The sequence below is a fragment of the Pholcus phalangioides genome, unplaced genomic scaffold (assembly GCF_987345545.1).
Source record: "Pholcus phalangioides strain wild (caught in Gottingen) unplaced genomic scaffold, Ppha-v1.0 ptg000041l_1, whole genome shotgun sequence".
NCBI classification, from domain to species: Eukaryota; Metazoa; Arthropoda; class Arachnida; order Araneae; family Pholcidae; genus Pholcus; species Pholcus phalangioides.
Window position 1 is genome coordinate 6,212,020 of NW_028301627.1, and position 70,230 is coordinate 6,282,249.

General features: G+C 36.8%; 3 protein-coding genes across 3 annotated transcripts; 2 read left to right on the top strand and 1 right to left on the bottom strand.

The window, feature by feature from the left end:
* Positions 1–775: 775 nt before the first annotated feature.
* LOC149065175 (uncharacterized) lies at positions 776–1,930 on the bottom strand. Its single transcript, XM_089254553.1, has one exon. The coding sequence runs from the start codon at positions 1,787–1,789 to the stop codon at positions 884–886; it is 906 nt and encodes a 301-aa protein (XP_089110679.1). The 5' UTR covers positions 1,790–1,930; the 3' UTR covers positions 776–883.
* Positions 1,931–46,319: 44,389 nt separating this feature from the next.
* LOC149065176 (uncharacterized) lies at positions 46,320–50,802 on the top strand. The gene is made up of 2 exons (XM_089254311.1): positions 46,320–48,140; positions 50,797–50,802. The coding sequence occupies exons 1-2, from the start codon at positions 46,320–46,322 to the stop codon at positions 50,800–50,802; spliced, it is 1,827 nt and encodes a 608-aa protein (XP_089110437.1).
* A 7,794-nt stretch (positions 50,803–58,596) lies between these two features.
* LOC149065177 (uncharacterized) lies at positions 58,597–59,842 on the top strand. The gene has a single exon (XM_089254552.1). The coding sequence runs from the start codon at positions 58,731–58,733 to the stop codon at positions 59,706–59,708; it is 978 nt and encodes a 325-aa protein (XP_089110678.1). The 5' UTR covers positions 58,597–58,730; the 3' UTR covers positions 59,709–59,842.
* Positions 59,843–70,230: the final 10,388 nt, after the last annotated feature.

The following is a 70,230-nucleotide window of genomic DNA, read 5'->3' on the forward strand; positions in this document are numbered from 1 at the left end:
CCTCCCAATCTATCGAAGCTGATGTAATACTTGAATGACCCCTATTAGCGATAACAGGTGAAGACAAATTTCATTGCAAAATTTCTACAGACAATAAACATTCTTCTCTGAAATTTTTGAATTGATCCTTTAATTTTCTAGGACCACTTGACACAATTACAAACAAATAAAGAATATGTTGATCCAATCAAAAAAACATTTTAACATGTGGAATACCTAGTGTTAGTACATTCGATAAACGATCTTTTGTGTGTCCACATCGGATACTGAGAAAAATAAAATCATCAGTGTGGAACAGCATGCACTGAGAGAGTTCCATTAATAATTTAGTTTCCACATCAAATGATAAAAGTTTTACAGAAAATTACTTGACCTCTGTCATCACTTGGCTAACACTACCATGTACAACACAACACGCCACATGTGCTAACTTCTCACAGAATAAAACAAAAAACATTAACTTTATATCCAAAATATGTTTTGGAAGAGTTCTTATTGGATTTTTCATTCTGTCCCCCTAAAACACCCCTCTTTATCACTTGAAAGAGGTGTAGGTTTTTCCATTGAAATATCAAGGTAAGACCAGGGCTTGACAAATTAGAAAAGAAAATCTGGGCACCAAAACAATTTTTTAGGAGTCAAAAATTTTTTTCCTTGAGAAAAATAATTTCAAAACCATATAATTTTTTTCCCAACTTTTAAAGGACATAGTGACTCTTTTCCATATTCATTCATATGTGGATATAAGTTCCAAAAATTTTATATAGTTCTCGGAGTTGAATTTAAAAACAAAGGGAAATTTTGGCGCCAATACCACTTCTTTAGTCGCCATGGCAACTTGGGATTTGTCAAGCCTTGGTTAGGACATATTCTCATGTGTGTGCTAAGCCATTTGCTTGGCACTACCAATTTCATTTGAAGTCCCTTCAGAATGAATCAACTTGTGCTTCTTGAGATGAGAACTAGTTGAAAACTTCTGGTAACAAAAATCGCATTCAAGTGGCTTCTCCCTGGTGTGGACTCTTTTGTGTCGGTTAAAACTACTTTGGTCAAAAAATACTTTACCACAGATTTCACAATCACGGGCCCCCTCTCCACTATGGAATCTTTTGTGTTTGTTCAAATTACTTCGTCGAGAAAATTTTCTACTACAGATATCACACTCATACGGCTTCTCTCCAGTATGGACTCTGTTGTGCAATTTTAATTTGCCAGCTTGAGAAAATTTTTTACCACAGATACCACACTCATATGGCTTCTCTCCAGTATGGATCCTGTTATGTGATTTTAAATCACCTGCTCGAGAGAATGTTTTACCACAGATTTCACACTGGTGTGGCTTCTCTCCAGTGTGGACTCTTTTGTGTGTGTTCAACTCGCCTACTTGAATAAATGTTTTACCACAGATTTCACACTTGTGTGGCTTCTCTCCAGTATGGACCTTGTTATGCACTTTCAAATTGCCAACAAAAGAAAATCTTTTACCACAGATGTTACACTCATGTGGCTTCTCTCCAGTATGGACTCTGTTGTGCACTTTCAAATTGCCTACAGAAGAAAATGTTTTACCACAGATTTCACATTCATGTGGCTTCTCTCCTGTGTGGACTCTTTTGTGTCGGTAGAAACTACTACTATGAGAAAATGTTTTGCGACAGATTTCACACTTGTGTGGCTTCTCTCCAGTATGGGTCACAGCATGTGATTTTAAATCATAAAGTTGAGAAAATGTCTTATGACAGATAGCACACTCAAGTGCCTTCTCTTTCATTTGAACTCTTTTGTGCATATTCAAATTACTGTGGCAAGAAAATGTTTTAATGCCAATATCACAAAATGTGAATGTTTAAATTACCTAAAAGCGAGAATGTTTTACCACAGATTTCATACTCCTGTGACTGCTCCCCAGTGTGGACTGTTCTGTGTTGGTAAAAACTGTAAATGTGAGAAAAAATGTTTATCACTGAAGTATGACACTTATATGGCCTTTTTCCACTATGGAAGCCTGCTCTATTTAAATTGTCTACTCAAAAAAATATTCCACCATAGAACTCTGATTCATGCAGCTTCTCTTGTGTGTAGACTCTTTTGTATCAGTTCAAATCGCTGATGTTGAACAAAAATTTCATCACAATTATATGGCTTTCCTCACATATGAAAAGTTTTGCACATTTTTTGCAAAACAATTCTTTCCACAAAATTCACAGTCATGTGGCACCTTCTCAGTACAAATTTTTTTCAGCTTGTTTGAAGTGTTCAGCTGATGAAATGTTCTTTCACAGATGTAGCTTCTTTTTGTACAGATTTAAAAATTGCTGAACCCTGAAAATGTTTTACCAGAGATATAACACTCATGCGTGTATTTTACACAGTATGGATATTTCAGTCTAATATTTGATGGACACTAGTCTAAATCATTTCTTTTCATAAATGTTCTTCTCCAACACTGATACTTGTTTTCTGTGATACCATAAGTTTTAAATGGTCTTGTTACCATATAAGAGTTTTCTTCAATTTGAAATTGATCAGAAGCTATAAATTGTGTCTAAATCAATATAAAATTGGCATTTTTTTTCATTCACATCATCCTTGTTATGTGATCTTGCATATAATTTATACCCATACTCTTAAAGATGTTTCTGAACAGAGAGCAGGCAACCAAATCTGTTATAGCATCTGCAATTCTTCTGAAGTTTCTCAGAAAATTTTCTCAGCAGATCCTCTTCTAAAGCTTCTGCTTTTTAATCCTGCAGATATTATGAAGGGAATCTTTGATTATCTGCAAAAGAAAAAGTACCATCATCACAAAGTCTAAATCTATTACAATCAAGGTTGGCAAGGTTTCGGTCAATACGGTAAAACCCTTGGTATTTACCATACTGTCTAAAACACCTGCTTCAAAAACCATACATGAAAAATGAAAATCAAAGTGTAAAGATAATGACCCATATTAATAAAACACAGAAATGCTTAAAAGCAAAAGGATCACAGTAAAAGTAGAAGCTTCAAGTAAAAGGTAAAAGCAAAACCTTCAATCTGTATTAATAATGATTACCTTCTACTTGCAAGTATAGTAGAACCTCGTTTTTTTAAAAAAACCACTTGGTTTAAACCAAACAACCCTGGTCACAGGTAATTGAGGGGGCCTGGATTTTATTCGTTGGTAAAATGAATACAAATGAACATTTGCCGTGGCACTCACAGGATGTCCGACAAGCTTCCGAATCAGGGGCACGTTTAATTTTGAAGGCCCCTGGATGAATCTCATTCTTTTCTGTTATTTAACATTGTAAGAATTGCAACAGCTAAAGCCCGAGATAAAACCAGTCTGGGTCCCTGGATTTTATTCGTTGCTGAAATTAATACAAATGAAATTTTTTCATGGCACTCTCAGCGGAGCATGACAGACAAGCTTCCAAGTCAGGGGCCCCATGTTTACAGGTTTCATTTCGGGGGCCCTGGATGAATCTAATTCTTTTATGATGTTTAACATTGTACAATTTGCAACAGTGGAAGACCGAGATAAATCCAGTATGGGTCCCCCACTAAAAATCTATGTATTGTGTCCCCGATACTGGATGTGGGCCCTGGATTTTATTTGTTGTAAAATTGATAAAAATTGAAAATGTTCGTGGCCCCTCACCGGAGGTACGTCCAAACAAGCCTCCAGGTCAGGGCCCCATGGAAATGTTGACAGGTTTCATTTCGGGTGTCCCTGGATGAATCCCATTGATTTTTGTTATCCAACATTGTAAAATTTGCAACACATCGGTAGCCCGAGATAAATCCAGTCTGGGTCCCACTGAAATTCTGTGAATTGGAGTCTGGAGACCCCCCCCCCCCATGGGCAAGTTTTCTGGGGGTACTTGACGAACCACATTTGTTTTTTGTTGTTTTATTATTATAAAATTCGTGTCTTTTTTTCAGTAAGCTGGTGCTTTCACGTGTCCCTCTCCATAGCACGCTGATAAAGTGGGACGAAATTAACAAGATATGTTGTGAAGAGAAAAGGTAGTAGGCTACACAATAAAAAACTTGAATATTTAGAAAATTGAGATGAATGGCAAATATATTATTAAAAAAATTATAAAACATTTATTACGACAGTTATTTTATCATATTCATACATCGTTGTACATGAAATAGTAATATATAAGTCATTCCCTCCCCCAAAAAAAAACCATTACCACATTTTTACGAGTTTTCGGAGAACTAACTTTGATGTTTTGCGAAGAAGGTTAGCGGAAGTTTTCAAAGACTGGTTGGAATCAGTAGGGGTGGTAAGTCAATGGGAAGAATTTAGTACGAAGCTGTCCTCTGTTTTGCACGACGTCATACCCTTTGTTCGAAAAAAGCGTGTTTGTACATCACACCCTCTATGGTTCACGGATAGCGTGCGGAACCTTTATCTTGAAAAGAAAAGAGCATTCAGAGAGTATAAAAGTGGACGAGGTGACCTATCATTGTTTACTGATAAAAGAAGACTGTTGAAGAAAGCGATAAGGGATAGTAAAAAGCAAGTTGAATCTAGGTTGGCAGATAACATTGGCTCTGACCCAAAATCATTTTTTCGATACGTCAATAATGGATGTAAGGGGACAGTTGGCCCCCTCTCGATAGGAGGCTCAAAAGTAGAGAGCAATGTAGGCATGTGTAGTGCTTTCAATGACTTTTTCGCGTCGGTTTTTAATGGAGATAATGATATTCGATATACGGGTGTTGCATGGGGTAATAAAACGCTCAACGATATTCAAGTGGAAGACGTGGAGGTCCTAAATCTTCTAAGAAATGTATGTGCAAGCAAAGCACCAGGACCAGATGATATCTATCCCAGGGTTCTCAGGGAAGGTGCTAATGAATTGTTGGGGCCAGTCGCACAGATATACAGGAGTAGTGTTGCTGAGGGTATCGTCCCGAGAGATTGGAAACTGGCTAACGTTGTTCCGATATTTAAGAAGGGTAGTAGAGAAGTGGTGTCTAATTATCGTCCAGTGAGTTTGACGAGCTCCCTCTCGAAAATTTTGGAAATTATCATCAAAAGGCAGTTTGTGAAGTGGATAGACGAGAATAATGTATTGTCGGATAATCAGCATGGGTTCAGGAAGGGGAAGTCATGTGTAACTAACCTCCTTTGCTTCTATGATTACGTGACTAAGGCTTTGGGTAAGAGCAAAAATGTCGACGTTGTTTACCTTGATTTCCAGAAGGCATTCGATCGGGTCCAACATGGCAAACTCTTGAAGCGTTTACACGAGATTGGAATAGGGGGCAACTTGCTGAATTGGATAGAATCGTGGTTAAGAGATAGGTCGCAACGAGTTATGGTGAACGGGGAATTCTCTGGTTGGACAGACGTCACAAGTGGAGTTCCTCAGGGAAGTGTCCTTGGCCCCATACTTTTTTCACTTTTTATCGATAAACTCGATCAGGGTATCGATGGAATTACTAGCAAATTCGCAGATGATGTGAAGCTAATGGGGGTAATCGGGAATGAAAGCGATAGGGAGTTGCTCCAGACCAACTTAAACAAGATTGCAGCATGAGCAAATGAATGGAGCATGACGTTTAGCGTAGATAAGTGCATGGTCGCTCATTTTGGTTCGAACAACCAACGGTTCTCTTACGAGTTGAATGGTGTCACTATCCCGGATGCAACTAGAGTCACCGATTTGGGAATTCTCATTGACGAGCGACTTAAGTTTTCTGAACATTGTTCAGCGGTTGTCAAAAAATCGAATAGAATGCTTGGTCTCATTTTCAAAAAGGTCTCTTCGCGTTCTCCTAAAGTCATTCTTCCTCTTTTTCGAGGCTTAGTTCGTCCTGGACTGGAGTATGCTGTAAGGTTTTGGAGACCATACCTACAGAGGGACATAGACTTGGTTGAAGGGGTGCAGAGAAGAGCTACGCGTGTCCTTATTGGCACACAGGGCTTGAGTTATGAAGAAAGACTTCATTTTTTGAATATGTTTACATTGGATGAACGCAGGTGTCGAGGAGATATGATCGAAGTGTTCAAAATTTTCAATGGGATGGATAGGATGGACCATGAACTTTTAGTACACCGCCAATCGACTGCTTTTACAAGGGGACACCAGTATCGATTGGTGAGGGACAATGCAAGGTTATGGTGTCGCAGGGAATTTTTCTCCAATAGGGTTGTTAATAAATGGAATAGCTTACCCCCGGAGGTAGTAAATTGTAACAAAATTGACACGTTTAAAAAGAAATACGATAAACATGTTGGGGTAAATCGAGAAGCTATCCATTCTTAGAATAAGACAACCATAAGTAATCTTTATGGGCATCGTATAATATTTTATCATGTGTATATATTGTTTGTAATTCGTGTTAATTGCATTTTTAATTGGGTTGCTGTATTTTTGAAACATATGACAACCATATTTTTATGGGCATCTTTTTATCAGCCACCTCGTTGGGCATTTTGCCTGTTGTGGCGTTGTATTTGTATTTGTATTTGTATTTAAAATGAAAAATGAAAAATTCAAAGTTTTGAAAATGAAAACGGATCTCAAATTATAGCCAATGAATTGAAATTTGATATTTCATAAACATTTTTCACTTTTATTTTGTAATATTTTATTTTTTTGGGTTTTATGACCGAAAGTCATGGATTTTGTCTACTCTGTTATGAAAACAAATATCGCTCTAAAAAAATAAATAGGTATTTCTGCTGTTTTTATCTGTTAAAATAACGAAATCAGCTTATTTCTTACACATGCTAAAAAAAAACCTAGTTTAAAAAAAAAATTGTTTATTTTTCTGTCATTTCGATGTTTTTTTTCGAAATAGCACATAAAAAAGTTCATTTTTTACACATATTAAAATCACACGCAAATTACACGACTCAAAGTGAAAACTTTATTTCTGACTGACAATGGGTTGGTAATTTATAATTTAACATCTTAGTTTGAAATGGTTTTAAATTTTTTTGCTTGTGAACTGCAAAAAAGCTTGCCATAACAGAGTGGACACCATTGTAAAAGAGTGCATAGAAATGCTTAACCAGTCAAGTGGTTACGACGGCGTTTGTCGCCCCTGCCATACTTAATGTTGGTGCCTACGACGGCATTTGCTGATGCGCAGACTCTTTTCGGTCTTTTTCACCAGTCAAGTGGTTAAGACGGCATTTACCGTTGCTGATATACGTAATGGTGTTGCCTACGAGGGCATTTGCCGACACACAGACTTTTCTGTCTTTTTCACATAGATATGACGAAATAATTTGTCATACATGTGCTGCCATCTCTGTACAGCCATCCTTCTACTTTATTATCTCATCACTCGATGGAGTTGACAATTATATTTCAAGGTCTGAGATTATTATTACTATTATCTTTATCATGCTTTGCAAAGCTGCATCCCCATTGTTTTTGTTTCAATTTCCAACTCCCTTGCGAAGATGCATCTATTTTATTACTCATATATCTTTTAGCAAAGGTTCAACTACTATGGTTCCACATAAATCCATCAACAGTATTTCTTTTAGTCACAGGACATTATGACCGCCCCTCCCCACTTTTGGGGTGTCATATTATGTATTGACACATTTGAGCTATAAAAAAACATGCTATAAAAAAAATATTTTAATATTTCAAACTTCCAAGGAAAGGAAAAAAAAGGGAAAAGCATGCGCATCTTCAAAAAAAAGTGGGCACTGCGGGTAACGCTCGGAGAAATTAACTGGACAGTTGACTGGTTAAATGAAAGACATCTCATAAATATTCAAAATAGGCTATGCAAATACACTTTTATTTTCTCAAAATTGTATACAAAATGTGATAGGTGACCCACACACCCCTCTATAACATTTGAAAAACGTCCACACCATGAGAAAAATTCTAAAAGCTCATGCCCCCCAATAGTTTGAATTTTGGTCTGGTAAAAATGTTAAAATCTGGTTAAAATGGACACAGGGCTTGCTCAGCTGTATATTATATCATCAGGATGATTTTTTTTGTTGAAATTAAATAGTAATTTGATGTTGGTATAAATCTCGCGTTTATGCCTCTTACAGAAAGTGATCCAGAGTGGATTAGGAGTGGGGAGGGTACAGCCTGGAAACAAAAGTAATATAGGAAAATAATGGGTTCAATCAGCACCTCCTAGTGATAGAAGGTCTCTGCACGTTGATCATGAAATCAGCAAATAGCCCATTTTCCCTCAGAATATTCAGGAAAAAAAAATTCCGCTGCTCATGCCAGTATCATCGTTGTACGGAAAAGAAATGATCGGTCTCAGAATTGCTGATTTCTATGCCCCACATCTAATCACTGTGCTGCATCTGAGAGCCAACCAGGCCATGATTCTATGCCAAAATAAGAAGAAATGAAATAGGATGCTGTGGTTCAAAATGTTGCTAGGTAGTCTTAACGATGTTACAGATGAACTTGGCAACCCGTGCAGAGACCTTCTATCTCTAGGAGATGTGCTGGTTCAATCCCATAAAATGCAGAATGCATTGTCATATAATGACTTTTATTCATACTAAAATGCCCCTAATGACCTGGATGACTTGGATCTGTGCCCCTGGCAGTAATTTTGACGATCTGTACCAATTAAGTTTTACATTTAACTGAGAGAATAACATGATGGAGAATGTGATAAAGGGTTTAAATTGAATAGATGACTTATTGAATTTAACTCAAAACTAAACAACAGAGGCGGATCTAAAGCTGACTGTTGGGAGGGGTGATTTTAAAAATCGCGACTTTTTTTTTCGGCGCCAAATATGTCCGACGACTCCATCACAAGTCGCCAAAGCCGTTAGACACATTACGAGCGCCGAAAAAAAAAATCGCCAGCATAGAAAACAATATGAAAAATATCATGAAACACAAGAGAAATGGAAACGTAAATAACAGCTGAATTGAGCGAGCATAAAAATGCTAAAACCAACAAGCATAATTATAATAAAAAAATAATTATAAATGAAAACCCGGACTCTCTATCCGGGTTCTTATAAATAAACAATGGTCCTGCATGTTGTATAAATAAATATATTCTATGTATTATAAATTAAAACCCGGACTCTCTTTTCGGGAATCCGGGTTCTTATAAATAAACAACGGTAAAATAAATAAATAAAATAATAACGATGCAGGGCCATCCTGCATGTAGAAAAGAATAAATATTGGAAAATATTAAAGGTACAACCTGAGGGAAAATATATCCAAAATAATTCCAATTAATCCGACACACACACTACATCGTATATACGGAAGGAAGAGAAAATATGAAGAACTATCCCAACGGTTTTTCAAAACGCCGCAGCTATAAGGTGACGTCATTTGGAAGAAAAAAAGAGAGAGAATAGAATGGAAAAAAGAGAAAACCATCCTATCTATAGAGTGAGATAGATGGCTTTTTATTAGCCCGAGATATCAAGGAAACAGTTATTTTCCAGATACTTTTGCTAAGGTGAACTTGGGAAGAAAAGTCACCATGTCTCCGCCGGGACTCAAACCCATCGAATATACCACTGTGTCGAGAAGTAAATAGTAAAGTGAATAGCAGCAATTTCAAGTACATTGCCACAGTGATGGTTGGCTGAAGTTGGTTTTCTGTGGTTCCCAACTTCATTGCACAAATGCAAGCAGATGTCTTCATTAAAAAGTCTCGCCATAGAACGCAACTGGCCAGTAATGGTATAATTATTCAATCATTACACTTCAATCATACTTAACTGTTTAGGTACTGTTCAGTAGTAGTAATTTTAAGCAGTAGCTTAAATTATCAATAGTCTGGATCAGTGTTTCCGAAAGTGGGCAATATCACCCCTTGGGGGTGAGGAAAGCCCAGGGGTAGTGGGAGGGTTAGGGTTTAGTATAGGATCCTATGGGTTGGCTCGAGTTGGAGTGGGTGATGAAAAGAAAAAAAGGTACAGCTTCGATATAGGGGACACGCCAAGTTGGCGACTTTTTTCCGGCGATAAGTTGCCATCATTGGCACGCTCTGGTTTGTTGCTGTTCTGCTGGGTTGTCGTTGTTCCAGAATATTCGAAGAATTCTGCGAGGGAGTGGCGCTGGTGGTTGTTTTTCCGTGTTCCTAGCGTCCTAGCGCGTCTTTCAAACGGGTTTTACTGCCATTTTCAAACTGGTTTTCTCTTTTTTCCATTCTATTCTCTCTCTTTTTTTCTTCCAAATGACGTCACCTTATAGCCGCGGCGTTTTGAAAAACCGTTGGGATAGTTCTTCATATTTTCTCTTCCTTCCGTATATACGATGTAGTGTGTGTGTTGGATTAATTGGAATTATTTTGGATATACTTTCCCTCAGGTTGTACCTTTAATATTTTCCAATATTTATTCTTTTCTACATGCAGGATGCCCCTGCATCGTTATTATTTTATTTATTTATTTTACCGTTGTTTATTTATAAGAACCCGGATTCCCGAAAAGAGAGTCCGGGTTTTAATTTATAATACATAGAATATATTTATTTATACAACATGCAGGACCGTTGTTTATTTATAAGAACCCGGATTCCCGAAAAGAGAGTCCGGGTTTTAATTTATAATACATAGAATATATTTATTTATACAACATGCAGGACCGTTGTTTATTTATAAGAACCCGGATTCCAGAAAAGAGAGTCCGGGTTTTAATTTATAATACATAGAATATATTTATTTATACAACATGCAGGACCGTTGTTTATTTATAAGAACCCGGATTCCCGAAAAGAGAGTCCGGGTTTTAATTTATAATACATAGAATATATTTATTTATACAACATGCAGGACCATTGTTTATTTATAAGAACCCGGATAGAGAGTCCGGGTTTTCATTTATAATTATTTTTTTATTATAATTATGCTTGTTGGTTTTAGCATTTTTATGCTCGCCCAATTCAGCTATTATTTACGTTTCCATTTCTCTTGTGTTTCATGATATTTTTCATATTGTTTTCTATGCTGGCGATTTTTTTTTCGGCGCTCGTAATGTGTCTAACGGCCTTGGCGACTTCTGATGGAGTCGTCGGACATATTTGGCGCCGAAAAAAAAAGTCGCTGAAAATCGCCAACCTGTCCCCTATATCGAAGCTGTTCCGAAAAAAAATTGAAGGGAGGGCGGCATCAGAAAGAAAAGTTTGGGAAACTATGGTCTGGATTGTGTATGGTCAGAACCTTTTCCTTAAAAAGTTAAGGTTCAATGAGAAAAATAAATAATAATTATTTAAAAATAAATAGATATATTTTATATCTATTATATAGTAAATATTCTATGTATTAAAAACTAAAACCCGGACCTTTTTTTTAATACTAAACGGATCAGGGCATAAGAAATTCCGGGTATTAAATTCTATGTATTAAAAACTAACTAAAAATAATAAACCGATAAGAGAGAAGGCATGACAATGGATAAAATAAATACAGTCGAATCCCGTTATAAAGAACGCCAAGAGACCGGAGGAATCCCTTCGTTATAAAGGAATTCGAAATTTCGTTATAAAGGAATTCCAGTTTACCTAGCATTATTCCTATGTAAACTTAATTTGGGGGAATGAGAAAAGTGTTCATTAAAACGAGATTTTTGCTATAACAGTATTCGTTAAAACAGGATTCGACTGTATAACAAAACAATAAAACGGTATGATACAACCTGAGCAATAGATAATAATCCTTATGACGCGAGCTACAGAAGAGAGGAATAATAATCCAAGAGACGCGCTGAAAATGGAACAACAGCTGTTTTGATTTTTTTGAAAAAATGCGGTGAACAAAAGAAAAATCTTGATGGCGAAGCTAGCGCCACCTAGTATCACCCAGTGAAAACTGGAAAGATGTTAAAAAATACAGCAATCCAGAGCCCCATTATTACGGTCTTGGCGACTTCCTTCACATATTAGAGTAATTGAGGTTAAGAAAGAAAACTATTTTCCCATAATCATATCTTAATGGAGGCAAAATGTCTAGGACCGGCCCTGCCTCCCTCCCCTACAAAGTGATGCTTGAAATACATTGTGACTAGCCTATATTTCCTCTACTGACCTGTAATTCAATGTGAACTTGAACACGTATGATACTGTCCAAAAAGTCAGAGAATCCACACCAAGAAGGGTTCCTAATTATATCGCTTGATGACCATTTAATGATACGTCAACAATCACAATCAGTGGGAGCACAACCGCAACAGTTCAATACACGTCGGGTATACATCAAAGCTGTACAAAGATCGCGAGTCGCTTCGGTATACATAGTCGACTGTAACCAAGGATAAGGATGCCTTTGTTACGGCTAGCACCGCAACAGCGGTGCCCCTTCTTATCGTAGTTAATTTTTTTTGCTATGCCATCGAATTAGCAGTGCTTTCGTGTCATTCACGATTTTTTCCTTGTCAGATGGTCTTATGTTTAGACCGAGTCTAAAAGCAACACGGTCATCTACATCTGGAGTATCTCGTGTAGGTACATTTGGCAGCGTGACAATTCAGGACAGTGTAATAGGATGTGTTCTATAGTTTCCTCGTTCATCCTGCAGAGCGGGCATGTAGCGTTCATGTTCACAGTGAACTTAGCAAGACGGTGGTTTGTCTCCAGTGAGCGAGCTGTGAAGAAGAGTGTTGATGAAGGAGATCCATCATACGTGCTCTCCCAGGAATAGGCTAACTTCCTGCAATAGTAGTTCAATGATGATTTCTTTGGTACTCCGAATTGTGGAAGGCGCTCACGAATTCGTGGGCCTTCTTGCGAATCGATGTTTTACTTGCTCGACCTTGTCGCTGGATACTTTGTAGCACTGGCGTGTTAAGATACTTTTTACCGAGGAAGTTGGTCCTACGCCACCAGGATGTACTTTGGAGGCAATAGAAAGAGTAGATGAAGAGTTTTTTCACCATTCTACGATCATCCAGTGACCAAAGTCGGGCGACGTATGATAGTTTTGATGTTGCTTCCCTTGCTTCAAAGGAGGAGATACCAGCTTCACCCTGAATTGCGCACGTTGCTGCGAGTGAGGTCGCTCCGAGGGCGAATCTGCAAACCGAGGTCTGAGCACCTTCCAGAGCCCTTCTGGTTGTTTGGTCCAAGACCAGAACCGTATCTGCACAAGAAAGAGATGGTACCGCCACGGTCTTCCATAAAAGTCTGGCAACCTCATATTTTTTGTAGGAGTAGAGTGCTCTATTTTTGATGAGCCCCTGAAATTTTAAGGCTTTTGTGGTCAGATCCCGATTGTGGGTCTTCCATATTCCCGGGCCAGCACTGATCTTAACTCCAAGATATTTGTATTCATTGCAGGGATCTACAGTGATGTTGCCAAAGTGGAAGGTTGTTTCATTGGATCTGGGAGCGAGATCTTCAGTACTGACCAGATGCATAATTTTACATTTGCCTGCGGAAAACTGCAACCCCTGTGTTTCGGCAAATGTATATGTTACGTTGTTTCGGCAAATGTATATGTTACGTCCAGCATCTGCTCAGCATTGTCGTCAATGAGCACAATATCATCGGCAAAAAGCAGAGCTGGAATCCTCATAGGTCTCGGGTCATTATTGGTGAAATCATCGAATTTGAAACCACAACCTGATCTTAGTAGAAGCTTTTCCAGGTCAGACATTATAAGGATGAAAAGCAGAGGTGACAACACGCATCCTTGGCGGACTCCTTTTTGACAAGTTATCTCGTCGGTCACGAGATCATACCATCGTACTTTTATTTTATCGTTAGTGTATATGTTTGCAATGAGTAACTTAACCATCTCATGAGGAACTTGGCATGCTAAAAGTTTTCTGTAAATATTAATTCATTGATTTCTGTAAATATTAATTCGTTGATTTCTGTAAATATTAATTCGTTGATTTCTGTAAATATTAATTCGTTGATTTCTGTAAATATTAATTCGTTGATTTCTGTAAATATTAATTCGTTGATTTCTGTAAATATTAATTCGTTGAATGTTGTCGTAGGCACCTTTGATGTCTAAAAAAGCCAGGAAAAGGTCGTTCTTTGCTTTCCTTGAAATTTTGATAGCTGCCATCAAGCAAAAGATGTGATTTTCCCATCTTCTGCCTTGCCTATAGCCAGCCTGAAGGTCTCCAAGAGCTCCCAAGTCTTCCAAGTGGGTCTCAAGACGATGTTTAATTATTTGCATGAAGACTTTGTAGATTGTGCATGTAATGGCTATTGGACGATAGTTTTTAAAGTCCGTGGTGGAAGTTTTATTTCTTTTGTGTATCAAACTCACGGTTGCTGTTTTCCATGTAGATGGAACAGTTCTTGTAGAAAGAAATCTGTTAAATTCTTTCCGCAAAGATTCCTTCTGTTCTTCATTCAAAGCTTTCCACAGCTCGGCAGGGATCTCATCTGCGCCTACAGACTTTCCATCCTTGAGTGATGAGAGTGCTTTTTCAAATTCTGCTTTCGTGATGGTTTTGAGCAGCTCCATATTGGCCCGCAAAGGGCAGTAACGAATCGTGGGAGGGTTCTCTATATGATGTTGCTGGTCTAATTGGAATTTGCTTCGGAAGAAATTTTCGATATGTTTAGCTACGTCTTCTTTTTCGGTAATAACAGCTCCGTTCTCCAAAACAAGTCTACACTCAGCGTCTTTCCTGCCTCGCGTCTTAAGATGGGACCAAAACTTTTTTCCAGCTTCACGACCTCCTTTCTTGATTTTTCCCATCAATTCTTGATTGAACGCCTTGATTTTATGTTGGACCAGTATTTTTGCATTCACATTTATATCGAAGATATTGTCGCCATAGTGCGGTTATGTGGTTTGAAGCCATCCCCATCTTTACTGCTTGTCTATAACGTCTTGACGCGTTCCTTCTTTTCTCTACTGCTTCCAAAACATCCTTGTCGAACCATTTCCTGTTATTTTTATGATTTACCCTAGCTGAAGTGAGATTTGCAGTAATAGCAATTCTTCACAAAGTCTTGTGTAATTTTGCGGTTGCCTGATGGAAAGCTCGTTAGCAAAATTTTCCTTTCGGTATTGGTCCGTGAGATCATAGCGGGGTTGTGGACATCGCTTTTTGGCTGAACTTTTGGGTCTCCTTATATTTAAAGAGAGGTCTACATACACCAAGTTGTGGTCACTTCCATTTTCATATTTACGGTGTTCATCAGTTTTCAGCAGACGTACCCTGGGGAGAAGATCATCAGTTGACAGGAAGTAGTCCACACAGGTTGCCTGGCAGTTCCTTTGCCATGCTTAAAAGATGATGTTCGTAGTTGTTGTTATATTAGGATTTTTCGGGATCATTTTTCTTTTACATGACATCATCGTCTGCTTTTGAACACTTCTCGCCTTCAATTTTTTTTCATTTACATCCTCCATTAAACTTCTAATAGGAAACAATCAGTTAAAATAGGTGAAGAAATGAGTACATTCATAGAAGTAAAAAAAGGTGTCCCCCAGGGATCTGTGCTTGGCCCGATATTGTTTCTCATTTACATAAATGATATATTCAAACTCAACATAAATGGTAAATTAATCTCATTCGCAGACGATACAGTACTGTATGTTGAAGACACTGAAATTACAAATTTAATAAAAAAAGTTGAAAGGGACCTATTTAAAATCAGTAACTGGCTCAAGAAAAATAAACTAAAACTAAACATACAGAAAACTAAATACATATGCTTAAAAACAAGAAACATAAATAGTTTGGCAAATTTAAGTATAAAAATTAATGATCATTGTCCGTGTCAACATATGCAACTAATGCAACAATGCACAATGCAACTGTCAAGAAATTGAAAGAGTACATGAATACAACTACCTAGGAATAATAATACAAGATGATTTAAAATGGAAATCACAGTGTGAAAAAATAATAAAAAAATTAAGAATATATGAAGCAATTCTTTATAGACTAAGAGACACAATAGACAATAACTTTCTAAAAGATTTATTTTATGCTTGGGTATATTCAATAGTAACATATGGAATCACGGCTTGGGGAGGTGCATATCAAATAGATATACAAAAACTAGATAATATATATAACAAGATAAGATCCCAAATAACAAGCACCACAATAAACACCAACAAAACAGAATGCCATAAGCTAACTACAAGACAAAACTATGTTTATAGACTAATAAAATTTTCATTAATTGGTTCAACAATAATTGGTTAGAAATGAAACAAAATAGAACCACATCTAGATTAAATAACATATATAAAGTGCCAAAAACAAATAAAACGTTATTTGAAAAGAGTTATAAATACACCGCTCCAAAAATAATGAATCTATACCATACAATCAATCATACAAATAATTACATAAGATCTAATAACAATATATTCACGTTTTCTATGAATACCAGTCTAGAATCTATATTACAACAATAATACAACCACATGATACAATCCATCTGTATGTAAGATTTCTTTGTAACATAAATACAAAAAAAACAAAAAAAAAATTGTATATTGAACAATTATAAACCGACCTAAACCATAATAGGCTGTTGCTAAGAAAAATAATCTACGGAGAAACCCTGTAGACCTACTGGAAGGACAGGCATGTCCCTTGAGGTCAAAAGTGTATGTTGAATGTGTTTCTGTATATGCTTCTATATATGTTTGTATGTTATTATTAAAAAAAAAACTGTTTTTTAAACTATTTTCATCAGAACAAATCGAATTTTTTCAAAAGTTTAATTTTTCCTTGATCTTCGGAGGTTTATTAATTCGAATATTCTTTTTATTCCCAGCACTAGCGTCATCTTTCGAGAAACTGGATCATCATCATTGGATTTCGTAGTGATGTTACGATAACTTTCTGAGAACGTTAAGATGAAACTCGCTACAGAATTTCCTGTTACGATTGAAAGTCATATGGCAGAGGACAATTAAGTTTTTCGGAAGACAGCGCTTATATATATTTAAATTTACAAAGAATAAAAAATAATAATAATACGCAGAAGAATTTTCTAAAAATCGCAAAATAAATTCAAAGTCGAAAAAGATAAATGTTTCATTACAATATAAATATTTCGGAAGGGAAGTTTATTTGTAATAAGAGAGGGGAGGGGAACCAACACCACATTAGGAAACATTCCTAATGTGGTGTTGGGGAAATCCTACGTGAAATGGTCGAGAAAAAAGTCAATGACGTCACAGGAATATAGTTTCCACACAGGAAAAGACAACAACAACAACTACGAACTCTGTTTATCTCGTCAGTTAAATGCAGTTACAGTTGACGACAGGAACGAAAATTGAAGCCGTTGTGTCAACCCTCTGGGCTGACGAGTAAGCCCAAACAAACCGCTCTTTTCCCTATACTTAACATGTGTTTTGCCGGATCGAACTCTTTTAAAATATTAATAACTAAATAAATTTAAGCACCATGACTGTTTAATGCGTCTTCAGGTAATCTACATGATCTAATAAAGGGGAAAAATAAAATCTTATCCTTATATAAGGAGTTGTTATATTTTTAATTTATTTTTGAAAAAGGGGAAGATCACTTTTCACTCTCGACTCGTCATAAGTTTTTAGTTCAGTGCTTCAATTTATTTTAAAAATTTGATGCATCACATTAATGTCTATGGATATGATTAATTAAAATAATATGAAGCTGCAATAAAATGCAATTTCATATTTTTTAATTTTAACTGTTTATCTTGCCTTTTAGTTTCGTTCATCATTATGATAGATCCGAGACATTTCCAAAGTGTTTCAGGCCCGTGGGCGCTCGTCTTAAGCTTTACATGAGGAATTTTGATTTCAGTTCTGACTCAAGTAGTCGCCTGACGTCAAATATGACGTGAAAATCTGAAGAAAATTCATTTTCTCTGAATGACGTCAGTCAAAAAAAAATCACGTCATTTCAAAGTCATTTAATGACCACGAACAGTAAAGGTCAGGAAATAACGTGATTCTTGATGACCTTAATGAAATATCAGGTCATTTCATGACCTTATTGGCCATGAAGGTCATGAAATGACGTGATTTTTTACGGCGTAAATGATTTTGCGTCATAAAAATCACGAATTTCTTTCGAACTGAAAAATTCTGTTCCGGATGAAAATATCAAAATTATCCAAAATGTTTGTCAATGAACCTTTAGAGGGCGTTTCAAAATTACCCTAGGCGTATTCGTTACTGGTTGTCACAAGATAAATGAAGTACTTTTAATTGCGATTTTGTTTTGAATGGAAATGCAAAATTTTTCAATGAGTAATCGTTCATATAAATATATCAACACGTTATATAAATTATAATTGCATCCATATCACGTCTTTTACGGAAGATCAGAGGATCTGTGAATCTGTCAACAATTGAAAAAGATGCAACGAATTCTTCGACGTGTACGTTGAACTATAAAATTAATTTTTTTTAAACCTTTTTTTTTTCCGATAATTATAAATAACGCAAATAATTATATTACTATATTTTTCAAGGATAAAGAAATAAAAGAAAACGAAAAAATAACTGCCATCGGCTAAACTCAGCAAGAAATTAAACGGTAATTGTAATATAACTAATCAATACTTTTAAAGTCTTCATTAAATAACACCCGATGGTTACCGCTATGATATCGCAATCGATAGAGGCATGGCGTGAGATACAAAGGGACAGTTCTCGAATGAACTGGGTTCGAATCCGACCTGCGCCACGGTTTGTTTGGGCTTACTTGGTCCCTTTAATAGAACGATCACTGGCTTCGTCTGGCAACCCAGATTCCCCATGCTTTCTCAACGGAGGCGCTGGTCGCGTCACCTCCTGTTATCCTTTCCTCCATGATAGCACATAGTCACAGAAACAGTACTTTTGATCATCAGCACCACGCATGCGCAATTGCGATAACACTACTTGCTCGCACTTTTTACGCATGGGCTTTACTTGATTCATTACTTTTATTACCACGAGCACCACATGGGATTAATACTGTCTCTATCGACCCTGTTGATCGACCATTGGCTGTTGATGATGCAACAAAAATGAATGGGTTGCCGGCTGAGAGCAATTTGGTGAAAAAACTGGCAGTGCATGGTTGGCGTCAAAATTGTTCATACGCTGATCTTTCCGCCATTTCCTCACTTTTTGCGCCTTTTTTTTTTATCGAGGATTTATGTAATTCATGTAATTATGTATTAATCATGTAATTATGTATTTAGCTATATTTTGATTGTACTTATGCTAAATACCGTAAATTTATTATTATTTGCGTTTATTTAACTATGTTTTGTGTATTTATACTTTAAATCTATTTGCACTAATTTAGCTATATTTTCTGCCGCTAAATTCCGTAAATTTATTATTTGTGCTTAATTAAACTATACTTTGAGTATATTTACATTATTACATAAGTAAAAAATTAATTATTTACTTGTGTAAATTAAATTTACATTGATTCATAAGTAAAAAGTTTGCGTTTATTCACTGTCATTAAATTTTTGATTTCAAATAATCTGATAATATGCCTTAATGATACGTTTTACATGATAGTACATTAAATGCACTGAAAAAAATTTGAAAATTTAAATTGAATTTCATTATAAAATATAATAAATTTTATCAGATTTTTTCTGCTTACAACATGGCGCAGAGGGAAGCCATATCACGCACTGCATGTCTGTAAAATTCATGTTGTAACCATACCTGCAGTGCGCGTGCGCAAAAAATGGATGAAAACTACTGTTTCTCTGACTAAAGTTTTGTGCAAGTTTGTTCGGTTTCCGCATCATTTTTGACGATATGCGCATATTTCTTTCGAGGAAATATAGTCAGCTTAGTTTGACAGCACACAGTTGGAAACTGTCTTAGGGGTCATTAAAGTAATACATCAGCATCGGTGGGGGGGATGTGAAGGTTGCTTACGTCATCATCAACCCTCTTTGAAGATATGAAATATTCTAAGCTGCCGACGAAATTTTGCAGCGGGGGGGGGGGGAAAGGAGGTAAAAAATGGCCAAAAATCTGCGTACGTAATACTTGAATGGCCCCCTTATAGCGAGACGATGTGATGACGTCATGTGAGGAAAATAATTGCATAAGAACAACCACTACGAACTTACTGTTTTGTTTATCTCGCGCGATTTTGGTTACAGTCGACAATGTTTACCCGAGACGGGCATTGCTGTTGAGATCGCGCTCTCGCTGATTTTGATCATTTAATTGTCATAATCGGGTCATCAACGGATATGATTAGGAGGGCTCCTGTCTTGCGTGGGTTCACTAATTCCCTGGACGGATCCATCCCTGGTCAAGTTCACGTTTGATTACAGGTCAGTAGTTTAGATGTATGTACGGACATTTCAAGTGTTTCAGCGCAGTTAGTTTATCATATTTTTTGGGTACGAGGATTAAAGAAAAGAAAGACGTTCAATAATATCAAATGCTATTGATTAATTCGGAGCCTGGGCGCCCGTTGGCCACCCACCCGTTAAGTGTCTTGTTGTGTCCTGATGCTTATGTCATGTCCCTCATTAAATAATATAAATACAGACCTGCCAACTCTCCGGATTTGGTCCAACAATGCCGGATTTTTTAAACTGTTACAGGGTTTTCGGATTTTAATAACATATTGCCGGAACTGATGAAGGGGGAAAAAATTAAAGAAAAATAAAAATCAAATTACTTTTCGGGTTAAATTGAAATTCTTATTAAATAATCAAAATATTTTTCTGTAAAAACGGATCCTCCAATGCGGTTGTTTTTTTTCCACGAGAATCTTCGTTATTCAAATTTTAATTGCAATACCAGAGTAGGGGTGCTTGCATAACGTCCTACGATCCTGACTCTAGGGTCGGCTGTGCTCCAGGGTACCTTCAAAATCTTTATTATTCTTAATACAGCTTTGGTACCTTTGTAACATGACGACCTGGGATCTCTTACAAGCTTAATGTTCATTAATCTTGTTTAGGATCCCCCAGGGTTCGTTGGCTACCGGAAACCACCCGAGGCTTCCGCTGGCGATCCGGTTCGGGCCAGTTAGTTTGCTCAGTCTGACGGTCGGGGGTGGGGTCTCCTAGCCGTCGGGCGAGAACGGGGCCAGAGGTCGGGCTGCCAACAGCCCATATAAATTTCCGGGTCCGAGCCCCACCGTCGCCACAGTGGTTGTCGGCTGAAGTTGGTTTTCTGTGGTTCCCAACTTCGAGGCGCAAATGCGAGCCGATCTCCCCGTTAAAAAGTCTCGCCACAGAGAGCAGCAGTCCTACAAATAGTACAAATATTCAGTCACTACACATCACTCACTTCACTTCTGAGATATAGATGGCAGCACTGAAAAATCATACACAACACTAGATACTTACTCAAACTGTTAGGTACACGCACTTACACTTCCGGCACAACTCACTAGGTAGTAAATTGCCTATGGCAATAGACTTGAGTTGTGCTCGGTTTGGAAAAAAAAAGCCCATATAAATTGCCGCTGTGGTGGTCGAGGGGTCATAGTGACGGACTCGCGTCGTGAGGTCCCGGGTTCGAACCCGACCGTCGCCATAGTGGTTGGCTGAAGTTGGTTTTCTGTGGTTCCCAACTTCAAGGCGCGAATGCGAGCCAATCTCCCCTTTAAAAAGTCTCGCCACAGAGAGCAACAGACCTACAAACAACAAAAATGTAATTCAATCATAACACTTCACTTCTGAAATATAGATGGCAGCACTGAAAAATCAAGCACACCACTAAATACGCACTCAGACTGTTAGGTACGCACACAGTTACACTTCCGGCCCAACTCACTAGGTAGTAAATCGCCTATACATGATGATAGACCTGAGGTGTGCTCGGTTTGAAAGAAAAAGAAAGGAAAAAAACCCCATATAAATATTCAGGTTTACATCCATGTCAGAGATCCCAATAGCTCATCTACTTACCTTCTCTTTCCCTCTGGGGGGTTCCCGTGGCTCGTCGGTGGAAACCGCGTCGAGTCGTTGTCAAACTCAATGTTTAATTAATTGTGCAATATACCTTTATAATGTAAATGATCAGCAAAATATAAATGTGCAATATATTTTACCTCCACGCCGTCGGTGGATCCTAGGACCATCTCATGGTTTATAATGTCATGAGTTTTTACAATGTGCAATAGGCCTAAAAGTTGTAGATCCTGGACAGATCTCCAATTTGTTATGTTTGGTTGCCAGATTCAGTGTTATAAATTTTACAGTATTTCCTTTTCTCTCTTGAAATTATGTAAATTAGATGCAAGCTCAATACCGCACCTTTGACCTTGTGATTGGCTCTTTCATGGGGCATTGTGGAAACGCTCCTATATAAAAACCAGATAGAGATGTGCACCACTACACTTACACTACTTCCTCCTACTTCCGATTAACCTTCTGTTTTTATCACTAAGGTGTCACGCCCTTTTGAGGTGTGAGCCAGATCGTCTCTCAAAACAATGAGTTAAAATTGGAAAGGTGTGCCTTTGGCACCTCACCCGTCTCATTGCCTGACTTCATGTGATAATCCAACGTCATCGTGATCTCGTCGCCTGTTGATTGGTTAGTGGCCAGACCGGCTACCCTTGGATGTTTGCCTCCAATTCCCTACGCAGTGGCCTCAACGCGTGTTTCGAGACATCTAACCCCCCCCCCCCCTCCAATTTTGTATTCAATAAAGATGGAAATGCTCGAATTTTCATGCTAGGTCAGTATCCTGTTGTAGGTCTGTTTGTCTGCTGAGAGACATTTTGCAAATGAGAGACCAGCTCAAGACCGTAACTAGAGGGGGGGGGGCAGGGGGTGGGCAACTTTCCCAGGTGGTAAAATTTAGGAGGTGGCAGTTTTACGCAGGAACAAAGAACACCAATGAAATTATCAAATTTATAAAGTTGTGGGGATGGGAAAATAATGTTTGCCCTGGACAGCTGAATCACGTTTACCCCAAAACAGCAAAAATCCTAGCTGTGACCCTGCTGGCTCTCATTCGCACCTCAAAGCTGGAAAACAGCAGAAAATCAACTTCTACTGACCACCACTGTGCCGTCAACGGGATTTGAACCTGAACTCTCAAGACAAGAGTTCAGCACAATGCCCACATGACTGCACAGAGACTTGACAACATTAGACAAAAATCTTAAATGGCTACAGGACTGTTGAGTTGCCTACTTTCCAGCAAAGCAAATGTATTTAATAATTTCACATATTTTGATTTTTGTGTGTGAAAATTTCTCACGTGCATAAATACTTATCTTTTGTTTTAAGCTTTTTGAAATATCTTGTGATGCTCTGTGTTTGCTTTTTTGAATGAGGTAAACAACTTTTCTTTGAATTTTGCTGCTTAAAATATGCAGGTGTGTTTCGGGCATAATTGCATGAGTTATTTTCTGTACTTTGTGCTCCAAATTTTGTTTTGCAATATAAACTATGTTATAGACTTTGTTTTTGCAAAATTATGAAGAAAATTGTTTTTACAAAAATGCAAAATTTTATTTGAATTTTCAAAAATTCATTCTCTAGCCCATAGTTTTCCAAACTTTTTGTTCCATCGCCCCCTTCTTCAGAGAATTTTTTCTCTCATCACCCCAACTCAAGCAAACCCATAGGATCCTATGTTATACCAACCACTTCTATCGTCCACCAAGGAGCGATATTGACACTTTGGGATACATTACTCTAGCCCTATGTTAGTTTAATAAGTGTGAGAAATTTCATAGAAATTAGCTGAACGAGCTTTGAGAAATCATAAGCGAGATGACAAAAATTTGCATTTCGAGTAAATTGCATTGTGTGTTTTGAGGTACAAAAGCATTCTTTTTCCTCTCAATTACTGGGAAATTTAAACATATCTCCTACCCCTACCCTGAATTAATGTTTGAATATCACAGTGTATATTATTATTCTCACATGTACACATAGAGTTATATAAGATTTGTAACAATTTCAATTGTGGCCCATTAATTTGAATTACTTTGCCTTCATAATCTTCAAATTTGTATTTCTTTCATTAAAAAATAACAGTGGCCCAGCATCCTCTATCGCAATAATTGTCACACTGGTAATTTCCTGTTGTTTCCATGAATACACAAAATATGAAATATTTTATTGTTCATTAAACACATCTATGAAATTTAATGTTTATTCAATGCAGAGAGATTCACAGAAATTTTTAGAGAGCACTGTTTATGCCTTTATAATAGACTTCCCCTACTCTTATTATCAAAACAGTAAATTCATATTTCAGTTGATAGCAAATAATGTGTCAAATGTGGAAATACAGTAAAACCTTGATAAGTTGTTACTCAAGTTATCAAAAAATTATAATGGCTTAAGTGGAGTGACGACTTAAACAAAGTGCCGTCAGTTTCAATGTTTATAAATTTAAAATATTATAAATTTGAAATTATACACCATTTATCCAAATATGAATTTTAAAACTACTATGTTAATAATATTTATGGATAATAAAAGAAAAACTGAGTTTTTGAACTTTTTATGCATTAAATATTCAACATACCATATATTGTTAAATATATATATATACACTGGTAAACTTCCGACTTAGTTACCAATATTTTTTTTTTTTTTTAAGTAATCTCAAACAGAGGGCTAAATTTTGACTTGAGTGATCCCTGGACAGGGCAAAACAGACATTAGAGAGCCTCAGCTGAAGAAAAAGTGTGTGCTTTATCAACAAAGATATTTTGTTCAAATTTTAAGCCCCAAATTAATTATGGTCCCATTTTGAGAATGAAGCCCAGCTTGAACAGTCCTTAACGCTTCAAGAACTTCTGTCTTTTTGTCGGAAAATTAACTTTCTTTGTGTGTTTGAGCTGTTTCATTTTGGTATATAAGGCATTTATGATCACTTTCGAACATATAGCAGTGTTGGTTTATCAAGCTTTTTCTTCAAAAGATGCCATAAAAATCAACTGTTCCTCTATCTCAAACTTTTGCATAGTGACGAGTTAACTGAAACTAGCGACGAGTAATCGAGGTTTTAATAGCATTGTTATCTATGGAAACCAGATAAGACTGAACAAAAATGACGATTTATTAGGGTGATGATTTACAGAGGTTTTACTGTAATAACACTTTGCATAGTAGAGACTTCACCTACTTGGTAGAGCATGTGCATGAATACTAATATGTAATGTAAACAAAATAAAACGTTCGAGTGAAGTTTTTCCTTCACTAAAGAAGATAGGGGGATGTAATCACTGATTTTTATGGAGCATTTTTTAGATGCTCTAAAAACTTCTAAAAAATGCTCTATAAAATGTAATGTAATGTTACGAGCATAAAATATTTATGCTCTTAACATTACATTACATATAGAGCATAAAATATTTATGCTCTTTAAAAACTGTAAATATACCCTATAAAATGAAAATATGTCCTAAAAACTGTTCATTCCTACCTCAAATAACACAAAATAATATGATAATGAGAAGTGTCGATGCAGTCTAAAGCTTTGAACCATTACTTATTGTATAAACAAAAATTCATTGTTTTATTAACTAATTTCATTGAGCCACAATTTCCCTCAAAAATTTTCCTTTTGAATAAGTTTTCACCCCACAAATTCAGAGTTAATGTGCTGCCATCTATAGGTGAAAATACCTTGCCAAATATTGTATTTAGCTTTAGAAAAGCATTGCACAAAATAAAATAAAGTTCAAATAATTCTTTTTATTTGATAGAAACTTTCAAAATTTCCCTCAAATGCTAAAAAATTCTCCACGTGAACCAATTTTAGTCAATTTTTTCCATGAGTTACCATCATCATCAGATGACTAATCTATTTACAGCCACCCACCATTGTCGTTGAAGAGATAGTATATTTATGCTCTAAAATTTTTCGACGTTATTGCTGATTAGTTGAAGAACCTCAATTTCACGATTTTCAGCAATCATGTACTATTTCTAGTGCATAAAAATCCTAGCCCTGAGAGCTCTCACCAGAGGTGGGGGCCAAAAACACCAGTCTTAAGAGAGATTGGAATAGCAAGGAAAAAGTTTACCTTTTAAAGAAAATTATGAAATATGCAAAATATGCCTTAAAATTCTGAAATTACTCTCTATCACGTAAAAATAGCGAAATATGCAAAGAGAGAAATCTGAGCCCTAGTAATCACAAACGTCCAAAAAAAGGCTGCACAAAAATACTTTTGCAAAAGTTATCTGGACAAATATTTCATGTTACCAAAATTCCTTCATATTAGAGATTTTTAACCGGTGAAAATTTTTACTTCCTGATTATTTTATAAAATAATCACGGTAAAAGTTTTATCGTGTAGAGTAGACGTTTTGTTATAATAATTTTTTAAAAATAATTTTAGCACCAAAATTGAAAAAGTATAAATTATTTTCAGGTTTCAGCGGAGCTGCACAAAGTTGAGTTTTTAAAAAATTCAAACACCATGAACAGGACCTTGGCATTTAAATTTCTGAATCGGCTTGAAGGGTCAATATTCATATAAAATATTTTTCTCCACATCTTGACTTCCATTGCCCGTAGACACAAAATTGTGGTATCAGAAATGTTCAGGATGATGTGCAATATGTTTTAAAAATATTGTTCATTTTAACAGCCACATGCACCCTTAACAAGACAGAAGCAAAAGAATTCTTATATATTTCTGAGATATTGGTGCTTCAACAACTTTACAATCAAGAACCCAGGGCTCCCACTCATCCTACTTTTCCTACTTTTTGGTAAAATGTTCTACTTTCTTGGTTTTGTCCTACTTTTCCTACTTTTTACCAAAACCTATCGAAAAAATTCATGTAATTGATTTTAATTGAGAAGAGAATCATTGATATAATGCCAAATAATGCAAATGTTGTAGATTGTAATCAATGATTGTACCAGAGCAGAAATTGTATAGTTTTCAAGGTTATTTAAGGGAGGGAGTGTATGTGGACCATTTGGTGGTTTGTTAATTTTTCATTTGCAGTTTAGGGTTCTACAAATAGAGTAGTCAATAAAAACTTCTGCCTGGTGTTGAAAAAAAAATTATATTTATTACTTCATGGTCTTGGACAGTAACTAACATTCATCATTATTATGAACACTTTGTGTATAAGTGAAACAACAGTTTGCATAACGAAGCAGTTGGGTACATCGGTCTATTCTAGGTTTTGTGACTCTGATGATACCAAGTAACATTCAATTGTCTTCTGTATTTTTAGGGCAGGCAGAGGCATAAACAATATTATTTTACAATGTTCAGCAAAGAACTAGAAATGAAAATGCTTCATTTATCAAAAACGACTACACTGGCATTGAGCTGTAAAATTTAAGCAAATCCTTTTAAAAAAGGGATGGAAAATTCAGTTATACCGTCTGGTCTACCTTGACTTATTTAAATCGGACCTTGCAATATACATATTATGCACTATGGCAGAGTGGTAGTGTGCCTTTTGGGGGGCCCTGGGGCAGACTTTTCCTTGGGACCCCTCTTGAAAGGGCTATTATTATGCAAAATAAGTGTAAATATTTGTGGGGAGCCCCATTCAGTTCGGGGGGCCCAGGGGCAGTGCCCCAGTTGCCCCAGCCTAGTTACAGCCCTGCACTGTGGTCTCGAAAGAGCGTCGTTCTTAAAAAACTTGCATGTTTTCATAATTTGCTATGTACACTGTCGAAGAGAGTTGACAGACTGGGCTGTGAAAGACTCCAAAAAAGAATGTAATATAAATTGTAAGGGAAATATTATTTGGGGTTTCTAGTACCCTGTTTTGGCCAAAAATTGTTTTCGCAACTAAGTAATTTCTGTCATTTTGCTTTGGCTTGAGTCAGTCTTACAGGATACTGAAATAGTGTGCTATGAAAAAAAATGTTTAAAATTTTTCAAAAAAACCTTTTTTTCAAGTTTTTTTTTATTTTGTTGTCTGGGGGGGGGGGGGTACTCCCCCACATCTTACTTTTTCCAGTTACTTGGGTGGGAACCCTGAGGACATAATATTGCGCCCAAACAGCTGTGGAATAAACTCAAACAAGCTTTCTTTGTTTTCTTTCCTCTCTCCTTATGATCGTGAGGCTTCATCGTAATTGTAGGAGAGAAGTTGGTCTTTTTACTTTCCTTTTATTCCTATACAAGCATTAGTGATTTTTCTCTGCGTATGATGCATCCTTTTACTATATACACATATAAGAGCAAAATAGAATAGGTTGGGTGAGGATGAAATAGAAATCTACTTCGTATATATCTCTACTTTCTCTTAGCTCTATCCTCTCTCATATCTGTGCTTATCTACTATACTGTTTTCCTTTTGTTTTTTTTCTTCCACTTTTGTTTTCTTCAACTTATTTCTCTTTCTCAAACGTACAGTTAGGTTAAAAAAAGGTTATCATATTTATCGCCCATTCGTCAAATAGGGATCATCCAAATTTCTCACCAATACCTTGTAAGTGAAGGGGTTAAACAGGGTCGATGAATATTTGGACAGTTTTTAGTGAAATCATGTTACACCACAAAATTTCTGAATTCTCCATGTTAAAATCAAACATGAAAAGTAAGAGGTGAAGTAAAATAATAACATAAATAAATTATATAATATACAGTATATAAAATCAGAGATTCACAATAAAAACTAATTCCACTACCCAAAACAAAACTGAGTGCCATGCATTATCCATAAGACAAAACTATATATACAGAATAATAAAATTTGTTATAACAAATGAAGAATGGTTAATAAAGAATCAAAACAGATCTTCAAATAGATTAAGTATGGAATATCAAGTGCCAAAAAACAAATAAAAGTTTGAAGATTAAATTAAATTATTTTAAGATTGAATTAAAATATTTTTGATTTTGCGAAGAGCATTGTATTTGAAACACTAATACAATAGAAATACTGTATTTACATTGAAAAATATATTTTTTTTAACTTTAACAATACATGTGTTTAATTTTTGTGCATAGAGATATTTATCATAAATATCTATATTTTCAACAATATGCATCAACACTAATCAAAATTCGAAGAGATAATACTATGAACAAGATATAATTATTGTTTTAATTTGAAAATTTTTCAACATATTTTTGTACAAAGTTGCTTCATCTTTGCAATATAACCTGTCCCCAACATGCTTTGCTTGCAGGCAACACATAAAATACATATCAATTACAAAGTTTGGAATAATATAAAAATATCCTTTATTGCTTGAAAATGTAACTTTGTAATTATTGTTTAAGAATACACGTCAGTATTTCTCCTGCACAAGTGATATTTTACTCCAAAATCTTAGGGTTAACTCACTTGACTTATCAAAAAGTAGGAGACACATGTACTTTTGAGCCATCTGCCGGCGATTGTGTAAATTTCACGCACAGTTCGCACGTAAAAATCGAACGTTTAGGAGTTGTTTAAAAGTATCAATGTAGAAACTAGCTCAAAATATAAAATGGCTTTACTAGAAAAATACAAGAAAATCATGTTGCTTTTGAGAGCAACATTGCTAAATGAAGGGTTAAAATGCTTATTTTTCAGTTCAATACCACAAACTTGGCGAAAGGTCAACAAGACACTAGAGACAAGAATCAAATGACACTTCTTGACGGATTGTTTTAATCTGTGCTTTTTTAAGTACAACAGACATTTATTCAAATGAATCATGTAATATTTCAGGATTTGGAGGCTACGGATGGTTTCGGACTTATTTCTTCACTGTTGATGGATCCGGGCACTTTTTTTTATGTTTTGCATTTTTTGGAGAAACATGCGATGAAAATAATGAAATTTTTATGGAAAACATATCTTTGTGAATACAGGGTGGTAACTATCGGCCGCCCAATAATCACGCACGCGATTCCTTGTACAAAACTAATACAGAAAAGTGTTTTTCGTTTTTGGATCGGACGAATATTAAGTGAGTTATAAGGTTTTGAAATTTTGTGACGTGTCATTTTTCTAACGGTCAGTTATGTGTCAAACCCCGAACAAAACTACATTTCTCCGCTAGCAGCGGGTTATCACTTCTTGAAATTTAACTAAAATATTCAATCCCATTATAGAAGCCAAGTTCGGCTTTTTCTTTCACGATTGGCACTTTTTCTCTCCATGTAGTGTGTGATATCATAACCTTGTTATTACGTGTTAGCTTTGTCCTGTATGCTGGCAAATTTATCACCAGATTTGTGAAGTGGTAGACAAATGAGAACTGTTTGCAATTTTTTTAGCCAAATCAACACTTTTTTGCCAAAATGTGGCGATTCGTTCACCTATTTACTATCAAGTCAAATTTTTTGCGTGCGTTTTCAGTGCGTACGTGTTTAGTGTGCGATCGTTATTTTACTTTGTCGTTTTAATCATATTACATGTTGATCAATAAAACGACAATATTTTTGGTGGTTTTTTTTAACTTTCATCGCAATTTTTTTTTGCATAAAAGCAATAACAGTTAAGGATGTAAAAATGGAAGTTTTATAAAGGTGTGACTAGTGGAAACAGCAAAATAATAACAACGGTTCAATCAGAAACTTTTAATCAAACTTATTATGTTAAAAATAGACATATTCAAAATAATTTTTCATTCTATTGATTACACTACTCAGCACTGATTTCGTTCTCAAAGATATTTCAGTGATTTTAGGGGACTTTTGGGGCACTGAATCCGAATCTGACATTAGTTTTTTATCAGATCGGCTCTAGTTTTTGGGATGAAGTGAAAGTTGAATTTCAAAATTTCAATGGTAATATCATAAGCCAGGTGCGGGTCTATTCGGGAAGGGAGGAGAGGATCACACCGACCACCCCCCCCCCCCCCAAGCAAAATTTTCGGAACTTTTATATGATAATGTTACATTCAATCAATCTGTAGAAAATTACCTGTATTATTATTTTTTTTTTGATTAAATAACAACCAAGAAAACTACGACTAAAAATAGAAAAAACCAGTACACATGTTTTGCAAAAAATTCGTAACGGAGAAAAAACAAAAAAATCGGAACTATTTCGGAAAATACGGACAAAATGAAGTATGTATGGTCACCCCCATTCACAGTGTATATCTCATTTTATTCATTTATTATTATTTATTTACTTTAAAAGCACCATACCCAACAGTGAGCTCCAGATTCGCTCATGCCTTAAGCAGCATGCAAAGCAAATCACATTGAAATTGTGTGAATTAAATCATTAATAATTAACTTAAATATCCATACATAAAGATCACTGATGTCTGGTAATGATATAAATGTAATAATGTGTTGAATAAAATAGAAAAGTAAATAAAAAGTTCAAAGAAAATTTCCACGCAAAAATTGGTATCATATTAATATTGACATTATCTCAAAAACTATACAGCCAATTCGGCAAAACCCACACCAGTTTTGAAATCAGCAGTCCCAATAAACCCTAAAACTATTAAAATTTCATACAAGATATACAGAAGACTGGATGTTGTGAATATATTTATTATTTGAGATGTTAATTTTTTAAGGAAGGAAAAAACTCATCTCTGCCTCTACCGGGAGTCGAACCCGGGTCCCTCGATTGCCGGACGAGTGCTCTGACCACTAAGCTACAGAGGAGATAGAGATTTTCCTTCGCTAGAGCGTATATATGCCGAACGGAACCGTGCAATGGACGGTGAAACCGATCAGCTAATAGCTCATGGACGACGAGCCACCAGAGGGCTATATATATGACATGAATGTCGCTCTCCACTTGTTAATACAAGATATACAGAAGACTGGAAGTCTGGGGACTCCAGTCTTCTTTTCGAAGGAAAATCTCTATCTCCTCTGTAGCTTAGTGGTCAGAGCACTCGCCCGGCAATCGAGGGACCCGCGTTCGACTCCCGGTAGAGGCAGAGATGAGTTTTTTCCTTCCTTAAAAAATTAACATCTCAAATAATAAATATCTTCACAACATCCAGTCTTCTGTATATCTTGTATTAACAAGTGGAGAGCGACATTCATGTCATATTAAAATTTCCTTTGGGGACATGAAAATATATTTTTCTTTTCGGGCGTAAAATTTTGCTTTTTAATCTACTCACAAACGTTTAGTTTTATGGTAGTTATTAGAGCCAGTATTATTCAAAAAAATAATTTTGAAGAATAACTTCATCCCTCTCTGACACAAAAATTTTTAAGGGTAATTCAGCATGAAATATTCTTGTAAGCAGAATTCCATCAAATTAGAAATTGTAACCAAAACAAAAAAAAAAAAAAAAAAATAGATGCAGTATTTTATGGGGAGTAAAACAAAAAATGACTAACGCTTATATGTATAACCTCTGCTGTAAAGCTGGCCTTTTTGAGATGCAAAGAACATATTCTGATTGACTGAGAAAAAAAGTTTTTTTTCTCTTTTCCTGAAAAGTGTGAGGAAAAAACTGGTTTTTATGTATTTCGTTTTCTGAATTTATGTGTGAGGGTTAATATATTTTTAGCATTTCCAAAAACGCCAAGTTGTACGATTGGTGAATTTGGCAGGATTTTAAAGTGACGCCATCAATTTTTAAAGCGTTATAAACACGCATTAATTATGGGTCAGATCAAAAAACTGAAAACAGTTTTCCACATTAGTTTTTCACCAGGAATCACGTGTGTAATTAATGGGCGTTACCACCCTCTATATATAATATGGGTTTCTTAAAAAAATCAATCGCTCTTTGATTTATATTTTGGCACTTTGAACTTTCGTTCGGACAGTTAGAGACAGTTTTAAAAACTTTGAGAGGCAAATTTTTTTTTATCTACTCTAGTTTTGAATAGTATGTTGGTGTCGAAGGAAATTTTGTTTTATTTCGTTTCGTTTTATCTTTTACGTCTTTGAAAAAATTCTTTGGTGCAGAGCTTCTTAAAATTTAAAATGGCTTGTTCACCCATGGGATGATTAACAGGAGTCACATTTGGAGCACCCCACTTAGGACGTTACCAAAATTTCGTACATTTCTGAAGAATACTCTCTACAGTATAATTTCTAGCTTAAATCATAAGAATCATGGATTATCGACATCACTTATAACGTTTGCATTTTAAACGCCTTCCTGCTTAGTATGCTCATTTCGGTGATCCCAACACTTACTAATACTGATCGAAATTTTCAGTTCAAAGCATTTTCCCGCATACAAAGGTCTTTTGAAAAACGTTTTAAGCGGCATCCATTATATGTTTTAATCGTTTTGTTGAGGTGATATAATTCAATATCTTGCCCAAAGCATAGGTTGACTTATAGAAGAGATTATGATAACTTTATCTCTTTCCAGGTTATTGTAGATACTTATTAAAATCCAGAGGAATAAACTCCTAATTCTGTACAAGTCGACTAGCAACGACAGTATTTGCAACAATATTGAATCGAACAAGGAACTTGGTGAAATTACTCTGCCCTGCTCTCAGTTTAAATAAATTTTTGACATTTTACCAACTCTTTTGAAATGGACGAATCATCATCTATGATATCACATAATGAACATGATGTGGATGAAGACAATTCTAGTTCTAAGAACTTAGCAACATCGAGTGAGAGGCATTCCAAACCCATTTCTCATGATCACTTCGGTACACAAACTTATCCACATAAATTTGAGATCAACGGAAAATTAGTATCAAAGAGCTCTGATTTATTCATGCAAGAAAGTTTATTCGTTGAAAAGAAGCTTGAGTGCAATTGTTGTGGTAAAATGTTTTCTGAAAGTGGCAAATTAATAAGACACATAAGAATTCACACTGGGGAGAAACCATATGAGTGCGATTCCTGCGGCAGAACCTTTGCAGATGTCGGTAATTTGAAAAAACACGAAAGAATTCACATTGGAGAGAGGCCATATGAGTGCGGTTATTGCGGTAAAAAGTTTTTTCAATTTGGCAATTTGAATACTCACAAAACAGTTCACACTAGGGAGAAGCTATACGAGTGTGATTTATGTGGTAAAAAATTTTCTGCAATTCGAAATTTACTAGATCATAAAATACTTCACCTTGAGGAGAAACCACATGAATGTGCTTTGTGTGGTAAAAAGTTTTCTCGAAACAGCACTTTAAGCAGACACAAAAGAGTTCACACTGGAGAGAAGCCGTATGAGTGCGATGTTTGTAGTAAAACGTTTTCTGTAATCAGCACTTTAAACAAACACAAAAGAGTTCACACTGGAGAGAAGCCGTATGAGTGCGATGTCTGTAATAAAATGTTTTCTCAAGTATGCAATTTAAATTCCCACAAAAGAGTTCACACTGGAGAGAAGCCGTTTGCGTGCGATGTCTGTAATAAAACGTTTTCTCAACTCGGGCATTTAAGCAAACATAAAAAAATTCACACTAGTGAGAAGCCATAAGAGTGTAATCTTTGTTGTGAAAGATTTTCTCGAACCGAATGTTTGAATACTCAAGACTCCACAGTGAGGTTAAGCAGGAAACAGTAAGTGTTCACTACTAAAAAGTTTTATTGTCATTGGAGGTTCAATGAATCACAAAAGAGTTCCATTGGAGACAGGTCATGGGTATACGATTTGTCATGGATGTTGAAAAATGTTGTTTATGTTTGTTTGTGAATAAAAAAGACCTTTGCCTTGTTCATTTTGGATATGAACTAAACAGCCCCCCCCCCTCATTTGTCGGTTCGGCTGTGGGTTGTCCGTTCAATCAAATTCTTAAAAAAAACCCCATATATTTACTGGTAAATACTGTCGCATTTACTGTAAGAAAAGACGTTCGGGAATTAAGTGATGTTTCATTTATTTCACTCTTATCAGGAAAAACGAAGTAAAAATAAGAAAATAACTCAAATTGTACTTAAACAAGGAATTTCAAAACTTTTATTCGTTTACACTCAGACTGTGAACAAAAGATTTGTTCGATTTCTTTCTAACGAAAGATTTCGTTTACAGTTTGATTAGACTTCTCAGCCGCTGTTGTGGTCTAGTGATTATAGTGACAGACTCGCAACCGACCATTACCCCGCTTTGTCCATAGGGATTTCACTTGGTTACCAAGAGGTTTTGGGCCATGGTGGAAGAGCGATGCGACGCTCGAAACACTTAGCACCGAAAGACCACCAGCGAGCAAGAAGACACAAACGTAAGGTTACATTGGGCATATGCTTATAAAGATACGCACGTCGCCTCGAAGGGGGTTCACGAAAAACTATAGACATATAGGGTAGGTTGCCCAAATATCGCCTACCACGATTTCTTCTTGATTAATGCTGGTAGCTGGTGACCACTTCCTTAACTACGAAGCTTTCCCTTTCAGTACCGTAGTTGTTTATAAATGCACCTGTGCTGTTTTTTCTTTTCTCTGGGAGTTTTTGTGAACGATGAGTTAATAAACACGTTTCATTACTTTAGTGTAATCAATAAAGTTAAAGTGATAACGTTGTATAATTTTTTGAGGCAGTGATAGTGACTGTAAAGGCCCGTTTACACGAGGCAAGCGCTTTAGTTGGTAACTTAATTTTTAGTTGCCAAGTACGATACAATGTATGCAGACGATAAGGGCCGTTTACACGGCTTTAGTTGGCAAGTGCAGAAGTGATTTAGTTGGTAAGTGAGATAAGAACGGTTCTATTTTTTCCGGTTAAGTAGACCTATGCGCATGCGCCAGTGGGCGTGACCTGCCGCTCTTGAAGGGGTCTTTTTGCTCTCTCACGGAGGGGTTTATTTTGATCTCAAGCGTGAACCTGTTCATACTCCGTCGTCTCCTGAAGTTTCGCTAGAATTCCGCCGAAATATTGGATGGTGAGGTGGCCAGAGGACACAATCTTCAAGTTTATTGAAAAATATCTTCGCCATGAATGTTTGTTGAACTATAGAAATGGAAATTACCTTGTTCAAACAAGCTAAAATTATTCGATGTTGGGAAAAGCTGTGGAATATTCTGTCGACGTGATGTCAGGAGTTATATATTTTTGAACCTTCAATTTTTTTTATGTGGTGGGGAGGATTTATATATTAAAAACTGGAGAGGGGGGGTTTCGAATATTTCTCTCGTCCAGAACGAATTTGCTGCCATCTGTTTTCAAAATACACGATCAAGTATTTAACATAAAGATATCATCTCTATAGATCAAATTAAAAAGTAATAATGATTTCGAAAATTTGGAAATAATTTTTGTTTAATGAATTTTTATTATTTAATTTTTAACCCTTAGAATTTCCTACGAATGCCAAGAATCTTCTCCCGTATTTTCGGCTTACATAATTCATAATTATCTCCTCTTTAACATCGATTAAAATATCATATAATCGGTATTTGCAACTTAGAGGAGAAATAGAGAAATCTTATATTTCTTCTCGATGACTTCTTAAGTTTATAATATGTTGTGTGTTCTTTTTTCCCCTGTGGCGTCATCTCTCGCCCCCTTGCGTGGGTGGCAGAGGCGAAAAAAGGGGACAAGCGAACTGTTTCCCTTGCGTGACCTACTTCTTGCTCAGTGTGTTGCTCTCGCGCAAGTGAGAAAAGAGTTTCTCCTTTTTTATTATGTGGAATTAATATTGTTAACCTATGTAAATAGTTTTTAAAATTAAATGAACTTAAATATTATCAACCGTTTCTTCGATTGGAGTCAGAATATACATCGTCCTCAATGTGTATCATATAACTATACCCCCCTTGAGTAAGTGAAAATGAATAAATTTATATTCTTTAAAAAAATATATCATATAATGTGGCTCTGATCACAGTAATCGTAAGTTCTACCTGATCATATTCATCCATCGTTACGAAAGCTATGAGCTTTAAAAAAAGCACCTCTCTGAATGCCAGATAAATAAAAAATTATTACTATTATTCTCCCGCGCGTTGTGCGTCTGTCTCTCTCCGTGGATTTGAGTAGGCTGAAGCGCGCATGCGCTAATTGCGCTCACCTCCGTAAAAATTATCCAATGAGCGCCTACTTACCACTTATCGTGTGGACAGTTTCAAGAAGAATCGGTAAGTTGAAATTAAGTTACCAACTAAAGCGCTTGCCTCGTGTAAACGGGCCTTAAGGCTAAGCGCAAATGGAGTCGCGTGCAGTGTTCAGGAGTGGGCGGGACCCGAGCGCGATGACGTCAACAAGCGTAGCGAGGGGTAAGACGCCTTCATATATTAAGGAGTTCTAGCGAGGGAAAGCACATATTGGAACCACAGAGTAAGAATAATATAGAGAGCGCGCGAGGGGTTACAATGTGAAGCAAAGATCCGGAGTCACGTGACTCCGGTCAAAAGGCTGGTCAGGGAATCTCGCTGGCAATGCTTTCCTTATGGCTATTGGCTATTCGTATGAGGATCTACGCGCGCTGTCTTATTTTTGATTAGAATGACCAACACTTGCGCAGCTTTCGGATGTTCTGAACGGTTTAGGAGAGGGAGACCAGTATCCTTTCACAAGGGAATACTTTTTTGCTCAATCCCCTTCTTATAAATTAAAAATTGGAATATTAAATTGACGATTCAATGGATTTCTGACGTAGTCTCAGTTTTTAACGATTCCATTTTGGATTTAATTCAATTAAAGTTCCAAGTTTTGGTAAAATTCAAATGTCATGACCCATTATTAAATGTTTTAATAGAATTTTTGGTAATAAATGATTGAATAATGAGTTTTATTAACTTTTAACTGAAATATACGTCTCCGCAAGATTTGGCGAGCTAGTGAGTTTATTCGAGTTTCGCTCAACTTGAAGAAAATATGCTTTTCAGAATGAGGAATTTATGGCAAATATTTTATTTAAATAGAATGTAATGAAAACTCACCCTCTAGACAATGACAGTTTTGCAATGGCATGTATAACTACCTATAAAAATAGTATTTTTACCTCTCTTCACGCCTGAGATAAAACTATTACAGAAAAGAAATTTTTTTTATTGATTAATTTGTGTTTGCGTTGTATGTGTGAAATTGCCCTCAAACAAGAAAAATCAATTAATTAATTGATTAATTAATATTCAGTCAATATCTTTATTAGGACCATCTGAGTTAAGATCTGAAGTCACTATGTGTACCTCAGATGTTAACTTGAAGAAAGAATCATTCTAAAAACTACTTAATGCCTAAAAAAAATGAAGATTCACATATGTATACTTCTGGAGCGAAGAGGTTACACATATGTCACATGTAACATACATTTACGTACTCTAAATTATTACATATATACGCTACACGAAATTTCATTTCTTATAATTTAGAAAAGTACTGACAATGAGGTATTGCAATTTTCTTGAAAAATTCATTTTATTCCTGAAATATTATTATAATATAATATTACATTTTTGTGTGATAAGGTTATAAAAGGTTTTTCAAGAATGTTGGAAATGAAACTTTTACTTATTATTTAAATATTTCATGACTGAATATGGTACGAGTGTGAATGTGTAACATTACATAACATAATATGATGCATTATAATTATATACTCAAGATAAATGTATGATTAGAGTAATTTTAATGTTCTTGGAAGATAATTTTTATGTTTTAATAACCCCTAGTTAAAATAAATTTTCGAAATTAAAAGTGGCAAAGTGAATGAGAAGAGAATATTTAAAAATATAAATGACATAGACTGTATATATAAGAGATAGGTTATATAATAAGATTTAAAAACTCAAAAGTTATTAGGAATTATCCCTTTTGGAAAATAAAAAAAATTCGTTTTTCAATATTTGTTTATATTACATAGAATTGATTTTTTTTTAAATCCCACATTCCCTAAATATTTTACGAAAGAATGAATGAAATTCATTGAACAAATGAAGGAAAGTTTTCATCAACTCGATCGAGTCAAATTTCGTTACAGCAACATCCTAGCACTAACACGAAATCACTATGTTCTGCGAAAACGAGCCAAATGTAATAGCGGAGAACCTGTTCTTCCCCCGACAATACTGCTCATCTTTTCTTCACGTTCGACAAGTTTTATGAATAGCGTGCGCGGTCTATTTATATCTTTAGTCTATGATTGGAACACAGTAGATTCGTGGAATCTGGACGCAAGTGGACGAGCGTTTTCGGAAAGAAACGATTCGTGGGGGCCCGGAACCTTGGCATTTGGGAAGCTCCCGGAGCCTGGGTATAATATATTGATCATTAAAGTTGGCATTGAAATGAAGACATAACATTAACCAGCTGAGGGGCCGCGACGCATATGTGAGTCAAAACTCTAGTGTACCAAAAGGGGCAGCAACTCACATATGCGTTCACCAAAAATGGCTTCGAAAGTGCCAGCAACGCACATCTGCGTCGGAGAAAACCAGTTCCTTCCCCCATATCTTTTGTATTGCACCGGACACTAATACTGCCATGTCATACGCCCCTTTCCTTTCTCCATTTTTAATCTTTCAGACTGCCCCTCACTTGAAGATCTCTGAAATAAAAGGACACGGGAAAAGAAGAGTTGTGGGGCACATGTACCTTCCTCACATTGATAACACAAATACTCATACATAGACGAACACAAATGAACAATTGAGTTTTGTTTGACATCGGTTTTCTTCGAGGATTATCAGGAAGACTACTTTGGGTAGGGGAGGTATTAGGAACTCAGCAGTGAAATAGAAGCATTCTTGGATATGAGATAATTCCCGTCAACAACAGATTTTCTTGTAAAAGGCCTTGATAGACTGTAGCATATTTCATTCTGTCAATTTATCAATGTCGTCAATTTTTATTAAACACTGTGTTTATCATAGAAATTTTATGCAACCTTTCAATAATTGTGTGTTGCAATTGAAAATTAAATACCTATACCAGAGCAATAAAATCAAGAGCGGAAACGGGGGGGGGGGGACTGGTCGCCTCTACCGTGTGGCGTACGCAGGATGAACTTTCGGGAGAGGCATGAAAGACTTCGGGGGGGGGGGCAAAAAAATTTTCTTCCTGAGAAATTCTGTGCTACTACCCTTCGAAAAACATTTATATTAACAGAAATTGGTAAAAATATAAAGAGTATTTTCTTCTGATATTTCAATTTTTTTTACATAAATCTAGTGAAACTTTCATAGGCGGCCAACCCTATTCTCTGGCCAACTTACCTTTGCGGAAAGTTTTTCTCTGAACGGGAAATAGGCTCGATAGACATAATACAAAAATAACCCCTATTTCGCGGTCACCTCTGTATGCGATCAGCGGCCAACCCGTTGTCTTAGAGCACCCTTATTTCACTGTATAATTTTCCTAATTTTTAATGGGCTTGGGGTGGGGGTCGGTGCACGGGCCCAGCCTTCCTGCCCCTTTCGCCCTCCGCTTCCCCAAAAATAAATCTATTATCATAGGCGGAGTGTGGAGGAGGAAAATCCGCCCCCCCTCTCGTTCGAAGCGCCTGCATCCGCTTATGAATGAAATACAGTGTGAATCCCCTCTCTTGCGGACACCCTACGGAACAAAACAACCACCGTAAAAGAGGAGTGACCGTAAAGAAGGAGTTTTTCGTTTGTGATAGAGAAATTACTTTTAGAAAAAAAATTCTCTCTCATCATTTGAACATTGGTGACAAAGGGCCCATATGTGGATCCTTTGATCTCAGATTTATTTTTCTTGTAATCTTGCACATAGTCATGAGCAGGTATACGGAAGTTCACGGGGGGATGGGGGGGGGGGGTGGTTCAACATAATTTTTAGGAATTTATTCAGGTTTATTAGCTTTGCGTTGAGATAAGTAGACCATTCTTAAAATACAGATAAATACCCCGTATTATCCGTACAAAATACATTCCAATTCATTGTACTAGCAAGTTTGAAAGAAACTTAACGTCAGTACCAGCAAGTGAAAGAGATAAAGATTTTCCTTCCCCCTCTAAATCCTCTTCCACAGTGAGAGAGTTGGAATTCTTTTTTTTTCACCACCTTTTATTGTTAGCTAAAATTGTTTCTTTCCTGATAAGAAACTATCTCAAAAACGGTTATTCAGTTGCCTATTATCAATTGACTGCTTCATCACCTTCATTTTAACTTGCGACAATATTGAAACAAAGTAAAAAAAAGTGAGCGACAGAGAAGAGCTTTTATCAAGCTCAGAAAATGAATCATCTAAATCATCCATTTCCGAGTCGTAAGAGGAAGACATAAATGATGTAATATGGACTGGTGCAAACTTAATGCAAGAAATCCTCGAGAAATATGCGAGAATATTATTAATATTGCAAATGTGCCGCTAGTTCTCAATGCCTTGCAATGCGGAACATTTTACTGAATTTTTGTAGCCTACTGTATTTTTTAGGGGATTTTTTCTCATTCTTTCATTTTTCTACTATCGGTTCAATTCACAAATTTAATAATTGCTACTTCAGGTGTCTTTCTTATATTCATTATAATTTTCAAGACTTCGTTTACCCCACATCTGTATGTGAAAGAAAATACTTCATTGAAAAGCTATCAAAACTCATTCTGTGAGAATGGTATGAACTCATGTGTATATTTTGCAGTATATATGAAAAATCGGTGATTACCGATAATCGCCAGTTATTATGCGTAATCACCAATCGCGTCGGTATCAAGTAGATTAATTTTCCTACATTTATCACTTTTATCAGTGATTACGCATAATTCCCGAATGTAGTTGATAAATAACATAAATATGGAACAAATCATGCAGAAATATCCCCAAATTCAACCACTTATCAGTTTTTTCCCGTACTTGATGGGAGGAATTGAATTAAATGAAAATAATGTTATAATGATAAAAACATATAAATTATTACCAATTTTGTAATGCTAGCTATCGTTAGAATGTTACCTTCAGAATGTTGGAATTACCTTTTGGGTGAGACAATATACTAGGGAAAACAACGTGAGCATACCAAAAATTAGAAGAGAACAACAGCCAGATGCGTTTCGGAACTGTATGAAGTTCCTTCTTCAGTAGCAGAGACAAATAGTGGAAAGACAAAATAATCTTTATAGCTGGAGTTACTCGCCGTTCAAGACAAAGAGTCGGAATTTTTGACTCTTTGTCTTGAACATCGGTATTTGCCTATTTATCACCGGTAAATGTGATAAATTCGGAAAATTTAACAAATTTGTCAAAATGGTCTGGAATTATGCATAATAACCGAATTTTTCGCATTTACCATAAAATATATACGGGGGGGGGGGGGCACAGGTAGCGGTACGCACGGCATTTTACTGGCGAACGTTGTCACTAGAGGCATACTCCTAATTAGAAAAAGTATCCAAATAGCGAGCATTACTCAGATACGTCATTAATCTTTCAAAGGGTTGTTAGTTACTAAAATAAAACACATTAATTTTTATACGGACACCCTGTGCCCGAAAATCAAATTAAAAAGTTGTACCCTGTCTGTCTCTCTACTGCAGCCAACAAAAACAAATTCCACGTTTCCACGTGGTAAAACAGTTTATCCACATTCCAATGCTATTTTTCCCCAATTTTTCTAATTCGAATATCTCAGTGAATATTCCACTTAGAAACGGGGAATTTTTTGACATCATAAGGAGAGTCAGGGCAACAACTTTCTAGTTGGATTTTTGGGCATAGCATGTCCGTACAGAAAGTTAAATTTTATATTTCAATAACTATAGTACCCCTTGCAACATGAATGCGTGTCCGTGCATTCACGACTGCAGTAAATTTACAAATTTAAATAAAGCCTCGTTGAAAAAAACAGAACAAATTGTATAAAAAAAATAATCGGAACAAAAATTACAGGATGTCCCGTAATAAGGGACACATGTGGTCCGAAAAATTGTACGAGACATCTCAGTGGTCCTTGGGTTCAGAAAGGTTGAGATACGCCGAACTAAAAAATTCGAGTCTTGAAAACGGAAATGACATAGCATTAAATTAAATTGGAGTTTTTTTAGTTTTTTTAGCCGTAACACAAATCCAACAGAATGATCAACTTTTTATCTGATCAACTTTATAGCTTAAATTTGCCTGTTGTGGCGTTGTATTTGTATTGTATTGTATTGTATAAGAAGCCTTATATTTTGAATCTGAAAGTGCCTATTAAATACCAATACAAACGCCTACAAAAAAGTTTGCACACACCTATACAAACAAAATGTTCGATTTTCATTAGTTGTGAAATTAGTGGAACAGCAAATATAAGGTATATTTATAATTCAGATGGATTTGTACGACCCATTTCTGAAGCCGATGCGATAAGAAGCCCTAAAATAGATTGATGATCTAAAAAAAAAAAATCAAGCATAAATTATACGTTAAAAATACACACTTTTCCTCCTTTATTTTTTTAACACCTAAATTATAAATTATCACATATGCAGAACACCTAACATACAAATTTTTCAGAATATTTCCCTCATCTATATTTCTGAATAGTTAAATGGAACAAATAAGTAACTCTCTACTCTGCCAGAGCGATTGAGCAGGTTCGACAAAAATCCAGAGGTGCACTATTGTTCAGCCTAAAGAATAGAGGCATTAAGTGGGCGTTACACAAATGCCACTTCAGTCAAATCCCTAGCACCCCCTGCTTGATGTCCTGCGGAGCAGAAGGGGGGAAAGCATTTTCTAGCTGGCCACTTTTGAAAACATTTTGTTGAAGGTGAAGTGTTTTTTTTCAAACCATTTTGTGAATCTTCTGTGATCCTCGGAGGGTTAATTAAAATATAAAGTACGGGAATGCGCTGAAAAGTATAAATTAAAATACCGTTTATAAAAACGTGAACACAAAGAAATAATACAAAAAATCAGGATTGATGACAATTCGAAAAATTAATGAATTAAAAACTATTGAAAATTCAGATTTTTCTGATAAATTATTCCTTGATTGATAAAATATAATTAATGAAAATTCAGAAGTAAATGTAAATTATTCCGGGGGGGGGGGCCGGAACCTCAAAAAAACTGAACGTGGATTTAATTAATAAGGATTGAAGATGGATAAAAATTAACGCAAATTTAGGATTTATGAAAACTAATGAAAATTCAAAATTGACGAAAATTTAGAATGTGAATCACACAATAAAATTAAATAAAGATTAATATATATTATATAATTAATTATTATAAATTAGAATGAATGAAAATTCTGAAATTAATGGAAAATAATCCCATAATGAATGAAAATTTGGGACTTGGTCCTATAAACATGACGGTACCTATGCGACGTTATCACGTCATCCCCTTGGCACAGACGGTTAAGGGTAATGGGTTCCATGGAAGTTGTATTCCTTTTTTTTATCAAAGTGATATTAACGGGAATCATAACGGAAAGGCAAATCTAGCGGCCTTTCCACCATGACCTGTTATATCCCACGTGGGATGGATACTGCGACTTGCGAGTCGGGGATACCCGATGGGTCCGGATACTAGGAGAGTTTTTTTTCCATCATGGCTCAGCTGTAAAAAATTAAATAAACTTGAGGACCTTTAATCGAAAATGTTTTATTTTATATCTACTACTAACCGTATTAACAGAGAAAAAACTACAACAGAGAATTTAAAACAGAACAACGAATTTTATTTTTCTATTATTACAGAAGCTCTGTTACCGAAGAGTCATGGATGCATCAACAAATCGTCGAGACTTGGTCTGAAATTCTCGTTCCGAAAAAGGCATCTGGTATCAGGTCTAGGCAATCTTTTCCCACCGTTCGAAATCCGAACAGATGGAGAATGGCCGAGGCGAAGGATATAAATACAAATACAAAGCCGCAACAGACAAAATGCCCAACGAGGTGGCTGAGAAAAAGATGCCCATAACAATATGGATGTCATATATTTCAAAAATACAGCAACCCAATTAAAAACTAAAATTATAAACAATATATACACATGATAAAATACTATACAATACCCATAATATATTTATGGTTGTCTTAACCCCATTGATTGTTTTTTTTTTTCATGCTCATTAAAGTGAAAACGATTTAGTTATATAACCCTAGGAGAAGAAAGAAACTAAAGGATGGATCCCATGATTACTCGGTTCGCGACGCAGGGTAAGATAATTAAAGTAGAAGATAATAAAAGTCTGTCAGGATCTGGGGTCGCCTCGGGGGGAGCAATAATTGTCATACCTTTCAATACAAAGGCCACGCAACGGGAGGAACATCTAGCCAACAACAGGGAACGTTCAGACATTTCTAAATGGTTAGAGAAGGAAGACTGCTCGTTTGCGCTGCTGCGTATTATGCCCTAGTATGCGGCAAAGAATTAGAACGTGTGCAAAGAAGAAAGGCGATGGTGGATGACGTCAGTCAATAAGAGTCGCACACAATAGGTAATTAGAATTCAAAATCAAACACCACTTTTCATGTAAAGAATTTAATTTAAAGTAAGTTTAACAACTGTAATTTAACAAAGAAATGACTTTAAGTGAAATCATCTCGGCGAATTGTATTTTATTAGTTGAATGCTTTAATCATTATGAGAAAACCAATTAAAATTGAATGAAAAATCCATCATTAACTAAGATTAAGTTCACGAGAAATGTAACTAGTTATTTACACACACACTAATAATTTGAACAATAATACTATTACTGTTATAGTAATGTGGCAATTAGAACAGAAATTTATGAAAATATTTATGCACATACCGCATGTTTTATACACGGCAATATAAGTATAAATATGCACTGACCTTCAGCAAACTGCTCTGCACGGTCGCCTGACAAAAGTATAAATGCCACTAAAAATATGGGTAAAAATTTCCAAACAAGAAATAAGGTGTCAAAAAAAGATAGAAGGCGAAGATAAAAGAGATTGTCCTGCAGCTAACAAACTGAAGCGAAGACTGAAGGATGGCGTCAGTAATGTGAAAAGGCCACGGATGCTTTCGGCAACGTCTACAGAGTGACGGCCAAGAGAAGAGAAAACACGGCCCAGATCATCATGAGAGAAGAAGACCAGACGATGGAAGAGGCCATAGCCAGGCAACTCAGAACCCTGTACCCGACTGACGAGGCGGAGCTGGGAAGAGAAGCAGACGAGGAGGAAGAAAGGGGCCAGAACCACCAAAAGCCCCCCATTGGCCCGATGGAACCGAACATCACCCAGAAGGAAGTACAGCGGTCGCTGAGCAGGACAGGTAACAAGAAGGCTCCGGGCCCGGACGGGCTTACCGTGCCCATATTGAAGGCGATTAATGGCAAGCACCCGGAGCTCCTGACCGCGCTTTACAACAAGTGTCTGGAGCTGCGGAGATTTCCCAAGGTCTTCAAGAGGGGAAAGGTTATTCTGATCCTAAAGCAAGGAAAGCCAGTGGACGACATACAGTCGTATCGTCCAATCACCCTGCTCCCACACGCCGGAAAGATTCTGGAAAGGATCCTAGTCCAGAGGGTGATGTACCATTTGGAGAGACACCAATACTTGCACCAGAACCAATATGGTTTTAGAATGAGAAGATAGGCGGACGAAGCACTCTGTGACGTTGTCGACAACATCGAGGAAGCCAAGACACAAGGAAAGCACGTGGCGCTGGTGTCCATCGACATCAAGGGCGCATTCGATGCACTTCGGTACACCAACTTGAGAAAGATCTTTGCCCAGATTCCCGCACCACAAGATCTAACACAGACTTTGATGCATCTCCTGAAAGACAGGAAAGTGGGCATGGAGCTGGGAGGTGAGCTCGTGGAACATGACCAAACGAGAGGTAGTCCGCAGGGCTCGTGCTCGGGCCCCCTTATGTGGAACGTCACGGTGGACGGCCTACTTAAACAGTCCTGGGAAGAGGGAGTACGAGTCCAGGCCTTTGCGGACGACATACTCATAGTCATGGCCACAGAGAAATGGAAAGAGATGGAAGGAAAGGCCACCAGGACTCTGGATCAGATGGCCAATTGGCTACACAACAACGATCTGGAGCCGGCAATCGAAAAAAGTTCTTACCTGTGGTACAGTTCAAGAATCAAGAGACCCAAGATAAGGATGAAGGGAACCAGGATCCCATGGAAGAAGACGATGAAATATCTTGGGGTTACTCTGGACAAAGACCTGGACTGGATATCACACGTAAAAACCCAGGGAGCCAAGACGAACGCTAACCTTCAAACATTGGCGAGCATGGCAGGCCCAAGATGGGGACTAACGCAGAAGCTCAGAAGGATATTGTACGACCAGGTGGCTATCAAGATAATAACATACGGAGCTGCTGCGTGGTACCAGGACCCATCAGAGAAGCTCAAGAGGCAGCTGGACAGCCTGCAGGGAGGTTTCCTGCACCTTCTCACAAGAGCCTACCACAAGACGTCAAAAGCAGCCATGCAGGCCATCGCAGGAGTTCCCCCACTGAGTCTTCAGACGGAGTATGTCGCCAAAGCAGCCATGGTGACAAGACTCAAGAGGAACATTAGTCTGGGGGAGGCCCAATACCAGTGGAGTGAGCTAGAGCAGAGAAGGATAGGCTGGGATGTGCACCCCGCCACCGATATCCAGGAGAGCCAGATCATCACCCTGGAAGAAACGGGCCCTATCTCATACGAAGGAACCACCATATTCACAGACGGTTCTAAAACCCAGGTTGGAACGGGTGCTGCCTTCGTGAGATACGAGGATGACGTAGTAACCCAGAAGTGGAAGCAGAGGATATTGACAGGGTGCGCGATTTTCCAGGCGGAGCTCTTCGCTCTGAGAGAAGCGGTAAGCAGCTTGGAAAGCACAACGACCCAGTCCAAAGTATACACAGACAGCCGATCCAGCCTGGAAGCCATAAGAGACCCCCCTCACGAGACACGAGGACGCCAGGACCGTCCGCAGGGCTCTATTAAAAAATCCAAACATCCAATTGAACTGGGTTCGTGGCCATGTCGGAGAAAAAGGGAACGAGGAGGCGGACCGATTGGCCAAGGCAGCAACCTTGAGCCGTACGATCCTCCTGGAAAAGAAGATTCCAGCAGCGACTGCAAAAAGGATAATAAAGATTCACATCCTTGGAGAGTGGCAGAAATTCTGGGACCACCCGCCACACATGGGAAGTTAATCCATAGGGTCCTGCCCAAAATACAGTGGAGAGAGAGATGTTGGAGCAGAGAGAAGACGATATTCTTCTCGGGCCACGGGCCGTTCCCCACCCACTTCCTCCACTTCGGGATCTCAAACAATGACAAGTGCCTGTGTGGAGGAGTCGGAAGCCCATTGCATTACGCAACAGAGTGCGAAAAGACCTCAGATTTCCACCTGGTTAAGCCGCTCCCTCAGTTGGAGCATGAATGGTTCAAAAGGATGGAGAGAGATGGAAAAGCAATGGAAACCATCAAGGACCTGGTTAAATTCCTAGAGGCCAACCAGGAACATCTCCACACCAAGAGGAATGAGACCATCCAGACTCCACATGAAACGCAACAACTGAGGAGGAGCGAAAGACTGAGAGCAAGGGCAGAAGCCGAAGACAGCGTCGATAGGGTACTCTCCCAGGAAATAGAAAAATTAGAAGACGAAGAATACGACACAGAGGGAGAGCAATCGGAGAGAGAAGAAGCGGTCGAAATATGGGAAGACTCTGACTCTGACTTCAAATAGAATGATCCAGTGAAAGAGTAATCAAGAAACAAAGTCCCAATGATCAGTGTTTAAACTGTGAAGCACCCAACCAAAAGCTGAGGAGCTTTTGAATAATCGAACAACCCCCTCCCCTCATGCTGAAGGACCTGGCACCTGGTTGGACCAATGTGACACGAAGGGCTCACACTAGCTAACAAGCCAACGAGGGAAGACATGGGTCCAGGACCTGGCGCTTGGCCACAGAGAAGAACAGGGGGCTCGGGCTCAATAAAGCTGGAAAGGACATCAGAACAGCTCATCGAAATAAATTGTATAATAGAAATATTTAAATCTGTATATACTTTTTTTTTTTTTAATAATGTGTTTTTATATTCAATGTTCATGTATTTTATATTTTATATGCGTAATAAAGCACCCGACATCGCCCAGCCCCTCATCCGGGCAATGGCTAAAATTGACAATGGTCGATAGAGCCTGGACGGTGCACGGAATGAAATGAAATGAGCTAACAAACTGAACCTGAAGAGAAGAAATAAGGGTAGAGAGAGGGAAACCCCCTATTTTTTTTTCCTCCGCAAACATTTTTTCGTAAATTTCTTTTGCCACTTGAAACATGAGGTTTCCAAAAATCATCATTACTAATTATTTTAATTAAATGAATTAATTTATACTGATTAAGAAAGATAATTTGAAAGTTAAATTTAGTTTTAACTAGTTTAAATCTTATATATAAATGTGAAAGTATGTATGTATGTATGTTCTTTATACAAATCTAGTTTTAGACTGATCGTCGCCAGATTTTGCATATATACCAAACGGGTCCGGGATTGAACCGTAGGCTACTTTAAAAGTTCGTCAGAGCTGGGCAAATGCCCGAAATGGGCGAAAAACTGTCGGGCAACAATAGTTTTGGGGCCTCAACAATTACTTTCGGAACGTTTACTTTGGTTACCGTGGTTTCCAACAATGCGTTTCAGACGTGAATATATGCCTTTACAATGGTTTGTCACACCTTTAATTCTGTTATTATAACAGTTTATTCCGTTATAACGGTTTGTCACTTTTTCAATCCTCCCATTAATTGCAGAAAACCCGGGAAGCGCCGGGTATTTCTGCTAGCCTATACACAGGGTATCCTGTAAGTGCTAATGCGGCCTTTATCTCATCAACCGCCCATCGTATAGGTATAGTTTCAATTTAAAAAATGCGTAAAAGGCGTTTGAATAATATTCGCTGCACAAGCTGGACGTATGACGTCGCTAACAACAGAGAACAACAACTACGCTGACAAAACTGGGAATAAAAATGTTCAACGCCAACTGATGAACTCAATGCTAGCCTCAAATCATCAACACTCTGGCACGAAGTTAAAAAATTATCATTATCCACCAACATGCGAGTTCAACTGAAAAATGACTCAGCACTGCTATCATTTTCACATCGGTTGACCAACCAGTAGACCCAAGCACTGGACCGATTACGTTCCCAAATGAATTTTGCCAGTTGTTAAACTCAGTTCAAGAACTTGCAGACAAAGTCTTCCCAAAAATTCAACAAAATGACCAAAACCATGAGTGGCTTTCTGAGAGCGATTCTGGCACCGAAAAATGACAGTGTGAACAAGATCAACGAAAAAATGCTAAAAATTATTCCAGGAGACTCCACATCTTACAAATCGGTTGACACTGTCACAGACATTTAGTTCTGTATCCTGCAGAATTTCTGAACTCCTTTGGATATTCCGGGTGTGCCACCACAAAATTTGACCCTCAGAGTCGGAGCACCTATAATGCTTTTAAGAAATTTGGACACACCGAGACTCTGCAATGGCACCAAACTCTGCGTGAAGAAATAGCACAATTGCATCATTGAAGCAACGATTCTAACTGGATGTGACAAAGAAAAAGAAGTCTTCATTCCACGTATCCCAATTATCATCGAAGAAATGCCATTCACTTTAAAGCGATTACAGTTCCCCGATTGGTTTGACTTTTGCCATGACAATCAGCAAAGCGCAAGGCCAGTCGTTAGCAGTGGCAGGTATCAACCTACTTGAGCCCTGATTTTCTCACGGACAGCTTTACGTCGCGTGTTGGTAATCCCAAAAATTTGGCATCTACACACTAGATGGCAAAACAAAAAATATTGTGTATCCACAAGCGATTGCATGAAGTTTTTAATTAAAATATTTACAAATAAAAGTGATTTTTTCTTACTTTATGCAGAAATTTTTTTGATTAAGAAATAATTAATAAGCTATACATATATAAATTTTTTTACGGGGCGGCAACGTCGCCGGGTATCAGCTAGTTTCTTATAAAATAGCCTGGACGAATGGGTTTCACTACAATGCAAAGAATTACAAGTGAAATCAGTTCAGAGAATAGATAGATATTGGGCGGACATATGTTGAGAAATTGTTCAAGTAAATTTCTATTTTTCTTGTTTTTTGCATTTCACTTTTAAATTTAATCATATCCTTTAATTCTGTGAGAAGTTAACCTTTTATCACGAAAACCATTACTATATTCCGATGCACTTTTTTTTGCTACATCAGGAATAAGATTTTGGTGTTCAAGCAGCAGAAATTCTTGCTGCCTGGGTTTTCAGTATGCACGGCGCTTAATTTGAAAAGAGTTTAATAATTTTTATTCGTCATTTTAGTAATGCATGTTTTAGTAGTGACAGATACGGTACTTCAGAAAAAATTTAAATGGACTTTAATTTGTGAATGAAATTTATTTAGAATTATTTGTTCCAACCATTTTTGGAAAAACGTTTGGCATTTCACAGAAAAATTACTCCTTATATTGTAGATATAGTTAGTTTTTAGTTCTGCTCCATTTTAAAAATTTCTGCTCCAAAAATGAAAGTTTGCTGCTCCAAAATGGACGAGGGGCGTTTGCACCCCTGGACTACGTAAAAAAACCTGAAGATGAACTTCAAAAATTACTTGATGTGCCAGAAGGACGATGGCGATTTTTATCTCCTTATCAATTTGTGAAGTATTATTTACAAATGGATAAAGTCCGTCAACTTCTGGCGAAAAACATCAGGAAAAGCTGTAAAGCAACCAGCCTCGAAAAAACGCAAAACGGAAGGAAATTTTTCCTTTTCACAAGATATAGAACCTCCATATGCAGGTCCGTAGCCAGAAATGCCGTTTTTTTTTGGGGGGGGGGGAGTGATAGAAAAATAGATTTGGCCATCTTTTTCTCTTTTTTCGATAATTTTCTCACATTTCGGGGAGACCAGACACCCAAGTCTCCACTTCCTTCTCGCTACGGCCTTGTCCATATGTATAAACTGACGACAACGACAGCAGTTGTGGCGAAGAAGATAATTATCAATTTGTGGACGACTTTACTCAAACGATTGTCATTGAGAAAGCTGGTTAAAATGTTTGATGTATAACAAATGGTCTCGCGAAAAATGCGGCGAAAGTAAAGAAAACAAAACGTTACGCTATGTTTGTGTAAAATGCTCCTAAGTTTTTTTTTTTAAGGTTGCATTTAGGAAAAGTGTTAAAAGGGTAGGCCCTACGTTAATTATTTTTCTAAAAGTACAAAAAAGCTGTCTTGTAGTACTTCCGATTTTGTTCTGTCCTAATTTTCACGTTTAATAAAGAAATTACGTCAGCAGATTTTTAGCCATTTTTGACACCCCGTCCCCCGCCAGCTCTGCTCCCTACCTCCTAAAGGCTCAATTACACTGGGCGAGTTTACTAGCTATTTTCTGGCGAGTAAAGTAGCTGGCGAGCGAACCGGTTTCAACTAGCGCAGCGAATTTCAATTACACAGGGCTAGTAAAATCGCTCACTAGATGAGCTAGCAACTCTTTTTCTTTCCCTTCCTTTTTTGCGTATTGTCGTCTTTCTCTTTTGTTGCGAGCCAAAGCGAGAGGAAAAAAAAGTAGCCTACTCTTCAACTTTTCACGCACTAGCAGAGCGAGCGGTGATTTTACTTGCTAACGTTATTACACAGAGCGAGTTTAGTAGCAGCGCGTAAAACTGCAAACGAGTAGCTAGTAAACTCGCCCAAGTAAGTTGTCATCGCTAGTATCAGTCGCTAGTAATTGAGCCTTAACGCTATTGGGATTAGAGACGTGATGACGTAAGCATCATTCACCTCCCCCCTCCAAGTCAGCAAATCCGACAACCCCCTCCTCCCATCGATGCTGACGTACAGTCTGGTTTTCCTAGGAGCGCGACACGCAGTCCTCTTATCAATAGGAAGCGGTACAACTACTTACCTACAGAGCGCAACGGGTTTCACGTTGGTGGTTTACGTCAGGCGTGATTGGGAAACTGCTTTTGGAGGAGTCAAATGCGTCGTGCTCTGCGCATTTCACGGATCTTTTCTTCCCTTTTGTTCTGTTCTTATCCCTTCCTTTCTGCGTCTCTCTGCTATTGTGCAAAATGGCAAAAGTGCGTGGATATGCAGAAGACAGAACAGATGATGCGTTACGCTAGGATAGCGGTTCTCAACCTTTTTTGACTCGCGGAACAAATTTAAGTAAAAAAATTCTATGGCGGAGCCCTGTAGGCCAGTTTTTTAATTACTCATCAAAGTTACTGATTTATTTTTATTATTTAAAAATATTTATAATTATTTTTTTAAATTTTATTGGTTTTTTTTTCATTTTCCCCGAGCGGCCGCGGAGCCCCTGAAGAGTGGACCGAAGCGGTTGAGAACCGCTGCGCTAGGAAACCACCAACGGGTAGCTTGATAAAGTTACACGTTTCTGCTGACGCGAAATGGCCCTATTCGGTTCACGCGGTACAGAAAAACCTGTTCCTACAAAAACCTGGCTTAATACTTGAATGGCCCGACAGACAGTACGAAGACTGCACTAATGGGTGTTAATAGATTATCTATATCAGTGTTTCCAAAGTGGGCAATATCGCCCCCTGGTGGGGCGATAGAAGCTACAGACTTAACATAGGATCCTATGAGTTCACTTGAGTTGGGAGGAAACAAATTGCTGATGAAGCGGGCGATGGAACAAAAAAGTTTGGGAGACTGATCTATATGGAGATGGAAAAGTTTGGCAAAAGTAGGCTGACCATATTTGCTCGAGAAAAATAAGTGAAATTGGGCTTCGAAATACGGGAATATATGGGGCATCGGCCAGTGGCGTCGTAGCCGGGGGTGCTGTGGGTGCTCAAGCACCCACGGTAATTCGTGACATGGATCCGAGCACCCCCAGAATTGATTCAGAAATTAAAAGTTCCGATATAAAACTAAAGACGAGCACCCACAGTTTCGAAACACTTCCGACGCCCTTGGCATCGGCGCATCACAAAAAATGATAGCAAAGTTACCAACTCATGCTAAAATCACAGAAAAGTCACGAATCGAGGGGAATGGGCGGCACTTCAAATTGCAGTGAATTAAAAAAAAAAAACCATTACGGGAAATAAATATTCCTATTTGTAGTCGTAATTATTGTAATGTAATTTCTGTGTATGGAAAATAATTTTAATCGTTGATTTGAAGAATAAACATAGGCGGAGATAGACTTGGAAGTCTGGGGGACCACGATAATGATGATATCAATTCATATATACATTAGATCAGTCGACTCCAAGTCAAGTTGGCTTTACTGACAATATGTGAAAGACACGACTGACCCGACAAATATGGGACATATGGTCAGAATAGACAAAAGCAACGCCATTACGGAATTAACAGAAGACAATAACGTTATAATTAGGCTGACCATATTTCCTCGAGAGAAATACGGTACATTGAGATTCAAAATACGGGGCATCGCCAAAAATGACGCCAAAACCGAGCAAAGTTTCCAAATATTGTTAAAATTACGGTAAAATCACAATGGCGGGAAATGAAACGTTACTGCAAATTGCAGTGGATTAAAATGAATTTCACGAAAAAAACGTTCACCGAGACAAATGTGGGAGATAAATATTCTCATTTATAGTTGTAATTATAATAATATAGTTTATTAGTTGAAAAATAATTTCAATCTTTGACTTCAATAAAGAATAAAAATTCAAGTAAGCGAAGCGTCATGTAAAATACGGGAAAAACCGGGACACTTTTGCGAAAAAGTCGGGATGACCAAAAAAACCGAAAATATAGGGACTGTCCCGGGAAATACGGGACGTATGGTCACCCTAGTTATAATCATTTTTAAAAAACTTGTTATAATCATTTTAAAAAACTTAAAATAACAACCACTACACTACGAACTTCCCACTTTGTTTATCTGGTGAGTCAAGTGCAGTCACAGTCGACAATGTTTACGGAATGGGCGATCGTGCTCCTCGTCCGTGTCGTCAGCAGGTACAGAAGGCAATAATTAGTCGATGTTTTAAATGGTGGTAATAGGATCATTATAATTAAGATCTCTTGCGTGGATTCATTAATTCCTTGGACGGATTCATTCGTGCTCAAGTTCAGGTCAGTAGATATGTGTACAGTTCCGGGAGGCAGGGCGGCTAAAGTAACAATGCAAGGGGTGCGGTGTGTACAAGCTTTGATTTAGACGCATACATGTTTAACATGATATTGAAATGTTAATTCATATGAAATAAAATTCACTAGACGCCATACGCATGGCGCCTTCACTCTTTTGAGCCATCCCTTGACAACGAAGATATTGAACAGACAGGGTCTGGGCTATACCCAGTGATGCTAACTCGTGGGAAATTTCCCATATTCGTGGGAAAAATTGGTCCACATGGGAAATTTCTTGGTGTTTTGTGGGAAATTTTGAGAGGTAAAACAAAAGAAGTTTTATTGAAAACAATATATAAATGCAAAACAGTGCTTTTCTATATATAGTGTAAAATAATTGATTACACATTTCCACCAATAGATGGCGGCACAAATTTCGGAATGTGTGGAAAAAATTTAGTCAAAAGGGAAATTTTGCTTGACGAGGTTACCATCACTGGCTATACCTCCTAGATACTTCTTATAAGCCATGTACAAGTTATTGACATTTCCAGTCACAATAATGGGCCCTATCACTAGGCATGTTTGTATTTTGGTTTTCCCCATCCAGTAATTTTTCACTAGCAATCAAATGAAGGCAAAGGAAGAATTCGGTTCTTACTTGTCCGGGGGGGGGGGGGGGGGTGGATGGACCACCAGAACCCTCTGCACTTCCTTAAGCCGGGTTTTCCTAGGAATGGGTTTGTTGCGCAGCGTGAACCGAATTAGGCTATTTTGCGCTGACAGAAACGAGTTACATAATCACGCTACGTGTTTGTGTTTTCCTGGTGAGGTGCATCAGATCAGGGTGGCTATGTAAAGTATATGGCTTTGGCATCAGCTATTCTGTCTGCATGCTCCGGTTTGAAGGGAAGGGAAATAAAACACAAGAGTGAAGAGAATATCGGCGAAACCGTGGCGCACGACGCATTTGACTCCTCCAGAAGGAGTCAGCCAATAACGTCCAACGTAAAGCGCTGTCATGAGCCATATTGCGCTCTGTAGGAAAGCAGTCATGCTGCTTTTCTTACTGGTGAGTGGACGGCGTGTCGCGCTGGGCGAATCACGTTGCGCACGGCACAAGAAACCTGCTCCTAGCAAAACCCTGCTTTAGTTTCTGCCTTGGTAAACTTACAAGCATAAGTATTTTGGCATTTACAAAGCTCAACTCTATGTTGTAGATTTGCGATCGACAAAAAAAAATTCAAGTCTACGAGGAATGAAAATATGCTCACCAGGGTACGCCGATTTAAATCATGATTAAAATCACAGTTTAAATCACTTGATTTTGTTTTTTAAATCATTGATTTAAATCGCATTTAAATTTTGGTTTTTCTTTACAAGCTTCGATGATATTTAAGTAAATGTAACCTGGTATGGTATGCATGTTATTGATGTGTGGTAGAGTCGGTGATTAAAACAAGTATAAAAGATCTTTGGGCTAAATATAGACTTGAATTTTATCCCTGGATAGAGTGCAGAAAGGAAGCTGCTCTCTTTCTGGATTTTGTGCATGGAAAGCATCGAAGAAAAATGTAGGGAGCTAAGCTTATAAACTGATAAAACATTTATCAGTTGCTAAACATTAATTGTCTCCTTACTCATTTACAATACCTGAAAATATGCTGTCAATACATAATACAAAATAATTATAAATGAGAAGAATGATTGCCATATAAAAAGAAAAGTTATGTATAGTAATTAAATGATTGTATTGTTATATACAGCAGAATATCTCCTTTCCTCCAATTCAGAATAAAGGCTGAATTGAGAATATTAAGTAGAAATATTCATAATTTCAAAGGGTTATAAACAAGATGAACCATAAAATATTTTTGTATACACAAAATTTCAAATGAGAAGACATAGCTTAAGATTGACAAGCTCTCTTTGTTGGTTCCGAACCAGCTCAAGGCATTTGATGGGAATTGATTAGAAATACCGTTTTGAAATCATTTAGGATGGTAAAAACAGCACCGCGATTGTCGGAACATTCAAAAGAGATAAATTGCCACTATCGTAGTTTTAGGAGAGAGTAGTTTCATGAGGTTCGGTTGGAAATACACATTCGACTTCACCATTGGAAGAAAGATTACTTTCAAACTCGTTGATGAATTTTACGTCACCGCTTGCAATCACCTTTCTTGATTGTTTGTCCCACAGCTGATATGCTTTCTATTCAGATGCATATCCGATGAAAATATGCTCTTGTGATCTGCGCTGAAATTTGCCTTTTAGCACCGTATTCACCGACATGGTTTAAACTGTAGTCACAATTTTTTTTCGATAAGAGGTCGACACTGATTGGTTAAATTCAGGTTTTTAACCAATCTATGCTGATCTCTTATCCAAAACTACAGTTAAACCATGTCAGTGAATACAGCCCTTAATCGTTTGTTCAACTCAAACGTTTTTTGTCTGAAAACCTTGCAGTAGGATACACTTAGCTTGATGCCAAAAAATGCTTAGTTTGGAGTCGTCATTTCTTCGACAGCCCTCGTAGGTGCTCGATTTCGGAGGTACGGAGCACAATTTACAGCTTCCGCCCAGAAACTTACGGGTAGCTTTGACTGGATCAATAGACATCTTGCTGTTTCCACAATTGTGCGATTCATACGCTCGGCAACACCGTTTTGTTGAGGGGTTTATGCTGTCAATTTTTGTCTCCAAATCCCTTGCTATTGCAAATATTGGGTGAATTGAGACCCAAAATTTCTTTTTAATTTATTTCAATAATTTATGCTTAATTTTTTTTTTCATAAATTTCCTTCGTAATCCAGGGTTTTCTTATTCTTTTATTATTTGTTTGAAAAATAGAGCTGTAGATTATGATAATAGCAATTGATTAAAATTATTTAATAATTATATTAAGTATACACACATTACTGGTATAATATTGCCAGCTATTACATGCAACCAGTGTATTTTCAATAGCAATTTATATAATGAAATTCCCTATTTGAGATTTTGGTTTAAGGTTTTTGACGTGACAGTTTAAATCATCAAAAACTGTTGTGCATCAAAAACCTCCCAACCTTGCTGTGTACATAGAAAATTTATGGCAACAGAGGAGTTCAATTTAAAAACAAATTCAGATATTGCATCAAATAAAATTTTAAACATTTGGTTTGTTAAAAAAACAAAATGCAGTATGTAAATAAATTCAAATATTACATTATTTAAGAATCATATGAGCAATAGAGGAACATTTAAAAAAAATTTCTATTCCATCAAGTGAGAATATTTGTTATGGTCTATGTGCCGACTTGCAAGATCCTTGAAAAAAAATTAAACAAATGCTGACCATGAACTGAAAAGCCATTGTAAAATCTGTTCATGTCAAATCTTTCTTTGTTTCAAACCGGGCACAACTCAGGTCTATCACCATTTATGGGCAATTTACTATCTAGTGAGCTGTACCGGAAGTGCAACTGTGTGTGTGTACCTAACAGTCTAAGTGCGTATGTAGTGTTGTTTTTGATTTTTCATTGCTGCCATCTATATTTCAGAAGTGAAGTGTGGGATGTGTTATGATTGAATTAGATTTGTGCTGTTAGTAGGTCTGTTGCTCTCTGGGGCAAGACTTTTTTAAAGAGGAGATTGGCTTGTATTCGTGCCTTGAAGTTGAATTCTCACGTCAAATCTAAGATAGCGCCACATTCATTGTGGTTGCCAAATTTCGATTTAAGATGCAAGATTAAAGTTTGATAATAAAATTTCATGGTTCAGAACAGGGAAACTTCGGGGATGGGGGGGGGAAGCACTTTCTATCTGTATCGTTGTTAATTTGATAATTGTAATACCTGGCATATTATGTCGATGGATTTCACAATGATTGTGATACCTCTCTTTTTTTAAGATATTTGAAGACCGTGGTGGAAATATGTAGCAGAAAATAGCCAATTCTTTGAAGTAGACGTGCAACAACAGTTTTTCGAGCAATACTGTATCAGAAAAGGAAAGTAATAAATTATTTTTACCCTTTGCTCACAGTTGACTTATGTCCTTGTGATATTCTTCCAATTTTGAAATGGATGAGCCATGTTGTAGGAGCTCACAAAATATAGATGACAATTCTAGATGTGTTCCAATTCCACTGACATTGAACGTAAAGCCTTTTGAATCAATCTCTCACGATCATCTCATTATTAATGATGAACAGCTTACATGTGAGCTCTGCAAAAAAACATTTTTGAAAGCATCTGAATTCAACAAGCACAAAAAAATGGTCCACACCATTGCGAGACCATATGAATGCAATTTGTGTGATAAAGTGTTTACTAAAATCTACAGTTTAAAGATTCACAAAAGAGTTCACACTGGTGAAAAACCACATGAGTGCAATTTGTGTGGAAAAACATTTTCCCGGAAAGGAAGTTTAAACGATCACAAAAAATTTCATACAGGAAAGAAACCACATCAGTGTAATGTTTGTGGTGTAAAGTTTTCTGTTAGAAGCGGTTTGAAGAGGCACATCAGATTACATATTGGAGATAAGCCATATGAGTGTGATTTGTGTGACAAAACTTTTTATGACATCTGCCATTTGAATAATCACAAAAGAGTTCACACTGGGGAAAAGCCACATAAGTGCATTTTTTGTGGAAAATGGTTTTCTGGTATCGGTAACTTGAATCGTCACAAAAGAGTTCACACGGGAGAGAAACCACATGATTGTGATTTATGTGGTAAAAAGTTTTCTCAAATCGGAGATTTAAATATTCACAAAAGAGTTCATACTGGAGAGAGGCCACATGAATGCGATGTTTGTGGTAAAACATTTTCTCGAATCAGCAACTTGAACCGTCACAAAAAAGTTCACACAGGAGAGAAGCCACATGAGTGCGATTTTTGTGGTAAAAGGTTTTCTCAAATCGGAGATTTAAATACTCACAAAAGAGTTCACACTGGAGAGAGGCCACATGAATGTGATGTTTGTAGTAAAAAGTTTTCTAGAAAAGGAGTTTTAAACATTCACAAAAAAGTTCACACTGGAGAAAATCCATAGTCAAATGTATGAGTGAGAAAAGATCTCGCACTGCATTGTATCTACATAAATTTAATGATTTTTCAAGTTTCAAGCCAATTTTTTTTTATAAAGCTCTTGTAATAAGAATTTGTTGTTTTTGTTCAAGTTCTCAAATAAACTTTGTGATTTTGTGTAGGTTGAGGATGGTAAAAGTGCCTAATGCAAAAGCAATTGGGTGATCGATTGTTTCGCATGTTGCATCAAGAAATGTTGCGAAAATTTCTAACTCAAGTAATTGATTGTTTTCATAAATATAAAATTTAATTGAGGCCCAAGTTTTATGAGCCCTCGATCTCTGGTGTACGTAAGATGAAATTTAATTGATACACATGATTTGTGCAAAACTATAATCAAATTTCGATTCAAAAGCAAAATAAATTGTTTATTCAAGAAGGGAAAAAAAAAAACAAGTGGACAGTCGAATTATTAAGACAGAGTCTAAGAAGGAAATGATGATGTCCCATGAAGCGGAACATAGGGCCTGAATGTTTAAAATCCCTGTGGCACGTCAATTAAAAAAAAAGACAAAAAAGTGGCACGGCTGGGAAAAAGGTTGGCCTTTTATGACTTACTGACCTTGACTTACTGGTTGGCTTTTTACTGACTTATAATGCAAAAACCCTCTGTCAGTGAATTATGGACCTCTGAGTGAGAAATTTGTTTAAGAAAGTCACGCGGGAACAGAAGTTTGTCTATGTTAGGAACGCATTTATTCTATTCTATTGATTTATGTTCATGTGTGAAACTGATTTTTTTCTTGAATATAAAAAAGATCAAGATACGTGTATTCGATTGGTGACTTAAATATTGATATTTTAAGATGTAAACACTTGTGAATATTTTACCTTATGTGAATTTGATGTCTTAATCTTAACTCATTAATTTAGATCTTAATCTCATTCATTAATTTATTCTCTATCTAATAACATTGAATCAAATCATATTTTTTTGTAAATAAAGAAATGCAAATTTTTAAAAAAAAATTCCCGATTTATGCTTAACTGATCATGAAATGAGTTGGTTTTATTGAGTAACAGATCACGACAGCAATGACCCAATTTTTGAATCTTGAGGTACTCCACCTATATCGATAAAAATTATTGATCACACACAATCTTATAAAAATAACTTCTTGTGATACTGTTTAACATTTATGAATCTGCAAATGAATATTTTCTTGGATTTCATGAAGGACTGTTGATGCTTTCACTCAAGTAACATGTAATAGAACAATCAGAAAACCCTGGATTTCGAATGAAATTTATGAAAAAATTAAGCATAGATTATTGAAGGAAATTAAAAAGAAACCATTTAATCTTGATGGGGTTTTGAATCTTCAGAAATAATTTAAATGGGGTAAAAACAAATTTGAAATAGGTAATATACTACAACATTTATTCAAGCTAACAGTAACTTAAGATCTCAATGGTGTTTAATCAACAAATTAATTGGTGGGGATAAATGTATCTGTGTGCATTGACACAATTTTCATAGAAGCAGCTGGTAAAGAATACAGTTAATATAGTTTATTTAACTGTTTGGATTTAGTGATTTTTTTAGCAATAATTTTTATATACCCTATGGAAGGATATGAAATATTGAGAATTGAAAATTCGCCAAATTCCAAAAAAAAAAAAAAAAAAATCACCAATTTAACTTTATAACGCTGAAATGCAAGTGACATTTTGTCGGGTTTTTTTTTCAAAATCTAAGTCTCATCACTAGTAAATTCGCAGTAGTTTTCCCAATACATAAAAAAGGGAGCAAAAATTGATTTGTTTACTTTCTGTCTTTTCAAAAGTCATTGAAAAAATAATTGAATTCGACTTCTCGACAGTTTTGATTTTTTTGAGAATCGGGTTAGATTCAGTAAAGGCGAAAAAGTACAGAGGATGTCGTGCGCTTATCACGATATATATTAATAACGAAATATCGGTACTATGTTACATACGCGCTTGCATGGCTTTATCGTAGAATTACACGCGACATATATGACACTGAAATATTGAAAGGACATTGCGAAAATCGTGATACTTCACCTTCATTTATAGAATTACAAGTTAATTTTATTCATGGCTATCCCTAATCGTGGTACATTACACAAATAACTCAATGTAGAATATAAACGCATAAGGACACTCACCGTACACAAGAATTTATATAGGAAAAGGTCACTCATAATAATCAATAACGAAATTTGGTCAACTCACCCATCACCTTTCACTGGCGATCAGCCCTGCAGCTTTAGGTAACCCTGGAAGACATCGTCAGGGTTTATCTTCAGTTTCCCGAGAGAGTGTTCACATTTTAACAGCGACCTCCCACCATCAGCCCAGATAACTCTGCCGGAAAACGTGGTACGTACCAAAGCTGTATTATTTCTTAATACAGTTTTGGTACTAACTTTATATCGATGTAAACTCCCCGGATTGGTTTAGTATGATCGCCTGACAACCAACAAAGGCGCTGATTGGCTCATTGTAAAACGTGACTTTTCCTATTGTCTGCTTGAAGATAAGAATTCTAGACAGCCCTCTGAACTTTCAACGTTTGCAGAGATTGATTCGATTCTTAGACCGTAACCTACGTGTACTCCACAATAAGACGCGAGCTACGGGATCAAGGGGACGACATTCGCGCTCGGAGGACCCGTCTTACGAGCCAACAAGAGAGGTAACACGGTTACCTATTAAAAAGTATAATTTACGGCCAAGAAGACATGCATCGGTTGTTTCACCGACACCTAATATTCGATACAATTTACGCCCAAGAAGACAAGTGTCAACTGTTTCATCCTTTTCCGGCGGGTGTGAATGAAATGGAGATGCCGGACATATAGACGTCAATTTATATCTTATTACAGCTTGATTGCTGAGATTGGTATATTCTAGATTGGATAAACTCAGTTCCAGATTCTATCACAAGACAAAAATCACTCTTTGATTATTTATATAAGGACTATTACTATTACGGACTGATTATCTGTGGATGATGCTATGATCACAATTTTTACTCCAGATTCTTTATTGTATATATGTATATCGTTGTTTGTTATTTTCACATAAATAAATAAATTTCCGGATACACCCATCCCTCGGGAAAGCTTCGATATCTCTCTGAGATGGGAAGCGGGGTGTGTCCGGTCCTTCAATGTCTGTTTCAGGTGATGTGATCATGTTGCGCAATCTTGTACGTATCTCAATACAAGAAAAATGCGTTGTAGAATTCCTGCGAGGGGAAAAAACTCAAACGTGTTGCTTCCAATGTATCTGTGTAAGCGTGTGGTTTATGGTTTCACTATGGGGAGAGAGAACAATCATGACATATTACCGACGGGAAGGGGGGGGGGGGAATTTTATAACACGAGATAGATGGGGGAGACTATTACATATGGCATGATTGATAAGGTGAGAGTGAATCAACCTACATGACAACGATAGTGTAAATACGGGTAAGCATAATGTGGTGTACAACAAAACAAACAAAAATGTAGTGCTATGCATATCTTTATGCAACAAAATGTTCAAGATTCAAACAAATTTTGTACGGCGTTATATCAACAACAAAGTTCAATTCCAAAGACAATTTCACATGGTGTGTATGTATGCACGTTACAAAACAATGTGGCTTTGTGAAACAACTGAACATAACTTTACGTATCGGAGAGAAAAAAGAAAATTGCAACAGTATTATAAGTTGTGTAAAAAAAATAGAGAATTTCGTATTGAGCAAAGTCGTATATGACAATATAGCCCCGTTCACATGGGAAATAGAAAGAGCGCGGTTAAAACGGGCTTCAAGGATTTTTGCTAAAACCCGTTCACGTGGACAAGTTTTTTCACCCCGCTTTCCGGAAGTCGCCAAAGTCACGTGGGTCGACCGGAAGTCTGTTAGCTATCCCATCGATCCTTGTTTGTTTACACATGGAATCCCACGTGGAGTATCTCGATTTTCTTCTGATCTTCCTGAGAAATCATCTTGAAAATGCTCTGGATGAGAGGAATGCTCGAAGCAGGCGAATGATGAGAGTAATGAATGCCATAATTAGATCTGTTGCATCTTCATTGGCATTAGCCTTTCCACAACCTTCACATTCCACGTATCCCAATTATCACTGAAGGCATTAGCCTTTCGTCAAGACCGCTGTGCATATTCTATCAAATGATGAATTCGAAATTTTTAGAAAAGACATGTGCGTAATTTTACACTTACCTGGATTAACATTTTTCATGCCCACATCCAGTCTTATCGTGGGTGTAGTGCTGTCACGACACCCAAGAACAGAATCCATCTCTTCATAAAACTGGAAATTGTGCTTGCTGCTCGCACCGCTCCATCTTAAACCATCTCTCGTTGCTCGATATCTTCGTTTCAAAGATTTCAATTTGGTACGGAGTTGTGATACCGATTTCTTCACGCCTGTCTCCGCCAACTCCTCGGTTATTTTACGGTACAACTCGCTATCGCGAACTGTACCGTCGAATTTACCTTCTGCAGCATATTTTTTATATATTGCTAAAAATTCTATTACTTCCGCCTCTTTCCACCGATCAGATGTCACAACGATGATCTTGGCCATGACGATGAACGAACTGAAAATCTTTTGAATCAACTTTGACCCTATCTTCTAATATGGCCGGCAGGTTTTTCCGATTACCCGCGCAGAGAATTATGGGAAAGAAGGTAACGACCTCTCAAATATCCTCTCAAGACAAGGGGCCATGCCTACTCCCCATTTCTTTCCCTCGCAGGGAAAAACGGCCGTCAAGAGGGTGCTAGCCCCCCCCCCCAACGATACCGTAATATTGCACATGTGAACGGGGCTTATATGAATCAATGAACAATGCTACACAAAATGATTTGTTAGTATGTATTGAACATCATCAACAACAACCATTTTCAATCCACTGCTGGATATGAAGGTCTCCTCTAAATTTTTCCATTCTGCTGTCTGATGCTTTAGCCATCCAGTTGACTCCTGCCACTTTCCTGATCTCATCAATCCATCTTGCGGGGGGAATGCCTTCTCGGACGTTTAACACCACGGGGTACCAATCTCATAGCTGCCAAGTCTCCCGAATTTTAGCTTCATCTCTCGACCTCCCGAAAAGTTCTTAAATCTCCCAAATTTTTATGAAAATCACAAAAAATCCCTAACTGTCCCTAAAAAATTCCCTACTTCATTTAGAAAAAATCCTCGCTTCTGAAAAAAATCCCTAAGGAATTTCTTGTGGGGCAAAAAGTCTTTTGCCTCTGTTTTTCCCCCTTTCAAAATGATGTCAGACGTCGTAAATGGGGGATTAGTCGGAAATTCCTTTTTTAAGGAAGTTTTACAAACCCTCTGATGGTAACAAGAGAAGTTATCTTATCGTGCAGCCAATAGTCCTAGATAATAATTGAAGACTATAGGGACGCGCATGTGGTCAAAACTTCCGCTTTTGTTGAAGTTCCGTACGCGCGATAACAAAACATGAATACTGATAAGCAAAATAATATTTAATCAATTTTAAATATACTCATTCCGATGAATTTCCTTTCATCAAACGTTCCCGGAAAAAGACTTTTTTGCACAAGTTGTGTTACGGACATGAACATCGGTCATGGCGGAAAGACTGACATAATCACCCATGTGAAATCGAAAAACATCAAGCAAGTGTCACAAAAAGTCAGTGTCCTTCAAAAATTGACGCTTTTTTACTTCATCTTCCGATGATTTTAGGTCATTCGAGCAGATCATTTGATCATTTTTCTCGCACCACTGTCATTTTCTGCACACGAGAGCCAATCAGACCGCAACCTACAATTTATTGCCGATTCCGAACGGCAGGCTTGTTTTTTATATTCATCGAGAGGTTGGTGCGCTAACCCCTTAATGGGTAACTCCCTGCGGTAGCAATTTTTTTCTGCGGTCATGTCGCCGTTTTTATTGTACCCCTGTGTCAAGTTTTCTGACAAGGACGAACCGGGTATCGAATTCACGACACCTCTAACCGTCCTTTGGTACTTTAGGCGAGTACCTTATCGACCTGGGCTACCGCGCTCCATTCGAGCAGAATGTTTGTTCACATCGTTTCTGATTGAACACGATATATTTTTTTTTAGATCACCATTGAAGTTTTGGCCTCTAATTTCACTTGTTTTTTGCGTAAGAATTTTGTTCCCAAGGTTTTAACTTCCATGTGTGTAAAATTCCTATTTTATCTGACTTCAATTTTTGAGTAGGGATTTTATTCCCTATGTTTTAACTTTTATGCGTGGAAAATCCCTTTTATATTTGTTAGGGTGTGGTTTTAGTATAAAATACGGGCCCGCGCGAAAATCCCCCTAATTCTTATTTTCAAAAGTTGGCAGCTATGCAATCTATAATACTTGTAGTCCATGTGTTGTCCTGTCTTCTTGCAATATGTCCAGCCCATTTCCATTTCAAACGTTTAGTTCTTCCCATGATATCATATACCTTTGTGACATCATGTACCTCTCCTTGTGATGCTTAGCATACGTCTTTCCATGCTCCTTTGTGTTGTCTGTAGCCTTTGTATCGTCTTGCTTGTGAGTGTACATGTTTCAGCTCCATAAGTCAGTGCTGGTAGCACACACTGGTTAAAAACTTTTCTTTTCAGGCGTAATGGCATGTGACTCCTCAGAATTACAGTTTTTGCCAAAAGTGCTCCATCGAATCATGATCCTTCTGTTTATTTCATTAACGTTGTCCATGGTAATTTCTTGTCCCAGGTATACATACGGCCGTATTCACCACTCACGGTCCTGAAACGCGGATCAGTTGAAACCCGTTTCAGTTTTAGAACGAATTTGGCATTCACCAGTGAGTCTCGAGTGCGTATCACGTGAAACTCGGTTCAGTTGGCGAGTATTTGGCGTATATTAGCTTGGCGAGAGTAGATCCGACGCTGATTGGATGAAGGGTTTTTTTATCTTCTAATGAAGTAGAAAACTCAACGGTTGGATTCTTGTGTTTACGTTTTTCAACAATTTTTTTTCCACAAGCAAAATATGGTTTTATCATCCCCTTTTTAATGGAAATTCCATTTCATTCCAGCTACGGTTTTCTTTCCTACTTTCGCTATACCTATAATGATGGTTTTTCATTTCGCTACGGAATTGCTAATATTCTCAGATTAGATAAATTATATATCGCACGTACAATCAGCTTATGCGCTTTTCATTGCTTTGAAGAAAAAAAAATGTATCAGCACATACAAATTTTATTAATCGTGAATGAAATGAAGGAAAAAAGGACGGTCGCAATTGTGTAAAATTTATATTTTAAAAAATACTAATAAATTTGGAAATTTTTCAAAAAATAATTTTTAAATTATGATTGTTTTGTACCTGAAATCAAATTTTTAGATACACATATTAAAATGAAAAAGTACAAAATTCAGTGAATTTGATTTCCAAAAAATTTTTTTATGCTAATTAGCACTAGTGCTAATAGTAATTCTTGTGATGCACATTGAACATTAATAGCTATATTTCCTATTAGCCAAATAAGTTAATATCTGAGACTGATTTTTTGTAATTTGTTGAAACTTGTATGATAGTTGCATGCAATCCTTCCTACACACAAGATGTGCCCCCTCTCAATGTATAAAATGCTAAACCCAACAGTTTTCTTTTCAACAAAAAACTGTTCCAACATGTGTACCAGTTTTTTTGATTGGCTTACATAAAAAGTTAGATTCAGTTCAAAACAGTTCATTACATTATTAAATATAAGTTGAAAGGACGTCCTTGAAGCTGAAAGATTCTTAAAAATAAAAAATCTGTAAACAAAGTTTCAAATCTGACAGTCAATACAAGCATTAGTGTATGGACAATTTTTTTTTTATGTGTAAAATGCATTGCCTTTGAATCATGTTTAACTAAAGGGTAAACTAATAGCCAAGACTAAAAATTAAAAAAAACTTGACATATATTGATAGATTCAACGTCATTATTCATCAACAAAATCATTTTCCATCCCTCTTTTTACTAGCAGGATTGGTAGTTAAATCTGGATTTTTTTTTTTTAAATATATACTGTATTTACATGATAATCACAATCTAGTAATTCGTTACTTTCAAAATTTGCACTGTAACTTGAACATAATTAAGGCATAAATTCAAACTACGTAAAAAAAAGCTAACATTTTCCTCACTTAAGAAATAACGACAAATCAATTATCAAAAATAGTTTATTCATATTTATATGGAAGTATTTGAGATTGCTAAAAAAAATAATGGTACGTATAACACACACACAAACATTGTAAATAAATATTGAGATTTTCTTCCGTAATGGAGTCTCGTCTTCAGTGGCCACATTTTATCATAGATGTGTTTTTACCCTACTTTTGTTCCCAAATACTTGTTTCATCTGAAAAATTAAAAACATAGTTTTCATGAAAAAAAATTTCCCTAAAGAATGAAGCAAATCATACTCGTGTGTTGTGATTTCAAATACAGTGAAATCATACTGCATAATACGAATAAAGCACATGTAATCAGCAATCACGTGGTACTAGTTATGTAATGATAGATTACTTAAATATTATAAATTTCACTCAATCATTGCCCAATGCTGGCATGAACTGCACATAAATAAGGTTCCAAAAAGTAATTTCATGAATTTTTGAATTGGTGTTTTGAGCACGAAAGGTATGATCACACACTAAAATCTCAATAAAATGATATTCTGCAAATCAAGAAAAAATATCATTGTAGAGGGATTGCTGTTGTATTAAGATTAGAGATGTAAAATTCTTGAGAATATTGTAACGAAGGACTCTGGAAGGACTACTATTGTAAATAACTTGAGAATATTCTTATTATTCTTAACAAGAATATTCTCCAGTTATTTATAATATAATTATAAATAATATCCTAGAGAATATTCTTAGGAAAGACTACTTCTATAAATTACTGGGGAATATTCTTATCAAAAATAATAATTATTCTCAAGTTATTTCTCATATTAATATTCTCATCTCACATCTGTAATCGAGTGGCAGCAGTTTAACATTATACTATAGGAATTTCCAAACAAGACTTTCAAAATATTGATGTAGAGGGATTTATTTTTATATCAAGTATCATTGTAGTGAGGTTTAACTGTAAATAATAAACGAATGAACTGATATTTATACGCAAAATACTGATGCACAAATAGAATGAAATGAGCTGATAATTATATGATTTTGGATAATGAGAGTGCATCACAGAAAATATTTTTTGTTGTGCACATGTTTTCATTTGTGCAAATACTGTGGATTCTGCTTATAAAGGTTTTTTTTTTTTCAAAAAATTACCATGAAAAATGTAAGCGGGGAAAATGCTTTAAACAGGAAATCTTATAAAAAATTAATTTGAGTACTAAGCAGGAAAATATTATACACGGGAATGTTATAAGCGAGATCGACTGAATATAGAAGGAAAATGTCATGTTTACACACAGCAGCAAAGTATCAAATAAATATATTATTGCCAAGAGGTAAAAGCTAAAAAAGGGTAGTATATTTTGCTTGGCATTAATATAAATATTTTCATATTAAAGACGAAACATTTCATACACAAATCTATATTTTAGAGTGTTGGTGAATATTGTATTGTTTAGGAATTAAAATGCACTACTGCAATGATCGCTTTTGCCTAGTACATTTTGCGAATTCTTAATGTACGAGGCTCCTCAAGAGAAAAAAAGGCCCCAGAAAAAGGAGATCTGGTTGAAATTTTCTAGAATTTACCAGGTAGGACCACAGAAAAATTTCTCGTCTCGGGGGGCCCCCCATCATGCTCTTAAGATGGTCCTGGTTAGGGAAAATTTTTTTTTGTATACACTGTATACAAGTGACTATTACTGCAATTCAAGAGAGATATTCATGACTTCTTTTCAGACCAATGATACATTATTTTCAGAGAGGAAAAAACTTCAAAAGCGTGACACTATACCCTGCCATTTTAACCTTTAGGTCAGGACCTTAAATAAGCTGGGGCAACCGGAGCACTTCCCAAGGGCCGAGAGAATGGGGGCCCTCACAAAAATGTACACTTTATTTTACATAATAATACTTTCAGGGGACCCACTCAAGAAAAAAGTCTGCATCGAGAGAGCCCACTACCAGTGCTGTCTTAACGGATGGACCTACCCGGGCACGGGCCTCGAGAGAAGAAAGGCCTCACAAAAATGAGATTTGGTTGAAATTTTCTGTAATTTACCAGGTAGGTCCTCAGAAAAGCCACTTGGCCCGGGGCCCATGGTGTTCTTAAGACGGCCCTGCCCGCTACGACCCTGTTTCAGGTACCATAAAGACGAATTTGTCATTAATATCAATACATGAGTATATTACTCATATTATTAAATAATCATTATTTGATAATGATCATTTTGTTAGCGAATGAAGTTCAGATTTGAAGGAAATCAAAGTATCATTACTCACGTTCTTTCGTCTCTTGTTGATGGCTTCAAGTAGTAGTTGAAAGCTTTCATTGATCGGGGATAATT

Coding starts and splice junctions, on each gene's coding strand:
- LOC149065175 (XM_089254553.1), bottom strand. CDS start 1,789: ATGCACAAAAGAGTTCAAATGAAAGAGAAGGCACTTGAGTGTGCTATC.
- LOC149065176 (XM_089254311.1), top strand. CDS start 46,320: ATGCATCTCCTGAAAGACAGGAAAGTGGGCATGGAGCTGGGAGGTGAG.
- LOC149065177 (XM_089254552.1), top strand. CDS start 58,731: ATGGATGAGCCATGTTGTAGGAGCTCACAAAATATAGATGACAATTCT.